Here is a 72,089-nt window from a genome sequence, read left to right as displayed (position 1 = left end):
AACTTGAAGCTCTCAACCTGTTCCACTACAGCCCCGTCGATGAGAATGGGGGCATGCTCGGTCCTCCTTTTCCTGTAGTCCACAATCATCTCCTTAGTCTTGGTTACGTTGAGGGATAGGTTGTTATTCTGGCACCACCCGACCAGGTCTCTGACCTCCTCCCTATAGGCTGTCTCGTCGTTGTCTATGATCAGGCCTACCACTGTTGTGTCATCTGTAAACTTAATGATGGTGTTGGAGTCGTGCCAGGCAATCGTTTTATGGTCTGGGTCTAGAGTCTGGGTCAGGGTCAAAGGTCTGGGTCTAGTATAGTGTTTCAGACTGAAGGACAAAGCATGACCTTCCTTCCTTCTTATTTTCATCCCTTATTAGCGAAATACCCTGCTATTATTTTTGGATAATCTGTTAATCATGAGTTAAATAGATGTTGTCACCCCCTGCGCCATCATCCTCTAGTTGGCTATTCCTTTCACCTGAGTCGACATCAAACTCTTTCCTTATGAGGATAGATGTAGAAGAAAAGCCTGCGTTCCTAATGACACCCTAAATCCCTTTAAAGTGTACTCTTGTGAATCAGGGCCCCTCGGGGATATGGTCAAAAGTTGTGCACTATATAGGGGGTAGGGGTCATTTGGTACGCATACTAAATGTGTCTTCCAGAACACATGTTTTGAATTTCCCCCAAAACTTGAAAGGCATTCTCATCAAACGAAGCTGAAAAACAATAATTTGGGTTCTGAGTTCTGCTACAGGGAGAGGAGTTCTCTGCTTGGTCCTCTTTACCCTCCCCTCTCTTTCCTCCTCCCTTCTCTCTCCTCCTCCCTTCACTCCCTCTCTCCTCCCTCCGGTCCAGTTAATATGCTAGTCTGTCTTCATGCGTTGGTCTCTGTTGACTTTTTAGTTTCCTCGTTCTGTTGCTGCGGTCGCCGCCAGCACGCTTCACAAGTCAGCAGTGTTTCCTCCATCCACTCCGTGGCTGGATGTCACACACACACACACACACACACACACACACACACACACACACACACACACACACACACACACACACACACACACACTCTCAGTTTTATACTATTTACATCAAACTTTATTTGCCAAATTCAACAGGTGAAATGTACCGTGAAATGCCCTTAACCAACAATGTAAGAAAATATTTACTAAATAAACTCAAGTAAAAAAAATGCTTTCAAGTAAGACAATAAAATAACATTAAATGAGGCTACAGTTGAAGTCGGAAGTTTACATAAAGTTGAGTTGGAGTCATTAAAACTTGTTTTTCAGTCACTCCAATAATATCTTGTTAACAAACTATAGGTTTGGCAAGTCGGTTAGGACATCTACTTCATGCAGGACACAAGTAGCTTTTCCAACAATTGTTTACAGACAGATTATTTAACTTATAATTCACTATATCATAATTCCAGTGGGTCAGATGTTTACAAACACTAAGTTGACTGTGCCTTTAAACAGCTTGGACAATTCCAAAAAATTATGTCATGGCTTTAGAAGCTTCCAATAGGCTAATTGACATCATTTGAGTCAATTGGAGGTGTACCTGTGGATGTATTTCAAGGCCTACCCTCAAACTCAGTGCCTCTTTGCTTGACATCATGGGAAAATCAAAATAAATCAGCGATGACCTCAGAGAAAGAATCGTAGACCTCCACAAGTCTGGTTCATCCTTGGGAACAATTTCCAAATGCCTGAAGGTACCACGTTTATCTGAACAAACAATAGTACACAACTATAAACACCATGGGACCACGCAGCCGTCATACCGCTCAGGAAGGAGAAGCATTCTGTCTCCTAGCGATGAACATTCTCTGGTGCAAAAAGTGCAAATCAATCCCAGAACAACAGCAAAGGACCTTGTGAAGATGCTGGAGGAAACACGTGAAAAAGTATCTATATCCACAGTAAAACGAGTCCTATATTGAAATAACCTGAAAGGCCGCTCAGCAAGGAAGAAGCCACTGCTCCAAAACCACCAAAAAAAGCTAGACTATGGTTTGCAACTGCACATGGGGACAAAGATCATACTTTTTGGAGAAATATCCTCTGGTCTGATGAAACAAAATAGAACTGTTTGGCCATAATGACCATCGTTATGTTTGGAGGAAAAAGGAAGAGGCTTGCAAGCCGAAGTACACCATCCCAACCTTGAAGCACGGGGTGGCAGCATCATGTTGTGGGTGTGCTTTGCTGCAGGAGGGCCTGGTGCACTTCACAAAATAGATGGCATCATGAGGGAGACAAATTGTGATATATTGAAGCAACATCCCAAGACATCAGTCAGGAAATTAAAGCTTGGTCGCAAATGGGTCTTCCAAATGTACAATGACCCCAAGCATACTTCCAAAGTTGTGGCAAAATTGCTTATTAAGGACAACAAAGTCTTGGAGTGGCCATCACAAAGCCCTGACCTCAATCCTAAAGAAAATTTGTGGGCAGAATTGAAAATGTGCGTGTGAGCAAGGAGGCCTACAAACCTGACTCAGGTACACCAGCACTGTCAGGAGGAATCGGCCAAAGTTCACCCAACTTATTGTGGGAAGCTTGTGGAAGGCTACCCAAAACGTTTGACCCAAGTGAAACAATTTAAAGGCGATGCTATCAAATACTAATTGAGTGTATGTAAACTTCTGACCCACTGGGAATTTGATGAAAGAAATAAAAGTTTAAATAAATAATTCTCTCTACTATTATTCTGACATTTCACATTCTTAAATGTGAATTGTGAAAAACTGAGTTTAAATGTATTTGGCTAAGGTGTATGTAAAACTTCTGACTTCAACTGTGTATGCAGGGGGGTACCGGTACCGAGTCAATGTGCGGGGGTACAATAAACAGCTAGTAGCAGCAGTGTAAATACATTGTAAATTGTCTGGGTGGCCACTTGATTAATTGTTCAGCTGTCTTATGGCTTGGGGGTAGAAGCTGTTAAGGAGCCTTTTGGTCCTAGACTTGGTATCGCTTTCCATGTGTTAGCAGAGAGAACAGTCCATGACTAGGGTGATTGGAGTCTTTGACAATTTTTGGGGCTTACCTCTGACACCGCCGAGTATATAGGTCCTGGATGGCAGGAATCTTGGCCCCAGTGATGTACTGGTCCGTACACACATCCCTCTGTAGCGCCTGATGGTCAGATGCCGAGCAGTTACCATACCAGGCGGTGATGCAACCCGTCAGGATGCTCTCGATGGTGAACTTTTTGGGACCCATGCCAAATCTTTTCAGTCTCCAAAGGGGGAAAGGGTGTTGTCGTGCCTTCTTCACGACTGTGTTGGTGTGTTTCGACCATGATAGTTCGTTGGTGATGTGGACACTAAGGAACTCTCAACCCGCTGCAGCCCAGTCAATGTTAATGGGGGCCTGTTCGGTCCGCCTTTTCCTGTAGTCCACGATCATGTCTTGCTCACATTGAGGGAGAGGTTGATATCTCATTGTTGTCGGTAATCAGGCCTACCCCTGTTGTGTGTTCAGCAAACTTAATGATTATGTTGGAGTCGTGCTTGGCCACGCAGTTGTGGGTGAACAGGGAGTACAGGAGGGGACCAAGTTCCAACTCCTAAGGGGCCCCAGTGTGGCAGACGTGTTGTTGCCTACCCATACCACCTGGGGGCGGCCCATCAGGAAGTCCAGGATCCAGTTGCAGAGAGAGGCATTTATTCACAGGGTCCTTAGTGATGGGCTTTGTGGGCACGATGGTGTTGAACGCGGAGTTGTAGTCAATGAATAGCATTCTCACATAGGTGTTCCTTTTGTCCACGTGGGAAAGGGCAGTGTGGAGTGCAATAGAGATTGCATCATCTGTGGATCTGTTGGTGCGGTATACAAATTGGAGTGGGTCTAGGGTTTCTGGGATGATGGTGTTGATGTGAGCCATGACCAGCCATTCAAAGCATTTCATGGCTACAGATGTGAGGGCTATGGGTCGGTAGTCATTTAGGCAGGTTACCTTCTTGGTCACAGGGATTATGGTGGTCTGCTTACAACATGTTGGTATTACAGACTCGTTCAGGGAGAGGTTGAAAATGTCAGTGAAGACACTTGCCAGTTGGTCAGCGCATGCTCTGAGTACCGGTCCTGGTAATCCGTCTGGCCCTGCGACCTTGTGAATGTTGACCTGTTTAAAGGTCTTACTCACATCGGCTTCGAGTACCGGTCCTGGTAATCCGTCTGGCCCTGCGACCTTGTGAATGTTGACCTGTTTAAAGGTCTTACTCACATCGGCTCCGAGTACCGGTCCTGGTAATCCGCCCTGCGACCTTGTGAATGTTGACCTGTTTAAAGGTCTTACTCACATCGGCTCCGAGTACCGGTCCTGGTAATCCGTCTGGCCCTGCGGCCTTGTGAATGTTGACCTGTTTAAAGGTCTTACTCACATCGGCTCCGAGTACCGGTCCTGGTAATCCGCCCTGCGACCTTGTGAATGTTGACCTGTTTAAAGGTCTTACTCACATCGTCTGCGGAGAGCGTGATCACACAGTCATCCGGAACCGCTGATACTCTCATGCATGTTTCAGTATTACTTGCCTCGAAGCGAGCATAGAAGTTATTTAGCTCGACTGGTAGGCTTGTGTTGAGATGTGTTGAAGTGTGTTGATATATGTTGAAGTGTGTTGAGATGTGTTGATATATATTGAGGTGTGTTGAGATATGTTGAAGTGTGTTGATATATATTGAGGTGTGTTGAGATGTGTTGAAGTGTGTTGAGATGTGTTGAAGTGTGTTGATATATATTGAGGTGTGTTGATATATATTGAAGTGTGTTGAGATGTGTTGAAGTGTGTTGATATATATTGAAGTGTGTTGAGATGTGTTGAAGTGTGTTGATATATATTGAAGTGTGTTGAGATGTGTTGATATATGTTGAAGTGTGTTGAGATGTGTTGACGTGTGTTGAAGTGTGTTGATATATATTGAAGTGTGTTGATATATATTGAGGTGTGTTGAGATGTGTTGAAGTGTGTTGATATATATTGAGGTGTGTTGAGATGTGTTGATATATATTGAGGTGTGTTGAGATGTGTTGAAGTGTGTTGATATATATTGAGGTGTGTTGATATGTGTTGAAGTGTGTTGGTATATATTGAGGTGTGTTGAGATGTGTTGATATATATTGAGGTGTGTTGATATATATTGAGGTGTGTTGATATATATTGAGGTGTGTTGATATATATTGAGGTGTGTTGAGATGTGTTGAGATGTGTTGAAGTGTGTTGATATATATTGAGGTGTGTTGAGATGTGTTGATATATATTGAGGTGTGTTGAGATGTGTTGAAGTGTGTTGATATATATTGAAGTGTGTTGAGATGTGTTGAAGTGTGTTGATATATATTGAAGTGTGTTGAGATGTGTTGATATATATTGAGATGTGTTGATATATATTGAGATGTGTTGATATATATTGAGGTGTGTTGATATATATTGAGGTGTGTTGAGGTGTGTTTTGTTTGTATCTGTAGATGGTGTAGATAAACAAACCGTAACAGGGAAGTTTCATCCGAAACATCAGCACCCTTTCTTGTCTTTTGGGGCTTCTTGAGATGCCAGTGACATTCTAGAACCATAAACAGCAGCCCTATATCCACAGTATTTAAAGGATAAGGAGTTCAAACACAATACATTCATAAACATCTCACCCCTGTCTTCCCTTCCTGTCTTGTCCTGTGGGTGTGGGAGGTTGTGGGGAGCTTCTAATCCAGCCTAGCGCAGGAGTGTTCTTTTGCCAATGCAGTCTGAAGATGTTCACAAGGCACAGCTGGAGGATGCAGTTAATCAGTAAGTAACACACACACTCAGTTTCAGCATCTGTGTACAGAGAGACACGTCTCAGTTTGGCATGGAGGAGGAAATTACAATACAGAATATAAAATTAGAAAAACAGAAATGATCTAACAACTGGAAATAGTGTAGCAACAAAGAGACCCAAGCAGAACACGTTGTGATTTATAGATGGCTTACATCTGTGGAAAACAGGTCCTGCAAACAACCCACATATTCATAGTTGGCAGACAGCTGCAGTTATTTTCAGGCCACATACATATTTTGTTGACATTTAATTTGAAGACGATGTTGAGGTATTTTCGCGCTCTTGTTTTCTCGCTCACATTCTCTCTCTCAAATAAATTCAAAGGGATTTATTGGCATGGGAAACATTTGTTTACATTGCTCAAAGTAAGTGAAATAACCAGAAGAATCTGAAATTAACATTAAACATTACGCACAACCGTTTCAAAAGAATAGAGACATTTCAAGAGTTATATTATGTCTGTATACAGTGTTGTAACAATGTGCAAATAGTTAAAGTACAAAAGGGAAAATCAATCAAGATAAATATGGGTTGTATTTACAATGGTGTTTGTTCTTCACTGGTTGCCCTTTTCTTGATGTTTTGTTATTTAACTAGGCAATTCAATTAAGAACACATTCAGACTAACGAGGCAAAAGGCCTCCTGCAGGGACAGAGACTGAGGAATAAAATGTAGTACAAAAAACACACATCACGACAAGAGACACTACAACACTACACAGAGAGAGACACCACTACATAAAGAGAGAGACACTACAATACCACATAAAGAGAGACACTACAACACTACAGAAAGAGAGACAACACTACATAGAGACCCCACAACACTACATAAAGAGAGAGACACTACAACACTACATAAAGAGACACCACAACACTACATAGAGACTACACTACATAAAGAGAGAACACTACATAAAGAGAGAGCTGTAATGAAGACAGTGTGTGTTATGTTATGCAGAAGGAAGACTTCCCTGAGGGGTGTGACGCAGAGCTGGAACGTGCTGCGACCTGCTGCTGGCGAAAGGCAGTGACAAGAGAGACAGGACCCTGATACAGCAACCCAGCTGAGGCTCAGACACACAACACTAAAGGCAGGCAGGCTCTAAGGAATGAGGCCAGCATTGAATGGCTTTCTGTAAGACAATGACTACAGCACAGAGGGTATGTTCTCTTTCATCACAGGGAATGGTCAGAGGGCCCCACCTGCTCCAAGTGTGTGTGTGGGTGTGGTGTACATTCTCAGAGAAATGACTCAGACAATCCAAAGATAAAGAGTGTGATCCATGTTATGTTTCGTGGGCCACCTTCCTCCCCCTTACAGAATATCACAATCCTATCAAAAAAGGACCGGCTGCGTCTCGGTGGCATACTGAATGGAACTAAATGGGAGTCTTCTTGGGATGGTTTTGTTATTGATGATTATCCCCAGATTAGAAGGAAGGTGAATAGCAGCAGGTGATTCAAAACATCCTGATGTAAAATACCTTTATAATGCCAGGAGTTACACCCTTGTTATTGTGCCTCACTGATATGCTGTTACATCAAATTATTATGGATATATACTATCTAATTGAACCTCTATAGTCGGTGTCCGCGCCCCTTAGCATAATACTGTAACGACTCTGGGTTTATAAGCTAAGGATATCGATTCTGCTGCCCGCTTTTGCGGCAGTCGAAGGTCGGGGGTTCGAGACCCGCTCCCTGCCTGTTTCATGTTTGTCAGTTTAAGAGATACGTTTCTTTATACTAGATCCATCGCCGATGTCACATGTATGGACTCCAGAGTGGCGCAGCGGTCTAAGGCACTGCATCTCAGTGCTAGTCGTCGTCACTACAGACCCTGGTTCGATTCCAGGCTGTATCCAAACCGGCTGTGATTTGGAGTCCCATAGGGCGGCACACAATTGGCCCGTAGAGTCCGAACAGTTTTTGCTCGTCTTGGGACCCGTCTGAAGTCGTTATAGCCTATCAGCCAACTTCTCTCTGCAGTGTCCCAACAGTTTGGGCTATTATAACCCCCTCCATGAAAAGATGACTTTCACGAACACAATGGTGGACTCCGTTTTGCTCTATGACCCCTCTGTGGATAGATGAGAGACTCACCTGTTTTGTTCACAGGCCCCCCAGAACATGACCCCTCTGTGGAGGGGTGAGACTCACCTGTTTTGTTCACAGGCCCCCCAGAACATGACCCCTCTGTGGAGGGGTGAGACTCACCTGTTTTGTTCACAGGCACCCCAGAACATGACCCCTCTGTGGAGGGGTGAGAGACTCACCTGTTTTGTTCACAGGCACCCCAGAACATGACCCCTCTGTGGAGGGGTGAGAGACTCACCTGTTTTGTTCACAGGCCCCCCAGAACATGACCCCTCTGTGGAGGGGTGAGAGACTCACCTGTTTTGTTCACAGGCCCCCCAGAACATGACCCCTCTGTGGAGGGGTGAGAGACTCACCTGTTTTGTTCACAGGCCCCCCAGAACATGACCCCTCTGTGGAGGGGTGAGAGACTCACCTGTTTTGTTCACAGGCCCCGCATGAATGTCCCTCAGTACCATTTCAAAATGAGTGAAAGTATATATGGAGACTGTTTAGTACCATAAATATGGGGTTAAATACATGTAAAAAACATATATATAATTAAACAAACTATTGTGTCTCCTGATATAGGTCAGACACTTCAGAACAAACTGTTATTTTATTTGGGGGGGGACTATCTCTTGTTAAATGTAGTAAATCTGTAATTCAATACATCTGTATGGGCTAATAGCAGTAAGGCCAAAAATATGATTTTCATCAAATCATTTTGTATAGATTATTTGATACTTCATGGGTTCTTCAAATTCAAAACCACATAGCTAAATTATCCTTGGTATGACCTTAACACAATTCCATATAGCTTAGTAGAACTCCCTCCCCCGGCTTAGACTCCTATGGGTTAACCAATCAGGCCCAGGGCGGTGTGGTATAAGGCCAATATACTGGGCTGTTCTTATGTTCGATGCAACACAGAGTGTATCCTTAGCCGTGGTGTATTGGCCATATACCACAAACCCCCGAGGTGCGTCATTATAAACTGGTTACCAACGTAATTAGAGATGTAAAAATAAAGGATTCTGTCATACCCGTGGTATCTCGGTCTGATATAACACGCCTGTCAGCCAATCAGCATTCAGGGCTTGAACCACCCAGTTTATAATAATATATACATTGAGTGGACAAAACAATAAGGACATAATGAGTTACATCCTCCCCATTTTGCACTCAGAACATCCTCAATTTGTCAGGGCATGGACTCTTAATTAAAATTTTAAAATGTAACCTTTATTTAACTAGGCAAGCCAGTTAAGAATAAATTATTTTTTACAATGTCGGTCTACCGGGGAACAGAGGGTTAACTGCCTGTTCAGGGGCAGAACAACAGATTTTTACCTTGTCAGCTCGGGGATTTGATCTAGCAACCTTTCGTTTAGTGGCCCGACGCTCTAACCACTAGGCTACCTGTCGCCTGCCTCTACAAGGTGTTGAAAGCTTTCCACAGGGATGCTGGCCCATGTTGACTCCAATGCTTTCCAACAGTTGTGTCAAGTTGGCTCGATGTCTTTTCGGTGCTGGACTCGATACACACGGGAAGTGTGAAAAGCCCAGCAGCATGGCAGTTCTTGACAATAACCGGTGCGCCTGGCACCTGCCACCATACCCCGTTCAAAGGCACTTGCCCATTCATCCACTGAATGACAAATACACAATCCATGTCTCAAGGCTTAAAAATCATTCTTTATCCTCTTCTCCTCCTCTTCATTTGCACCGATTGAAGTGGATTTAACAAGTGACATCAATAAGGGATCATAGCTTTCACCTGGATTCACCTGGTCAGTCTCTGTGTGGATTTCATGTCACATGTCGACAGGCACAACGAACATTAAAGCATAAAGATAGGATGCACGTTTTCTCTGAAATGCTACTTCTTGTTTTCTTATTTAAAAAAAATGTATATCACAACAACTGCAACATATTGCATCCTCTATTACTGGGCTGAATCCTAACTTAACTCCTAACTTCCCAACAACTGTGAGAGCAGATCCATAGGGTAGAGTGGAGGGTAGAGTGGAGGGCAGATCCATAGGGTAGAGTATTACTGGGCTGAATCCTAACTTGAGATGATGAGGGGCTTTGGCACAAAGATCGACATTAAACAATGATTTAAGCTAAAGTTTGAGTGTTGCTAGGTGTTTCTGACTTCTGAGTGTTTCTAGATGCATCCCAAGTCAGCATTCAGCCATTAACCAATCAGATAATAAACACACCCAACACTGGTAAATGAAGGGACAGATCAATAAATACTTTAGAAAATAAATGCAGTTTTGTTTTACACCGGAGATAATGGTCTGGAGAGCAGATCCATAGGGCAGAGTGGAGGGCAGATCCATAGGGCAGAGTGGAGGGCAGATCCATAGGGAAGAGTGGAGGGCAGATCCATAGGGTAGAGTGGAGGGCAGATCCATAGGGTAGAGTGGAGGGCAGATCCATAGGGTAGAGTGGAGGGCAGATCCATAGGGCAGAGTGGAGGGCAGAGTGGAGGGCAGATCCATAGGGTAGAGTGGAGGGCAGATCCATAGGGCAGATCCATAGGGCAGAGTGGAGGGCAGATCCATAGGGCAGAGTGGAGGGCAGATCCATAGGGCAGAGTGGAGGGCAGATCCATAGGGCAGAGTGGAGGGCAGATCCATAGGGAAGAGTGGAGGGCAGATCCATAGGGCAGAGTGGAGGGCAGATCCATAGGGCAGAGTGGAGGGTAGAGTGGAGGGCAGATCCATAGGGAAGAGTGGAGGGCAGATCCATAGGGAAGAGTGGAGGGCAGATCCATAGGGTAGAGTGGAGGGCAGATCCATAGGGTAGAGTGGAGGGCAGATCCATAGGGTAGAGTGGAGGGCAGATCCATAGGGTAGAGTGGAGGGCAGATCCATAGGGTAGAGTGGAGGGCAGATCCATAGGGTAGAGTGGAGGGCAGATCCATAGGGAAGAGTGGAGGGCAGATCCATAGGGCAGAGTGGAGGGCAGAGTGGAGGGCAGATCCATAGGGTAGAGTGGAGGGCAGATCCATAGGGCAGAGTGAAGAGCGGATCCATAGGGCAGAGTGGAGGGCAGATCCATAGGGCAGAGTGGAGGGCAGATCCATAGGGCAGAGTGGAGGGCAGATCCATAGGGCAGAGTGGAGGGTAGAGTGGAGGGCAGATCCATAGGGAAGAGTGGAGGGCAGATCCATAGGGCAGAGTGGAGGGCAGATCCATAGGGCAGAGTGGAGGGCAGAGTGGAGGGCAGATCCATAGGGTAGAGTGGAGGGCAGATCCATAGGGCAGAGTGGAGAGCAGATCCATAGGGTAGAGTGGAGGGCGGATCCATAGGGCAGAGTGGAGGGCAGATCCATAGGGCAGAGTGGAGGGCAGATCCATAGGGCAGAGTGGAGGGCAGATCCATAGGGTAGAGTGGAGGGCAGATCCATAGGGTAGAGTGGAGGGCAGATCCATAGGGCAGAGTGGAGGGCAGATCCATAGGGTAGAGTGGAGGGCAGAGTGGAGGGCAGATCCATAGGGTAGAGTGGAGGGTAGAGTGGAGGGCAGATCCATAGGGCAGAGTGGAGGGCAGATCCATAGGGCAGAGTGGAGGGTAGAGTGGAGAGCAGATCCATAGGGTAGAGTGGAGAGTGGATCCATAGGGCAGAGTGGAGGGCAGAGTGGAGAGCAGATCCATAGGGTAGAGTGGAGAGTGGATCCATAGGGCAGAGTGGAGGGCAGAGTGGAGAGCAGATCCATAGGGCAGAGTGGAGAGCAGATCCATAGGGCAGAGTGGAGAGCAGATCCATAGGGTAGAGTGGAGGGCAGATCCATAGGGTAGAGTGGAGGGCAGATCCATAGGGTAGAGTGGAGGGCAGATCCATAGGGTAGAGTGGAGGGCAGATCCATAGGGTAGCGTGGAGAGCAGATCCATAGGGCAGATCCATAGGGCAGAGTGGAGAGCAGATCCATAGGGTAGAGTGGAGGGCAGAGTGGAGGGCAGATCCATAGGGCAGAGTGGAGAGCAGATCCATAGGGCAGAGTGGAGGGCAGATCCATAGGGTAGAGTAGAGGGCAGATCCATAGGGTAGAGTGGAGGGCAGATCCATAGGGTAGAGTGGAGGGCAGATCCATAGGGTAGAGTGGAGGGCAGATCCATAGGGTAGAGTGGAGGGCAGATCCATAGGGTAGCGTGGAGAGCAGATCCATAGGGCAGATCCATAGGTCAGAGTGGAGAGCAGATCGGGTTCGTCAACAACAACAAAAATAAACAAGTGCATTCTAAATAAACAAGTGTATAATCACATATGGGACCCGGAATATCATATATCTGCCCAAGTCACCTTTAGGAGAGGGCGGTAGAAAGCTAGCCCTGACCACAGCCAGTCTGTGTGTTATGTCTGGCAGTGGGAAACTAGTAGAATGGTGACCCATCCCGCCACAGGTTCTGGATGGGAGCCGTGGTCATGATAATTCACTCTTGACAGACTTAACATGCATGTCATAGCTAACACACAAGATTTGGTTCTGGGTTCTGATGTTGCTCCTCCCCTATACACTCAGCTCCAATGGGATAACTGTATTATCCACAGCACAGAGACCCTTTCCGATTCTGATAGAGAGACACCCCTGACCTATAGCTTCTGATGGGTCAGGGTGGGTGTCACTCAAAACATAGTGTCCAATTGGGCAATGGAGATACCGGAGTTCTCCTTTTGACCAATCAGAAACAAATTAAAATAACATAAAAATCTACACATTTTTTCTGAATCTACATCAAGCTGTCCTTTTTAACCCCAAAACTTAAAGAATTATCAGACAGAATACTTGCAAAATCCATTATACAGTTTTACTTTTAATCATTACATTGATCATTACAGAGGCATATATGATACAAATGAAGGCTCTGTGCTTGGCTGGCGGTAAGGAGACTGTGTTGTGATGATACTGTGTTTGGCTGATGGTAAGGAGACTGTGTTATGATGATACTGTGTTTGGCTGATGGTAAGGAGACTGTGTTATGATGATACTGTGTTTGGCTGATGGTAAGGAGGCTGTGTTGTGATGATACTGTGTTTGGCTGATGGTAAGGAGACTGTTATGATGATACTGTGTTTGGCTGATGGTAAGGAGACTGTGTTATGATGATACTGTGTTTGGCTGATGGTAAGGAGACTGTGTTATGATACTGTGTTTGGCTGATGGTAAGGAGACTGTTGTGATGATACTGTGTTTGGCTGATGGTAAGGAGGCTGTGTTGTGATGATACTGTGTTTGGCTGATGGTAAGGAGACTGTGTTATGATACTGTGTTTGGCTGATGGTAAGGAGGTTGTTAAGAGTAAAGAGGAATGGTCCAAAATTCCTCCTGGTCGTTTTGCAGGTCTGATCTGCAACTACAGAAAATGTTTGGTTGAGGTTATTGCTGCCGAAGGAGGGTCAACCAGTTATTAAATACAAAGGGTCTCATACGTTTCCCCACCCTCCACTGTGAATGTTTACATGGTGTGATTAATAAAGACATGAAAACGTATAATTGTTTGTATGTTATTAGTTTAAGCAGACTGTGTTGGTCTATTGTTGTGACCTAGATGAAGATCAGATCAAATCTATGACCAATTTATGCAGAAATCCAGGTCATTCAAAGGGTTCACATACGTTCTCTGTATATCAGTGTGAATGCTATGTTAACAATATATGTGCATATTGAAGCAATTACTGTTCAAAAACATTTACTACAAATGTACTATGTTTAGTAAATATAGGATAGGTCTACATGTTGTTATTTTGTTTCTGTAGGCTCTTTAACAAATTATAACGGACATTGGAGTTAATGGAGTTAATGACAACGCAATACATAAAATACCATAAATACACAGCTTGAAGAAACCACATAATTTAGCCATGGAGCCCATTCTGATTGGCCAGTGAGGGGTCAACAAGCCTTCGACATTCTGTAGCATCAACTTGTTTATTCATCAAAACCCAGCCTTTATGCACCACCGCCTGCTATCAAAACCCAGCCCTTATGCACCACCGCCTGCCATCAAAACCCAGCCTTTATGCACCACCGCCTGCCATCAAAATCCAGCCCTTATGCACCACCGCCTGCCATCAAAATCCAGCCCTTATGCATCGCCGCCTGCTATCAAAACCCAGCCCTTATGCACCGCCGCCTGCCATCAAAACCCAGCCCTTATGCACCGCCGCCTGCCATCAAAACCCAGCCCTTATGCACCGTCGCCTGCTATCAAAACCCAGCCCTTATGCACCACCGCCTGCCATCAAAACCCAGCCCTTATGCACCGTCGCCTGCTATCAAAACCCAGCCCTTATGCACCGTCGCCTGCTATCAAAACCCAGCCCTTATGCACCACCGCCTGCCATCAAAACCCAGCCCTTATGCATCGCCGCCTGCTATCAAAACCCAGCCCTTATGCATCACCGCCTGCCATCAAAACCCAGCCCTTATGCACCGCCGCCTGCCATCAAAACCCAGCACTTATGCACCACCGCCTGCTATCAAAACCCAGCCCTTATGCACCACCGCCTGCTATCAAAACCCAGCCCTTATGCACCACCGCCTGCTATCAAAACCCAGCCCTTATGCACCGCCGCCTGCTATCAAAACCCAGCCCTTATGCACCACCGCCTGCCATCAAAACCCAGCCTTTATGCACCACCGCCTGCCATCAAAACCCAGCCCTTATGCCTCGCCACCTGCTATCAAAACCCAGCCCTTATGCACCGCCGCCTGCCATCAAAACCCAGCCCTTATGCACCGCCGCCTGCCATCAAAACCCAGCCCTTATGCACCACCGCCTGCCATCAAAACCCAGCCCTTATGCACCGCTGCCTGCCATCAAAACCCAGCCCTTATGCATCGCCGCCTGCTATCAAAACCCAGCCCTTATGCATCACCGCCTGCCATCAAAACCCAGCCCTTATGCACCACCGCCTGCCATCAAAACCCAGCCCTTATGCACCACCGCCTGCTATCAAAACCCAGCCCTTAAGCACCACCGCCTGCTACTGAGACAATAATTCTGGTTATGAAAATAGCCAAAAATATTTCTGACACGCCCCCGAACCTGTAGCCCTAGCGACAGTGGTTAGAATTACCATTGAGTTAGGTTTCATTAAAATAAAGTCCATAGTCTCTGTTGAGGACAATGATGTGTCCATGTGAGCAATACGTTGTCTCTTTATCACGTTGGCTGATATCAACAGACAGACCTGTTCATTTGGACTCTAGCCTTGGATGGTTTGAAGCAGCAATTGAAGTACAAGATTCATACAAATATTTCATATGTTTTTTCCCTTAATATGTTCATCTCTCCAGCTCTAAAACTCCCATGCCTCCTCAACTTGTTTGAGGTAATCCTCATCCAGGGGGTTGTCTGGGCACTTCTGCCCGTTGTTAGGAGGCCTGACCTGGTTATAGCGACTCCAGTCCCCCTTACAGATGATCCAGGGCAGGACGTCGACCTTGTAGTGGAGGTCAGCAGAGAACTCGTTGCTGATGAGGTTGGGTGTTCCTGCTCCTTTACCCCGGGTGATGAGCTTCATGTTGTCATTGTAGCAGCAGTGCTGTGCGGCCAGAGTAGTGGACTCTAGAGTTAACATAGAGTGGATGCAGTACCGGGCCATGGGTTTGTAGATCTCGAGTTTCTCCTTGGGGCCGCTGGCGTCTTTCCAGCGGAAGTCCCGGCGTGTGGCGGGGTCGGGGACGTCGGCCGTGCTGTAGGCCACCTCGGTGGGGTAGGAGCAGGGGCAGCTGGGGAGGTCGCTGGAGACTTTGGTCATGTATTTCTTCAGGAACTCAGACTTACAGTTCATCCAGCGTTCACAGCTGTCTGTGTCTAGAAGACATTAGAGACAGAGACAGAGTTAGCCTGGATCTCTCCCTACAGCTGTCTGTGTGCTTTATCTTGGCCAGGTCGCAGTTGCAAATGAGAACTTGTTCTCAACTAGCCTACCTGGTTAAATAAAGGTGAAATAAATAAAATAAAAGTGTCTAGAAGACATTAGAGACAGAGACAGAGTTAGCCTGAATATCTCCCTACAGCTGTCTGGGTCTAGAAGAGACAGAGTTAGCCTGGATCTCTCCCTACAGCTGTCTGGGTCTAGAAGAGACATAGTTAGCCTGGATCTCTCCCTACAGCTGTCTGGGTCTAGAAGAGACAGAGTTAGCCTGGATCTCTCCCTACAGCTGTCTGGGTCTAGAAGAGACATAGTTAGCCTGGATCTCTCCCTACAGCTGTCTGTGTCTAGAAGACATTAGAGACAGAGACAGAGTTAGCCTGAATATCTCCCTACAGCTGTCTGTGTCTAGAAGACATTAGAGACAGAGACAGAGTTAGCCTGGATCTCTCCCTACAGCTGTCTGTGTCTAGAAGACATTAGAGACAGAGACAGAGTTAGCCTGGATCTCTCCCTACAGCTGTCTGGGTCTAGAAGAGACATAGTTAGCCTGGATCTCTCCCTACAGCTGTCTGGGTCTAGAAGAGACATAGTTAGCCTGGATCTCTCCCTACAGCTGTCTGTGTCTAGAAGACATTAGAGACAGAGACAGAGTTAGCCTGGATCTCTCCCTACAGCTGTCTGGGTCTAGAAGACATTAGAGACAGAGACAGAGTTAGCCTGAATATCTCCCTACAGCTGTCTGTGTCTAGAAGACATTAGAGACAGAGACAGAGTTAGCCTGGATCTCTCCCTACAGCTGTCTGGGTCTAGAAGACATTAGAGACAGAGACAGAGTTAGTCTGGATCTCTCCCTACAGCTGTCTGGGTCTAGAAGACATTAGAGACAGAGACAGAGTTAGTCTGGATCTCTCCCTACAGCTGTCCGGGTCTAGAAGAGACAGAGTTAGCCTGGATCTCTCCCTACAGCTGTCTGGGTCTAGAAGAGAAAGAGTTAGTTATTCTGGATCTCTCCCTACAGCTGTCTGGGTCTAGAAGAGAAAGAGTTAGTTATTCTGGATCTCTCCCTACAGCTGTCTGGGTCTAGAAGAGAAAGAGTTAGCCTGGATCTCTCCCTACAGCTGTCTGGGTCTAGAAGAGACATAGTTAGCCTGGATCTCTCCCTACAGCTATCTGGGTCTAGAAGAGACAGAGTTAGCCTGGATCTCTCCCTACAGCTGTCTGGGTCTAGAAGAGACATAGTTAGCCTGGATCTCTCCCTACAGCTGTCTGGGTCTAGAAGAGACATAGTTAGTCTGGATCTCTCCCTACAGCTGTCTGGGTCTAGAAGATACAGAGTTAGCCTGGATCTCTCCCTACAGCTGTCTGGGTCTAGAAGAGACAGAGTTAGTTAGTCTGGATCTCTCACTCTCTTCCTCTCTCGCTCGGTCCCTTTATTTCATTTAAAAACTGGCTTTATTGGTTTGACGTAACAATGTGCATATTGCCAAATATCGTATTGGTCCCGTAGACATATTTTGCAGGCGTTATTGCTGGGTTGCTATGTGCAGCATGTTAAGGTTGTAGCAAAACAAAGATGTGCCTGTTTCTCCTTGCTAAGGTTATTGGGACCAGATGGCAGAGCAGGTTATTGGGACCAGATGGCATAGCAGGTTATTGGGACTAGATGGCATAGCAGGTTATTGGGACCAGATGACAGCAGGTTATTGGGACCAGATGGCAGAGCAGGTTATTGGGACCAGATCACAGAGCATGTTATTGGGACCAGATCACAGAGCAGAGTGTGTTATTGGGACCAGATGGCAGAGCAGAGTGTGTTATTGGGACCAGATGGCAGAGCAGGTTATTGGGACCAGATGGCAGAGCAGGTTATTGGGACCAGATGGCAGAGCAGGTTATTGGGACCAGATGGCAGAGCAGGTTATTGGGACCAGATGGCAGAGCAGGTTATTGGGACCAGATGGCAGAGCATGTTATTGGGACCAGATGGCAGAGCATGTTATTGGGACTAGATGGCAGAGCGTGTTATTGGGACCAGATGGCAGAGCGTGTTATTGGGACCAGATGGCAGAGCGTGTTATTGGGACTAGATGGCAGAGCAGGTTATTGGGACCAGATGGCAGAGCATGTTATTGGGACCAGATGGCAGAGCAGGTTATTGGGACTAGATGGCAGAGCAGGTTATTGGGACCAGATGGCAGAGCGTGTTATTGGGACCAGATCACAGAGCATGTTATTGCGACCAAATCACAGAGCATGTTATTGGGACCAGATCACAGAGCATGTTATTGGGACCAGATCACAGAGCAGAGTGTGTTATTGGGACCAGATCACAGAGCAGAGTGTGTTATTGGGACCAGATGGCAGAGCAGGTTATTGGGACCAGATGGCAGAGCAGGTTATTGGGACCAGATGGCAGAGCAGGTTATTGGGACCAGATGGCAGAGCAGGTTATTGGGACCAGATGGCAGAGCAGGTTATTGGGACCAGATGGCAGAGCAGGTTATTGGGACCAGATGGCAGAGCAGGTTATTGGGACCAGATGGCAGAGCAGGTTATTGGGACCAGATGGCAGAGCGTGTTATTGGGACTAGATGGCAGAGCGTGTTATTGGGACCAGATGGCAGAGCGTGTTATTGGGACCAGATGGCAGAGCATGTTATTGGGACCAGATCACAGAGCGTGTTATTGGGACCAGATCACAGAGCATGTTATTGGGACCAGATCACAGAGCGTGTTATTGGGACCAGATCACAGAGCGTGTTATTGGGACCAGATCACAGAGCAGAGTGTGCTATTGGGACCAGATCACAGAGCATGTTATTGGGACCAGATCACAGAGCGTGTTATTGGGACCAGATCACAGAGCGTGTTATTGGGACCAGATCACAGACCGTGTTATTGGGACCAGATCACAGAGCGTGCTATTGGGACCAGATCACAGACCGTGCTATTGGGACCAGATCACAGAGCAGAGTGTGCTATTGGGACCAGATCACAGAGCAGAGTGTGCTATTGGGACCAGATCACAGAGCAGAGTGTGCTATTGGGACCAGATCACAGAGCAGAGTGTGCTATTGGGACCAGATCACAGAGCAGAGTGTGCTATTGGGACCAGATCACAGAGCAGAGTGTGCTATTGGGACCAGATCACAGAGCAGAGTGTGCTATTGGGACCAGATCACAGAGCAGAGTGTGCTATTGGGACCAGATCACAGAGCAGAGTGTGCTATTGGGACCAGATCACAGAGCAGAGTGTGCTATTGGGACCAGATCACAGAGCAGAGTGTGCTATTGGGACCAGATCACAGAGCAGAGTGTGCTATTGGGACCAGATCACAGAGTAGAGTGTGCTATTGGGACCAGATCACAGAGCAGAGTGTGCTATTGGGACCAGATTGGGACCAGATCACAGAGCATGTTATTGGAACCAGATCACAGTGTGTTATTGGGACCAGGAAAAGACATGGAATTGACTGAATAGACATGGAATTGACTGAATAGACATGGGATCCCAACCCTGAGTTGGACACTAATGCTAAATAGAATCACGTTTGAAGAACCTGACACATAGCTAGAGGGATGAATCTGATGAAAATAAAAAGAGAGTAAAGAGGGAAGAATCTTACCGACACCAAAGAGCTCTGTAGCGTTGAACTCATCTGTTCCAGCCAGTAGACTGACCTCAGTGGCGGCTGTCTTGAACGCATCTTCAATACCTTTAGACAGACACACGGTCAGTGAATGATGTAACAGACGAGCTTATCACTTCTACATCTATAATAAAGCGCTGGTCTGCCTTCTTAACAACACTATCAATAAGGCAGGTCCTACAGGCCCTAGTTTCTACCTTCTTAACAACACTATCAACAAAGGCAGGTCCTACAGGCCCCTAGTTGTCGCACCTAGACTACTGTTCAGTCGTGTGGCCAGGTGCCACAAACAGGGCAGCACGGCAAGCTCTTAAATGTACCAGGAGAGCTGCCATGAATAATATGCATGTCAATCTCTCCTGGCTCAAAGTAGAGAGATTGATTTCATCACTACTTGTATTTGTGTGAAGTATTGACATGTTGAATGCACTGAGAAGTCTGTTTTAAACTACTAGCTCACAGCTCAGACACCCATGCATACCCCACAAGACATGCCACCAGAGGTCTCTTCAGAGTCCCCAAGTCCAGAACAGACTATGGGAGGTGCACAGTACTACATAGAGCCATGACTACATGGAACTCTATTCCACATCAAGTAACTGATGCAGCAGGAGAATCAGATTTTAAAACCAGATAAAAATACAGTGGAACAGTGGGGACTGTGAAGACACACATGGATTTTGTAGATTTTGTAGATATGTGGTAATACAATAGTGGCCTGAGGAAACACAATGAGTTGTGAAAAGTATTGTAATGTTTTAAATTGTATATAACTGCCTTAATGTTGTTGGATAACCGGGAAGAGTAGCTGCTGCCTTGGTTGGAACTAATGGGGATCCATAATAAACCCCAGGAAGAGTAGCTGCTGCCTTGGCAGGAACTAATGGGGATCCTTAATAAACCCCAGGAAGAGTAGCTGCTGCCTTGGCAGGAACTAATGGGGATCCATAATAAACCCCAGGAAGAGTAGCTGCTGCCTTGGCAGGAACTAATGGAGATCCATAATAAACCCCAGGAAGAGTAGCTGCTGCCTTGGCAGGAACTAATGGGGATCCTTAATAAACCCCAGGAAGAGTAGCTGCTGCCTTGGCAGGAACTAATGGGGATCCATAATAAACCCCAGGAAGAGTAGCTGCTGCCTTGGCAGGAACTAATGGAGATCCATAATAAACCCCAGGAAGAGTAGCTGCTGCCTTGGCAGGAACTAATGGGGATCCATAATAAACCCCAGGAAGAGTAGCTGCTGCCTTGGCAGGAACTAATGGGGATCCATAATAAACCCCAGGAAGAGTAGCTGCTGCCTTGGCAGGAACTAATGGGGATCCATAATAAACCCCAGGAAGAGTAGCTGCTGCCTTGGCAGGACCTAATGGGGATCCATAATAAACCCCAGGAAGAGTAGCTGCTGCCTTGGCAGGAACTAATGGGGATCCATAATAAACCCCAGGAAGAGTAGCTGCTGCCTTGGCAGGAACTAATGGGGATCCATAATAAACCCCAGGAAGAGTAGCTGCTGCCTTGGCAGGAACTAATGGGGATCCATAATAAACCCCAGGAAGAGTAGCTGCTGCCTTGGCAGGAACTAATGGGGATCCATAATAAACCCCAGGAAGAGTAGCTGCTGCCTTGGCAGGAACTAATGGGGATCCATAATAAACCCCAGGAAGAGTAGCTGCTGCCTTGGCAGGAACTAATGGGGATCCATAATAAACCCCAGGAAGAGTAGCTGCTGCCTTGGCAGGAACTAATGGGGATCCATAATAAACCCCAGGAAGAGTAGCTGCTGCCTTGGCAGGAACTAATGGGGATCCATAATAAACCCCAGGAAGAGTAGCTGCTGCCTTGGCAGGAACTAATGGGGATCCATAATAAACCCCAGGAAGAGTAGCTGCTGCCTTGGCAGGAACTAATGGGGATCCATAATAAACCCCAGGAAGAGTAGCTGCTGCCTTGGCAGGAACTAATGGGGATCCATAATAAACCCCAGGAAGCGTAGCTGCTGCCTTGGCAGGAACTAATGGGGATCCATAATAAACCCCAGGAAGAGTAGCTGCTGCCTTGGCAGGAACTAATGGGGATCCATAATAAACCCCAGGAAGAGTAGCTGCTGCCTTGGCAGGAACTAATGGGGATCCATAATAAACCCCAGGAAGAGTAGCTGCTGCCTTGGCAGGAACTAATGGGGATCCATAATAAACCCCAGGAAGCGTAGCTGCTGCCTTGGCAGGAACTAATGGGGATCCATAATAAACCCCAGGAAGAGTAGCTGCTGCCTTGGCAGGAACTAATGGGGATCCATAATAAACCCCAGGAAGAGGAGCTGCTGCCTTGGCAGGAACTAATGTGGATCCATAATAAACCCCAGGAAGAGTAGCTGCTGCCTTGGCAGGAACTAATGGGGATCCATAATAAACCCCAGGAAGCGTAGCTGCTGCCTTGGCAGGAACTAATGGGGATCCATAATAAACCCCAGGAAGAGTAGCTGCTGCCTTGGCAGGAACTAATGGGGATCCATAATAAACCCCAGGAAGAGTAGCTGCTGCCTTGGCAGGAACTAATGGGGATCCATAATAAACCCCAGGAAGAGTAGCTGCTGCCTTGGCAGGAACTAATGGGGATCCATAATAAACCCCAGGAAGAGTAGCTGCTGCCTTGGCAGGAACTAATGGGGATCCATAATAAACCCCAGGAAGCGTAGCTGCTGCCTTGGCAGGAACTAATGGGGATCCATAATAAACCCCAGGAAGAGTAGCTGCTGCCTTGGCAGGAACTAATGGGGATCCATAATAAACCCCAGGAAGCGTAGCTGCTGCCTTGGCAGGAACTAATGGGGATCCATAATAAACCCCAGGAAGAGTAGCTGCTGCCTTGGCAGGAACTAATGGGGATCCATAATAAACCCCAGGAAGAGGAGCTGCTGCCTTGGCAGGAACTAATGTGGATCCATAATAAACCCCAGGAAGAGTAGCTGCTGCCTTGGCAGGAACTAATGGGGATCCATAATAAACCCCAGGAAGAGGAGCTGCTGCCTTGGCAGGAACTAATGGGGATCCATAATAAACCCCAGGAAGCGTAGCTGCTGCCTTGGCAGGAACTAATGGGGATCCGTAATAAACCCCAGGAAGAGTAGCTGCTGCCTTGGCAGGAACTAATGGGGATCCATAATAAACCCCAGGAAGAGTAGCTGCTGCCTTGGCAGGAACTAATGGGGATCCATAATAAACCCCAGGAAGAGTAGCTGCTGCCTTGGCAGGAACTAATGGGGATCCATAATAAACCCCAGGAAGAGTAGCTGCTGCCTTGGCAGGAACTAATGGGGATCCTTAATAAACCCCAGGAAGAGTAGCTGCTGCCTTGGCAGGAACTAATGGGGATCCATAATAAACCCCAGGAAGAGTAGCTGCTGCCTTGGCAGGAACTGATGGGGATCCTTAATAAACCCCAGGAAGAGTAGCTGCTGCCTTGGCAGGAACTAATGGGGATCCATAATAAACCCCAGGAAGAGTAGCTGCTGCCTTGGCAGGAACTAATGGGGATCCTTAATAAACCCCAGGAAGAGTAGCTGCTGCCTTGGCAGGAACTAATGGGGATCCTTAATAAACCCCAGGAAGAGGAGCTGCTGCCTTGGCAGGAACTAATGGGGATCCATAATAAACCCCAGGAAGCGTAGCTGCTGCCTTGGCAGGAACTAATGGGGATCCATAATAAACCCCAGGAAGCGTAGCTGCTGCCTTGGCAGGAACTAATGGGGATCCGTAATAAACCCCAGGAAGAGTAGCTGCTGCCTTGGCAGGAACTAATGGGGATCCATAATAAACCCCAGGAAGAGTAGCTGCTGCCTTGGCGGGAACTAATGGGGATCCTTAATAAACCCCAGGAAGAGTAGCTGCTGCCTTGGCAGGAACTAATGGGGATCCTTAATAAACCCCAGGAAGAGTAGCTGCTGCCTTGGCAGGAACTAATGGGGATCCTTAATAAACCCCAGGAAGAGTAGCGATAGACTTTTAAAGGCAATTTACCCCGACGTTCACAAAGATCACGTTGGCTGTAAATGCTGCAGATGTCAATTCAAGTAGAAAACAGCTTTAAAAAGAACATTTAACTGATGACCAGGAATTCACTAGGAACCAAACACAACCAAATGGGGAGGGACCTACCTGAATTTGTCCAATAAAAACTCTTGCTTTCATCACAACTGTTTTCTACGGGTTTGGACTAATGATTACAACCCTGGATCCACACACACACACACACACACACACACACACACCCTCCCTCCTCACCTGGGCAGGGTGGCATGTCACAGGTGCGTGACTCTGTGGCGCTGCAGGCGTAACCACATGACCTGATCCTCTTCTGGTTCCCGTTCCCACAGGTTACACTGCATGGAGACCAGTTACTCCAGCCACCGTCTCCATCTATATAGTCTGGAGTGGGGGGGGGAGCAGAAAGAGAGAGAAAGAGAGGGAGAGAGAGGGAGAAGGTGAAAGTGGGAAACAGAGAAAACACTGTCAATATAAGGCAGTACACAGAGTAGCCAGCCAAATAGAAAAGGTAGCTAGTCAGGGCGTTCTGGGCTGTCTAAGGGGTTGTCTAATATTGTTGTCTAACAAGCTCTCTTTTGGTGGCCTCTGATAAATTCTAACGCCTTAATTCCATCCTAAATACACAGCTAAATGTTTAAATACTTTAATGAGTTTACCTCCCAGATTGGTGAAATTAGTTGTGATTTTACAAAAAAATGACTGAAGATGTATGAATTCAGTGTATTGTTAGTTGTTTTGGATATGGTCCAGGTCACTATGTTCAGGACTATTTTCTAAGTAAGAAAACATGAATCCTTTAACATTAAATCCATCTTCTCTTGAGATTAAAGTCACATGTACAGTTTTACTAAATGAATTGACACAATTTGTTCTTTATATTTTGCATTTTTGTATATACATTGTTTTAAATATCAGTTAAATCACTGAAGGAATTTCAGTATTTTCGAATCTCTTCGTGAATGGCAGTATGTCATTTATTCATAAAATGTATTGTTTAGCAACTGAGCTACAGATTTCTTTTTGAAGAGTCTGCTAACTAAATGAACAGCAGTCCACTACTCCATTGTCAACACTTTAATCAGTTGGCCTATATCAATATCTTTAACAATACCACAAGTATTATTTTAGAATTTTCAATATATTTTATTTAATAATTTATTCATTATGAATAATAATTTTAAATATATATATATATATATTTTAAATATTATTACAAAGTACGCCATTGCCCCTTTAAAGATGTCATTCTGCCTAAACCTCGAAACTCTGGTTGTAGCTGATGTGCATGTTTAAAATGATGCAACTGCAGGAGTTGAGAAATAAACGTGATAGCACTGGAAAGCTGAAATCTCCCTCTTTTTAACGATGGCAATTAAACGTCTGATTTCCTGTTTGTCACACATTTTGATGGCAGAGGAAAAGTACACGTGGGCAGGTCTAGCATATTCAAAGTGCGCCTCAGCAGAAATATTTTTTTCATGTTCCATATTCTTTTAAATGAAAAGAAGCTTAGTCAATTTAAGAAGTGGGAAAAAAAAGTTGACGGAAAATAAGTTTGTGACCGTCTGTTTAGTCACTGGGAAAAACACTGAGAAGGCTGCAGACACATTGAGATTTTCTGTCCAAAATTCCAGGTTCAGATTAGAGGTTAATAGTCAGTAGCTGGTGGCTATTCAGGGCAGGAGGCGGACGAGGGAGATCCTCTGAGATGAATCCAATGAGGAACTTGATATTTTTGACCGTCTCCGTGGCAATTCCGTTGATGAGGATGGGGGTGTGTCCAGCCTGGTTCATCCACAATCAGATCCTTTGTATTGCTGATGTTGCGGAAGAGGTTGTTGACGTGGCACCACGTCCGTCAGAGTGCCTACCTCCTCCCTGTAGGCTGTCTAGTCGTTGTTGGTGATCAGGCCTACTACTGTCATGTTGTCAGCCAACTTGATAATGGAGTTGGAACTGTGAGGCCAGTCAGTTGTGGGTATACAGGGAGTAAAAGAGGGGACTGAGGACACACCCTTGTGGGGCCCCTGAGTTGATAATCAGTGTCGGAGGTAATTTTGCCTACCTTCCCCACCTTGGGGTGGACTGTCAGGAAGTCCAGGACCCAGTTGCATAGGGAGGAGTTCAGACCCAGGGCCGTTTGCTTTGTGCTAAGAAGACACTATGGTATTGAAAGCAGAGCTGTAGTCGAAGAAAAGCATCCTCACATATGCATTCCTTTTGTCCAGGTGGGTGAGGGCAGTGTGCGGTAATATGGCGATTGCTTCGTTCGTGGATCTGTCAGGGCAGTAGATTAATTGGAGAGGGTTGAGTGTGTCAGGGAGGGAGGAGGTGATATGGTCTTTGATTAGCCTCTCTAAGCACTTCATGATGAAGGAAGTGAGGGCTACGGGTCAGTAGTCATTTCGGTTACTTTCCCTTTCACGGGCACTGGGATAGTGGACATCTTGAAGCAGGTGGGGATAACAGCCTTCACTAGAGAGAGATTGAAAATGTCAGAGAACAAAACAGCCAGCTGGTCTGTACATGCTCAGGAGGACACAGCTAGAGATGCCATCTGGCCCGGCAGACCTTAAGAGAGGGTTTGAAAGACTTCCATACGTCCTCTGTGGAGACCGTCAGTACGTAGCCCTCATTATCCTCAAGGGGCTTTGGCTGCTCAGTCGTTGTTGTGCTTGAAGTGTGAGAAAAAGGTGTTTAGCTCGTCTGGTAGGGCGGTGTTGGTGACCGCGATGTAGCGAACTTTCTTTTTGTAATCCGTGATCGTTAGGAGCCCATGCCACATGACCAACCTGCTGAATTGTTCTTCCACTTTGTCCCTATATTTGTGTTTCGCCATCTTGATCGATCTGCGTGGGTTGTATTAGTACTTTTAACTATTGTCCCGTCACCTGTTTATTTTCATATATATATGCAGACACATTGAGCTTTTCTGTCCAAAATTCTATATATATAATTTTGGACAGAAAAGCTCAATGTGTCTGCATATATATATGAAAATAAACAGGTGACGGGACAATAGTTAAAAGTACTAATACACACACACACACTTTTTTTTACACCAAATACAAACATACGAACAACTTACAGACTAAAACAAAGATTACATCTCCTCTGTCCAGACCCACATGCTCCATTCCTAGTACCTGGTCACTCCTCCATCCCCCAGTGTGGTCGTAGTCTAACTATAGTCCACGGCAGAGTGAGTGAGTTTCAGTTTGATCAATTACAATATAATATAATAATATACCTGGAAGTATTTGGCAAGAAAATAGATTTTCCAGGAAAGCATCTGACGCAACACAACTTAATGTGCTGCTTTGCCAAGTTCTAGCTTGGGAGGTTGGTGGGTCCTGGGCACTTAACTCTCTGTAATACTCTCAAATGAAGTGTAAAAAAAAAATACACGTCTTGGCACATTCAAATGAGTCCCGGGGCTGCTTTTTTCTGACTGTTAATGTGCTGTTTGGAAATGGGCCTGAAATGGCAAGAAATTCCCTTTTGTTCCAATGATCATTGAAGTTTAATGAAAATACATGGAAACATTTCCTCTGGCTGAACTGAGTACTAAACTATTACATTAAACGTATGGCACACACACACACCACCCCCTAACCACCTCACCAACATCTGCCACACATAGTCTTCATTTCACAGATTAAAGTCTAGATAGCAGCGTAGCCCCTTCCTCTACCCCCCTGCCACTACACCCCCATACACAAATTACACATAAAGCACACTAGTCACAGAAACACAGAACAGCAGGACCAGCAGCACAGAACCATATTTTATGAGAGCGGGGTCATTTTTCATACAACCTTCCCACAATGTTCTGGGAAAGGTACAGGATACCCAGCTAACACATAACGTTCTGAGAACCATATGTTTCTGATGTGGGAATTACAGTACAACAGCATAACGTTTCCTACAGGTTTCCACATGGTTCTATTTAAAGTCATGTTCTCAGAACATTAAGAAAACTTTCTATAAAAACACAAGAAAACATTAGTAACGTTCAAAGACCTAAGGTTCTAAGAATGTTATTTAAAAACATATACATTCTGTCCTCAGCGTCAACACATCTCAATCCTCTATCTTGTTAAGTGTGTTCAGGTGTGTTGGCCACGCCCACTATTTGGCCACACCTGATCTTAATGAGTGCTGGGTGGCAGGTAGCCTAGCGGGTTAAGATCGTTAGGCCGGTAACTGAAAGGTTGGCAGTTCGAATCTCTGAGCCGACTTGGTGAAAACTCTGACGATGTGCCCTTGAGCATGGCACTTAACCCTAATTGCTCCTATAAGTCGCTCTGGATAAGAGTGTCTGCTAAATGATTCAAATGTAAATGTAGTGTGTCTCCTTTGAAATGTTTGAATAGACAAAAATGAACATGTCATGCTAGTTCCATCCTGGTTGTTGCAGTGGACTGATTCCATGAATAGAGAATAGAAGATTATAGGTTTGAATCTCACTGACGCTGTGCCGCAATAAAACAAAATAAAAAGGTAATGTGCTTGCATGATTAATCCCTAAGAAAATGAATTTCTATGTGTCAAATCTAATCAAATTTTATTAGTCACAAGCGCCAAATACAACAGGTGTAGACCTTAGTGAAATGCTTACTTACGAGCCCCAAACCAACAATGCAGTTTAACCTTTTTGTGATAGGGGGCAGCATTTTCACTTTTGGATGAATAGCGAACTGCCTCCTACTCTGACCCAGATGCTAATATATGCATATTATTATTAGTATTGGATGGAAAACCCTCTGAAGTTTCTAAAACTGTTTGAATGATGTCTGTGAGTATAACAGAACTCATATGGCAGGCGAAAACCTGAGAGAAATCCAACCAGGAAGTAGGACATCTGAGGTTTGTAGTTTTTCAAAGCTTGGCCTACCGAATACACATTGAGATATGGGATAAAGTTGCACTTCCTACAGCTTCCACTAGATGTCAACCGTCTTTTGAAACTTGAATGAGGATTCTGCTATAAAGGAGGGGCTCATTAGACCTCTGAGTCAGTAGTCTGGAATACTCCGGTGGGAACATTATTGATGTTTTATGTTAAAAACATCCTAAAGATTGATTCCATACATTGTTTGACATGGATGATGTGCCTGTGCCTCGTGAAGATGGATTACTGGGCTGAACACGCTAACAACAAGTGGCTATTTGGACATAAATGATGGAACTTTATGGAACAAATCCTTAATTTATTGTCGAACTGGGATTCCTGGGAGTGCCTCTCTGATGAAGATCATCAAAGGTAAGTGAATATTTATTGTGTTGTTTTTAACTTTGTTGATTCCAAAATGGCAGATATTCCTCTGGCTGTTTTGGGTTCTGAGCACCGTTCTCAGATTATGCTTTTTCCGTAGAGTTAAAAAAAAATCTGACATATTAAAGAGAAGTCTATTTTTTATTCTGTGAATAACCTCTTTTATCAATGTTTATTATGAGTATTTCTGCAAAATCACCAGATGTTTTGGAATCAAAACATTACTGCACGTAAGGCACCAATTCTGTGAATAACACTTGTATCTTTTATCAATGTTTATTATGAGTATTTCTGCAAAATCACCAGATGTTTTGGAATCAAAAGGTAAGGCACCAATGTAAACAGATGTTTTTATATAAATATGCACATTATCGAACAAAACACAGTGAGGGAAAAAAGTATTTGATCCCCTGCTGATTTTGTACTTTTGACAAAGAAATAATCTGTGTAATTTTAATGGTAGGTTTATTTGAACAGTGAGAGACAAATAACAACAACAAACAAAAAAATTGATAAAAACGCATGTCAAAAATGATATAAATTGATTCGCATTTTAATAAGGGAAATAAGTATTTGACCCCTCTCAATCAGAAGGATTTCTGACCCCCAGGTGTCTTTTATACAAGTAACGAACTGAGATTAGGAGCACACTCTTAACCTCTTGAAACTAGGAGGCACTATTTTCATTTTTGGAAAAATAACATCCCTAGTAAATGGGCTATTTTTCAGGACCAGATGCTGGAATATGCATATAATTGACATCTTAGCACACTCTAAAGTTTCCAAAACTGTAAAAATATTGTCTGTGAGTATAACAGTACTGATATTGCAGATCCAATCAGGAAGTGACTCTTATTTTGAAACCCCTGTCTTTCTATGCATCTCTATTGCCCATTGAAAGGGATATCAACCAGATTCCTTTTTCCTTGGCTTCCCTAATGTGTCTACAGACATAGTTTCAGGCTTTTATTTTGAAAAATGAGCGTGAACGACAACATTGCGTCAGTGGTCAGGTGTGGTGACTCTGAGTGATTTGTGCATAATAGACAAAGCATTGTTCCTCTCGCTCCTACTGAAAAGCCAATTGTTTGCCATGTTTGCCATGTTTCTGTCGGTGTTGTCATGACCGCAATTTCCGGTGGATTTCTCAACAAAACGTGGACAAGAAACTGAGATATTTCGGCTATAAAAATATTCTTTATGGAACATTTGCTGTCTAACTGGGAGTCTCATGAGTGAAAACATCCGAAGATCATCAAAGGTAAATTATTTAATTTGATTGAAAAAAATTAGAAATGGCTGTGTTTTTTCGACTTGGCTATGACCTAACATAATCATATGTTGTGCTTTCGCTGTAAAGCATTTTTGAAATTGGACATGATGGGTAGATTAACAAGATGTTTATCTTTAATTTGCTCTATTGGACTTGTTAATGTGTGAAAGTTCCATATTTCAAAAAAATATTTTTTGAATTTCGCGTGCTGCCTTTTCACCGGAATGTTGTCAAGGGGTTCCGCTAGCGCTAGAAAGGTAAAAAAAATAGATAAGAATAAGAGATAATAGTAATGAGTAATTAAAAGAGCAGCAGTGAAATAACAATATACAGTTGAAGTTGGAAGATTAAATACAACCCATTTTCTTGGTAACAAACTATAGTTTTGGCAAAGTTGGTTAGGACATCTACTTTTGTGCATGACACAAGTAATGTTACCAACAATTGTTTACAGACAGATTATTTAATTTATAATTCACTGTATCACAATTCCAGTTGGTCAGATGTTTACATGCACTAAGTTGACTGTGCCTTTAAACAGCTTGGAACATTTCAGAAAAGTATGTCATGGCTTTAGAAGCTTCCAATAGGCTAATTTACATAATTTGAGTCAATTGGAGGTGTACCTGTGGATGTATTTCAAGGCTTAACTTCAAACTCAGTGCCTCTTTGCTTGACATCATAGGAAAATCAAAGGAAATCAGTCAAGATTGTAGACCTCCAAGTCTGGTTTATCATTGGGAGCAATTTCCAAACGCCTGAAGGTACCAAGTTCATCTGTACAAACAATAGTACACAACTATAAACACCATGGGACCACGCAGCCGTCATACCGCTCAGGAAGGAGACGTGTCCTTTCTCCTAGAGTTGAACGTACTTTGGTGCGAAAAGTGCAAATCAATCGCAGAACAGCAAAGGCCCTTGTGAAGATGCTGGTGGAAATAGGCACAAAAGTATCTATATCCACAGTAAAACAAGTCCTATATCGACATAACCTGAAAGGCCACTCAGCAAGGGAGAAGCCACTGCTCCAAAACCACCATAAAAAAGCCAGGCTACGGTTTGCAACTGCACATGGGGACAAATATAGTGTTTTTTGGAGAAAAGTCCTCTGGTCTGATGAAACTGTTTGGCCATAATGACAATCGTTATGTTTGGAGGATAAAGGGGGAGGCTGGCAAGCCGAAGAACAACATCCCAACCATGAAGCACGGGGGTGGCAGCATCATATTGTGGGGGTGCTTTGCTGCAGGAGGGACTGGTGCACTTCACAAAATAGATGGCATCATGAAAATAATGTGGATATATTGAAGCAACATCTCAAGACATCAGTCAGAAAGTTAACGACTGGTCGCAAATGGGTCTTCCAAATGGACAATGACCCCAAGCATACTTCCAAACTTGTGGCAAAATGGTCAAGGTATTGGAGTGGCCATCACAAAGCCCAGACCTCAATCCTATAGAACATTTGTGGGCAGAACTTAAAGAGTGTGCGAGCAAGGAGGCATACAAACCTGACTCAGTTACACCAGCTCTGTCAGGAGGAATGGGCCAAAATTCACCCAACTTATTATGGAAAGCTTGTGGAAGGCTACGAGAAACGATTGACCCAAGTTAAACATTTGAATGTGATGAAAGAATGCTACTCATTGAGTGTATGTAAACTTCTGACCCCTTGGGAATGTGATGAAAGAAATAAAAGCTGAAATAAATCACTCTACTATTATTCTGACATTTCACATTATTAAAATAAAGTGGCGATCCTAAATGACCTAAGACAGGGAATTTTTTACTGGGATTACATGTCAGGAATTGTGAAAAACTGAGTTTAAATGTATTTGGCTAAGTTGTATGGACTTCAACTGTATACAGGGGGGTGCTGGTACAGAGTCAATGTGCGGGGGCTTGGGTTAGTTGAGGTAGCACATGTAGGTAGAGTTAATTAAAGTGTCCTATCTGTGTGTGGCGTTCCAAAGAACTAACCTAAACTAGCAGTGTTATTAAAAAAGTCAAATAACCTACAATTTCCATGAATAAAAACCTCCAAGGAAAACCTTCAAGGAACCAAAGTAAAAGGTTCTCACAATCTCAAAATGAACGATCACAGACCTGGCTCAGTCACTGCTGAGTGACAGTCAGTACCACAGACCTGGCTCAGTCACTGCTGAGTGACAGTCAGTACCACAGACCTGGCTCAGTCACTGCTGAGTGACAGTCAGTACCACAGATACAGTAACATGAGTTCTTGTGACCTGATAAGTCCTAAATAGTCAGTAACATGAGTTCCTGTGACCTGATAAGTCCTAAATAGTCAGTAACATGGGCTTAGGGTTGAATAAGAATGTAACAATTTATGAACCTGCTCATTCATTCCTGACAGCCGTACCCAGATGGATAAAATGACATTTCTCCTCTCTCTCTCCATAGCACCCACATTCCTGTTTAACAGTGTTATGTTTGAGCTGGTGGACAAGCTGAGACATGGTGTGGATGGATACTGTACGAACCATGGGGAGGGTGAATTATTCTACATCAAATGTATCTATCTAGCAGGCCAGCTGTGGGGGGGGTGGGGGGCGCGAGAGAGAGAGGGGTGTGTATATAGACAGTTATTGAGAATGATATGAACTGGTCTGCTATTCCCCCATGTAGTGCAATTCTTTTGACCAGAAAAGTACCTAGTTAGCACATTGGTTCCTTGGAAGTTGTGGGAATGTATGATTTTGGTTTCACATTGGTTGTGGGAATGAAGCCATATGTTTCCTGACCGGTAAAACAGACAGTTTATTAAATGTTCTGGGAATGTTTATTTTTAGGTTGCAGGGAGATTCTGAGAACATTTTACTCTGGTTCCTTGAAAGCTTACCTTGTAGATTTTATTAATGTTCTGATAACAGAAATGTTAGGTTCCTTAAAAACTTTGACTGAATGTTTCAATGCTAGTGTACTATAGTGTTCTTGTGTTTTAACATCCTCGTAATAATTTGAGAAAATGACTTTAAATAGAACCTGAGGAAATGTTGAAGTACTGAAATTCCCACAGAAGAAAGTCGTTTCTTAACGTTCTCTGAACTATTTAAGAACATTCCCAATGTCAAACCAGTTGGAGAACGTTCCTAGACCATTCCCAATGTCAAACCAGTTGGAGAACGTTCCTAGAACATTACCAATGTCAAACCAGTTGGAGAACGTTCCTAGAACATTACCAATGTCAAACCAGTTGGAGAACGTTCCTAGAACATTCCCAATGTCAAACCAGTTGGAGAACGTTCCTAGAACATTCCCAATGTCAAACCAGTTGGAGAACGTTCCTAGACCATTACCAATGTCAAACCAGTTGGAGAACGTTCCTAGAACATTACCAATGTCAAACCAGTTGGAGAACGTTCCTAGAACATTCCCAATGTCAAACCAGTTGGAGAACGTTCCTAGAACATTCCCAATGTCAAACCAGTTGGAGAACGTTCCTGGACCATTACCAAAATTGAAATGAAATTAATTATGTTCAAACGTTCAGGAAACATTCTGTTAAAGTAATGAAATGCTAAGAAAATAAAATGTGCCGAGAATGCTTGGCTTTGGAACAACTATCCTGCACCATTCTCCAGAATGTTGTGGGAAGGTTGTATGCAAAATAACCATAGGACAAACCACGCTCTAAGAAACAGATGGTTCTCAGAACGTTATGTGCTAGCTGGGTAGTGCACTATATAGGGAATAGGGTGCCATTTGGGAAGCATCCTGATTTGGCCCTGTTCCTGTCGGAGGACTTTGATGTTCGAGAGGTGTCTAATCTGTCACGCACACACACAATGGACAAATCCATCTGATGAAACTAAAGAGTCTTTCATTTGACCCTGCTGGTCATCTATGAACGTTTGAACATCTTGGCCATGTTCTGTTATAATCTCCACCCGGCACAGCCAGAAGAGGACTGGCCGCCCCTCATAGCCTGGTTCCTCTCTAGGTTTCTTCCTAGGTTCTGGCCTTTCAAGGGAGTTTTTCCAAGCCACCGTTCCTCTACATCTGCATTACTTGCTGTTTGGGGTTTTAGGCTGGGTTTCTGTACAGCACTTTGAGATATCAGCTGATGTAAGAATGGCTTTGTAAATACATTTGATTTAAGGCTTCAATCATACACCCCCTTTCTGTGTCAAACACGCTTGCACACTTAGAATACACATGCACATATATACACATACACACAGCCCTTAAACACACACACACACAACCCTTAACAAACACAAACACACACACGTACTCTTGCAGTCAGTCCCCCTCACACTACACTCACCATATTCAGCATGAACCTTGCTGGCACGTCCTCCTCCTGCGCCTCCTCTCCTCTCCCAGCCCCCTAGTGGTTTTAGGAAGTTACTATCCTCTGTGTTACTGCCACTTGCTACTCCTCCTCTGTCGGTGGGCTGCTGCTCCCTAGCCTGCTCCTTGGGTCGACGTGGGGTCAAGACCGAAGAAGAAGAGGAGGAGGAGGATGAAGAGGAGGTGGTTTGCCACCAGTTTCTCCAGTTGGGAGCGGCCAAACCTGGTTTGTTCTCCTTCTTCAGGCCTTTCTCATGCTCCGCCCAGTCTAGATCGTCCACCACCTCTATGGTCACCTGGAGGGGAGGGAGAGGAGGGGAAGGAGAGGGAGAGGGAGGAGCAGGGTCCAAGGTAAGTGTGTCTGTCTGGAGTGTATCTGTATGTCTGTTGGGAGGGCAATAACATTCTCTCAGATCTAACATTAAAAGTAACTTTTATTGCATGCTGCGACTTGATTTAGACGTGAAATCAGTCTTGATACAATTGTACATTGTCAAGAATTTGATGCATGGTTTTACTTCTCATGTGTTACCATCCAGCCTGTTATCCTCACTAGGGTACGTGGGATGGTAGCGTCCCACCTGACCAACATCCAGTGAAATTGCAGAGCGCCAAATTCAAAAACAGATATACTCATATTACAAATTCATAAAACATACAAGTGTTATCCATCAGTTTAAAGATCAACTTCTTGTTAATCCAGCCGCTGTGTCAGATTCAAAGAGGCTTTACAGCGAAAGCAAACCATGCGATTATTTGAGGACAGCGCCCAGCAGACAAATCATTACATATAGTTACCAGCCAAGTAGTAGTAGTAGTCACAAAAGTCAGAAATAACGATAAAATGAATCACTTACCTTTGATGATCTTCATATGGTTGCACTCACAAGACTCCCAATTACTCTTTAAAGTCCCTCTTTATATCCAAAACTCTCAGTTTTGTTCAGTAATCCACAGGCTCAAAGGCAGTAACAACAGGCAGATGAAAAATCAGAAAAGTAAAGTTCGTAGAAACATGTCAAACGATGTTTATAATCAATCCTTAGGTTGTTTTTAGTCATAATAATCAATAACATTTCAACCGGACAAAAGCTTCGTCAATATAAAAGGAAAACAAGGCAGGCATGCTCTCGGTCGCGCACGTGAAAAACCTCTGGGACACTGCAGTGTCCACTCATTCAGAGTGGTCTTACTCCCTCAATTTTCAGAATACAAGCCTGAAACAATTTCTAAAGACTGTTGACATCTAGTGGAAGCCATAGGAAGTGCAATTTGAGTCCTAAGTCATTGGAATCTGTATAGGCAGTCTATGGAAAACTACAAACATAAAAAAATCCCACTTCCTGGATGGATTTTTCTCAGGTTTTCACCGACCATATCAGTTTTGTTATACTCAGACATTATTTTAACAGTTGTGGAAACTTTAGAGTGTTTTCTATCCAAATCTACGAATTATATGCATATCTTAGCTTCTGGGCCTGAGTAACAGGCAGTTTACTATGGGCTCGCATTTCATCCGGATTTCAAAATACTGCCCCCTACCCTAGAGAAGTTATATTCCAGACACAAAACACCAGTCTGTCTAGCCTAGCCTAGCCTGTTATATTCCAAACACAAAAAAACAGTCTGTCTAGCCTACCCTAGCCTGTTATATTCAGAACACAAAACACCAGTCTGTCTAGCCTAGCCTAGCCTGTTATATTCCAGTCTGTCCAGCCTGTTACATTCCAGACACAAAACAACAGTCTGTTGGTCTAGTGTTGATACTCTACAAATCAAGAGTAAAAAGGTCAACTCCCTGAGCAGTCCCACTGAGCCTACAAGCTTGGTATAGTCCTGACTCATTGGCTCATTCCCCTCATTTTCAAGTGTACCTCGTGACTCACTGGTCTGGTATCTCTGGTAAAATGGGAGGTTAGCTTCCTTGTCAATTAGGCTAGCTAGCTTCCTAAAAAGGAGATAGTCACAACACTGCCACATAGCAACAAACAACTTAGTTTTCATTTCATTCAAATAAGAGCAACTTGAAGCATTTCGATCTGTTGTGCGAGGGGAGGATATATTGGCATTTTTTGCTAGCTAGCTAGTTTTAGTCTTCAAGAAGCTAGGAAAACAATCTCAAATTCTGACAGTTGTGTCCCCACTAAAGGCTGTGGTGGACAGAGGAACAAATCCGCGAGGCTACAGCCCTGGGTCTCAGAGTGATGGTTGTGAAGGAAGACAAGAACGTTATATGGGAGGGTGCATGATACCTTTTCTTCGGAAGTCTGGAGAGCTGGTTGGGGAAGATCGGGAGAGATGGGTTTGGCCTCAGTCCTATACAGCTCCAAAATCATCTGAATTGTTGTGGATGAAGTCCATATGACCTACATATACTCTTACCAAAAAAGGTTATGTATGGAACCAACATTTTGCAGGTTTTCCTACTTACAAAGCATGTAGAGGTCTGTAATTTTTATCATAGGTACACTTCAACTGTGAGAGACGGAATCTAAAACAAAAATCCAGAAAATCACATTGTATGATTTTTAAGTTATTAATTTGCATTTTATTGCATTAAAAGCTGCGGCTTTGGTGGAGCGATGGGTAACGATGCTTCGAGGGGTGACTGTTGTTGATGTGTGCAGAGGGTCCCTGGTTTGCGCCCGGGTATGGGCGAGGGGACGGTCTAAAGTTATACTGTTACTGTTACATCAACAACAGTCACCCACGAAGCATCGTTACCCCTCGCAGAGCAAGGGGAACCACCACTTCAAGGTCTCAGAGTAAGTGACGTCACCGATTGAAACGCTATTTAGCGCGCACCGCTAACTAAGCTAGCCGTTTCACATCCGTTACACTCACCCCCATTTTGACCTTCCTCCTTTTCCGCAGCAACCAGTGATCCGGGTCAACAGCATCAATATAACAGTAAAAAACCACGACTCGTCAGTGAAGAGCACTTTTTGCCAGTCCTGTCTCGTCCAGCGACGATGGGTTTGTGCCCATAGGCGACATTGTTGCCGGTGATGTCTGGTGAGGACCTGCCTTACAGCCCATTGTGGACAGCCTGAGCACTGATGGGGCGGCAGGGTAGCCTAGTGGTTAGAGCATTGGAGCAACCGAAAGGTTGCAAGTTCAAATCCCCGAGCTGACAAACCCCGAGCTGTACAAATCTGTCGTTCTGCCCCTGAACAGGCAGTTAACCCACTGTTCCTAGGCCGTCATTGAAAATAAGAATTTGTTCTTAACTGACTTGCCTAGTTAAATAAAGGTAAGTAAAATAATTTTAAAAAATGGGGGGATTGTGCATTCCCGGTGTAACTCGGGCAGTTGTTGTTGCCATCCTGTACCTGTTCGGATGTACCGATGCTGTGCAGGTGTTGTTACAAGTGGTCTGCCACTGCGAGGACGATCAGCTGTCTCCCTGTTGCGCTGTCTTAGGTGTCTCACAGTACGGACATTGGAATTTATTGCCCTGGCCACATCTGCAGTCCTTATGCCTCCTTGCAGCATGCCTAAGGCACGTTCACGCAGATGAGAAGGGACCCTGGGCATCTTTCTTTTGGTGTTTTTCAGAGTCAGTAGAAAGGTCTCTTTAGTGTCCTAAGTTTTCATAACTGTGACCTTAATTGCCTACCGTCTGTAAGCTGTTAGTGTGTTACCGACCGCTCCACAGGTGCATGTTCATTAATTGTTTATGGTTCATTGAACAAGCACGGGAAACAGTGTTTAACCCCTTTATAATGAAGATCTGTGAAGTTATTTGGATTTTTACAATTTATCTTTGAAAGACAGGGTGCTGAAAAAGGGATGTTTTTTTTTGTTGCGGAATTTATATTCATGTTTATTTATTTTCCCTTTTTGTACATTAACTATCAATGTAAACATATGTTTCCCATGCCAATAATTTAATTGTTGAGAGAAAGGGTAGTGATGTCCACCAGGGTATCCTGCCTCTTCCTGTTTGCTCTTCCTGCCTCTGTTTACAAGGAGGGACAGTGTTACCTGTCTGTTTACAAGGAGGGACAGTGTTACCTGTCTGTTTACAAGGAGGGACAGTGTTACCTGTCTGTTTACAAGGAGGGACAGTGTTACCTGTCTGTTTACACAGAGGGACAGTGTTACCTGTCTGTTTACACAGAGGGACAGTGTTACCTGTATGTTTGGGTTCTGTCGGTTTATATCAGCCTTGGAGAGGTCAGGGAAGTTGCTGAGGTCCAGGAGGAAGGCCCCAGGCCTGTCTCTCTGCAGGCTGCCTCCGGTAGCCTGACTCGGGGCCCAGGGGAGGGCAGCAGGCCTCTGGGCTGACTGGGGCTCTGATCCTCTCCGCTTCCCTGGACCCTGCTGGGCTAACAAACTGCTCTCTGTTCTGACATTATTCTAGATGGGGGGGGGGAGAAAGAGATATTTGAGTATTATGATATTTGTGCGTCAGTAACTTTCACACTCATCATTATTCATGATTCATTCAGGATTATCTGTAGTCATGGTAGCATCCACATTAATGTAGAAGTGTTTAGAAATATATTATATTCTTATTTACAATAAGAGCGACTCCAAAATGACACAATACATTATTTACCATTAATTTCTGTTTGGCTAAAAAGAATCTGAAACACAGCAAATGCAACCAACAAGTTGTGTAGTCACAAGCTTGATGTAGTCTTTATTTTAGGTAAACTCATATTTGAAACACACAGTGAAAATAAAATATTTCAAGAATCCTATTAAAATGAATGTAATCAAACCAAACTGCGCCAAATACAACAAGTGTAAACTTTACCGTGAAATGCTTACTGACAAGCCCCTAACCAACAGTGTAGACCTTTACCGTGAAATGCTTACTGACAAGCCCCTAACCAACAGTGCAGTTCAAGAAGAAAATATTTACCAAATAGACGATAATAAAAAGTAACACAATAAGAATAACGAGACTATATACAGGGGGCACGGGTACTGAGTCGGTGCGCGGGGTACAGGTTAGTAGAGGTAATCTGTACATGTAGGTGGGGGGGAGGGGGGTGGGGGGGGTGACTGCATACTGTGCTAGGACATAATCATTGTATCCTAGGATTATGGGAGCAAATATTACACTTTTTACTACTTTAATACACAAGTGAATTTGGCCCAATACTTTTGGTCCCCTAAAATGGGGGAGCTGTGTACAAAAAGTGCTGTCATTTCTAAATGGTTCACCCAATATGGATAGAAATACCCTCAAATGAAAGCTGACAGTCTGCAATTTAACCTTAGTCATTATATCATTTCCAATCCAAAGTGCTGAAATACAGAGCCAAAACAACAAGAAATATGTCACTGTCCCCAATACTTTTAGAGCTGACTGTATTTATTTAGGGCAATCAGTTTAACCTTCCTTAAACCAACAGAGAGAACCATATCTCTTATTCTCAGTTGTCCTGTAATTTCTGTGCCTGTTTGATGGATGGGGGTCAGTCTGTACCTCTACACCTGGCCCCCCACAGAGACCAGGGCCTGTATGAAGTGTCTCAGAGTAGAAATTATGATCTAAGATCATTTCTGACATTTAGATCAGAATGAATAAGATTATATTTAACAGATCCTCTGAAAAGCTTTGTGGATACGGGCCCTGGGCTCCCCCTTTGGATCTATCTTTACCTCTGTACCCACTATAGAGGACCACTTAGCTACATCAGATTGATCCCCCTCCCCAAGCTAGGCCACCTCTTTACTCACAACACATCAGCTAAAGCCCACAGAGCCAGTACCTATGACAGGGCTATTCCCAATCGGTTCTCTATCCTAGTCCTGTCCTGTGTTATTTCATTGTTCTTTGATGGTTTCATTTGTGTCTAAAATACTATGGCCCTGCTCTGTCCACACTAATTAGAGTTGGTGGTTTCTACTAGAAGTGGATCTGGTACACTCCACAGAGCAGGGCTTTACAGAAGAGTGGCCAGAAAAAAAGCTATTGCTTAAAGAAAAAATAAGCAAACACGTTTTATGTTCGCCACAAAGCATGTGGGAGACTCCCCCCAAACATATGGATGAAGGTACTCTGGTCAGATGAGTCTAAATTGAGCTTTTTGGCCATCAACGAACATGTCTGGCGTAAACCCAACACCTCTCATCTCCCCGAGAACACTATCCCCACAGAGAAGCATCATGCTGTGGGGATGTTTTTCATCATCAGGGACTGGGAAACTGGTCAGAATTGAAGGAATGATGGATGGCGCTAAATACAGAGAAATTCTTGAGGGAAAGATTGCATGTCCTCCTGTGCAGGAAAATTGTAATCAATAAAAGAGTGATCAAATTAAGACCCTACATCTGTACTAATATGGTATTTTCAAAGATATTTATATACAGTACCAGTGAAAAGTTTGGACACACCATATGGAATTATGTAGTAACCAAAAAAAAGTTAATAAAATCAAAATATATTTGAGATTCATCAAAGTAGCTGCCCTCTGTCCTGTGCACTGTGTCTATTTTAGATGTGCAGCTCGAACCATAGAACTAGAATGACTGATTTTAGAATGGATATAATTCTAATTCTAGAACAGGGTCAGGTCCATTGGTGGATATCAGTTCAATTGATTCTGATGATGGGGAGTCCTAAATATGTCTACGGTAATAAACCATACTGACCTGGTTAAAACAGGTGGAGACAAGGGTCAGCCTGAACAAACAGACACATTTCCAGTCATCAAAGGAGATTAAATGTGATGGATTTGAGTTAAAATGGGGAGACAAAAAGAGAGGTTTCATTTTGCCTGTAAAGCTGCAGTATAACAGTGGTTTTAAAGTAAAGGCAGCAACAGTGTGGTGTAAAAGTGTGGGAGAGAGAGAGCCCTTCTGTTGGAAAGCTAACTATAAATAGTAAAGTATTAACTAGAAATGTCATGTGAAACCAGAAAGCCAATCAGAGCCGAGTGTTCCTTGCGGCTACAGGCCACACCATTGGGATGTGGTGGGAAGGGTGGGTACCTCTAGCGCTGACCTGACCTCTCTCCCCATCCCCAAGTAGGAGACGAGGGTGACTGTGATGAGGCTGTGATGACAAGAGTAGTGCCTGCAGCTAAGGCATGGAATCCCCATGGAACCCCCAACTATGATGAAGGTGAGTGGACTATGACCTTGTGACCCCCTCTCTCCGTCTTCCATTTCACCTCTTACTACCAGCCACTCCAAGGGGATAGTATTGTGTGTGTGTACCATTTCACCTCTTACTACCAGCCTCTCCTAGGGGATAGTATTGTGTGTGTGTGTGTACCATTTCACCTCTTACTACTAGCCTCTCCTAGGGGAGACTATTGTGTGTGTGTGTGTGTAACATTTCACCTCCTACTCCCGGCCTCTCCCAGGGGACTGAGGCTCTATGAATGGACTGATAGACTGTCTCTTTATACTGTATATCAGGGGTACTCAAGTGCTATTTGAGAAAGTCTGGTCCCACACATTTCCTAGGTGGCAGGAGATCTGGATGGATAATGTAATTTACCGCTGTCGCAACAAACCCCCACCTCGCAACCCCAAACTGTTCAAATGTCTCTTGTCGGCAGAGAGAAAATCGAACCGTTTTCAAAGATAATTTCCCGCAATTCTGCGCGTTCTTCATTGTCTTGTGTGTTTTTGTGATACCAGGGGTCGAAGCTGTAAACTGCAAGCCGCGTGAAGGCCAGCATATGAGGAATGACGACAGAAAACTGTATGCAGCCCGACCAAGTTCAAAAAATATATAATACAGTACCAGTCAAAAGTTTTAGAACACCTACTCATTCAAGGGTTTTAATTTATTTTTTACTATTTTCTACATTGTAGAACAAGAGTGAATGTAACGATTCTCGTTGGTGGAAGGAGAGGAGCACCAAAATGCAGCGTGGCAAGTGTTCGTCATATTTCAATTGAAAAACTAAACACTACACAAAGTAACAACGAAGAGAAAACGAAACAGTTCTGCCAGGTGAACAGACACAACAGAAGTTAAACACACACAACCAAAATGGGGGAATCAGGCTACCTAAGTATGATTCTCAATCAGAGACAACGAACGACACCTGCCTCTGATTGAGAACCATACCAGGCCAAACACATAGAAATATAACATAGAAAAAATAACCAAGACTACCCACCCCAACTCACGCCCTGACCAACCTAACACAAAGACATAAAAAAGGAACTAAGGTCAGAACGTGACAGTGAAGACATCACTATGAAATAACACATATTATTCTGCAATGTAGAAAATAGTCAAAATAAAGAAAAACCCTTGAATGAGGTTTTCTAAAACTTTTGACTGGTACTGTACAAATATTATTTTGGGACCCGTGGTCCATTTTGACACCGTTCTGGGTCTGGATCCGATCAGCCAGTTGAGTTTGGGGGCTGTATATCATAAACCCCAAACCTCAATGACCCTCTGGGAATGTGTTCATCCATAATATATCATGTTATCCAACTCTGTGGTCATTTAAATAGACCCTTTGCACTTCCCATTTCAGAGCCAATGTGTTACAGAAGCATTTCTGGAAAGGACTGTGGATCCCATAGAATAGAAGTTACAGACTTATTCCCCATGTTGATATTGAGCCCTAACCCAAAACTCAATAGCCTAGAGTCCCTGCAATGTAAACTGCAGGTTCCGACAGAATATAATAATTAAATAGCACTCACCTCTGCAATCACTGTATACTGCTGATCCTGGCTCAAAGTTAAATTCCCTTGATTCAGCGGGCTGCTCCTTAACACCGTAATATGTAAGGTAAGAAGTAGAAGTCCAAAAAGCAACAACAGTTCTGCCGCCAATCGAACCATCTTTTTCACCCTACCCGTCTTGGGTCCCTGCTGTGTGACAGGGGGTCCGCCGCCAACTCCTCCCGCTCCAGACACTCCAAGCTCCGGATCCGCTGCGGGCGAGGAGTCACAACACCACTTCGGAGCCACTTCGAGGTTCAGAAGTACACTTTTAATGGGAAAGGGGGGGTAGGACGTAATAAAATACAATCTGTCTAAAGTTTGTGTTTGGGATCAGGTTAGGTTGATTTTGTTTATTTTGAATTACATCAGACCAGCCTCGGTGGAGAGCGTTCTTCAAATGTGCCAAAAAGCGAGTCCGGATTCGCTGTGTAAAAAGGATAACGTTAAACCAAAGTTAAAGGTCCATTCAGCAATGTTTCCTGTGGTATCCCCTTGAACTATGCTCCTTCTATGTTGGCATGGATCTCCAAAGTTAATTATCCAAATGCTGCCAGGGCGACTGAATAACACTACCCATGAGAAAAGTATTTAAATAACAGCGGGACAATTTTCTTGCGCACAATTTAGTATGTTATAGAAATGTAGGCTATTGCTGGTTGCACTCCAGGTGCAGTCCTCTCCACGATCAAGAAACGTGCATCCCAGCTCCAGACCCGTGTTTCCCCCCACTGCATTCTCCACTGTTTACACGAATATTTAGCTTCAGAATCAAACCTCGTTCCTTCTCTCTCATCTGTGGTATGCAGCACTCCTGGGGTTTGATGCTTTGGACACAAATGATCCCTTATGCATTACATAGGCTATCCCCTATCCAAAAATTGTCATTTTGAATTTGCGTAGAGAGTGAACTTGCTGGTGTGGCTACCTTTCGCACACCATCCAACCGCCAAGAAGTGGATCCCCCCAAAATAATCCTTTCTAGTTTGAATAGTTATCCTTTTCAACCACGAACATTATCCGTCCATTAGTGGCGAATATAGGCGTGGTGTTGATAATTCTGGGCTGAGTTCTGCGCAGTTTAAAACCAGCAGCTATCCAATCCAAGCTCCAAGTGCGTCCCGTTCCTCACCGTGTCCAAATGGTGTAAACCAAACCGCAGTCAATCCACACTCCTTCACTATGGGCATGCTATACAGGCTGTTTTCTGTCGCAGCGCGCTGCCAGTGATTTTTTAATACGCCCCTCTGCTGGTTTGCTGTCAACTCCCCCTCCTCTTTCTCTCCCTTCAGCGCCCGATACGGGTCATGTCTAGAAGGGTCATGTCAAATTGACGTCGAACGTATATATATTGTATTTTATCTAACCCGAACTATTTTCCTAACCTTAAGTTAATTATCCTAACCTGTTACGTTAATTATCTCAACCTGTTACGTAATTCTCTCAATGTACTGCATACATTCTAACCTGTTACGTTAATTATCTCAACCTGTTAGGTAATTCTCTCAATGTACTGCATAAATTCTAACCTGCTACGTTAATTATCTCAACCTGTTACGTAATTCTCTCAATGTACTGCATAAATTCTAACCTGCTACGAAAAATCACTTCTGACATTTAGTTCATCCCTTCTTGTCAAAACCCTGTGACGCGGGAGGGATGGTGGCAAGTCAAATCACCATGGCTCTACATCACAATCAAGTCACAGGCCACCTACTCTGTAGGGTAGGTATTTGCACATGTGCCCGATGTATGTTATTACAGGAACTGGACATATCGACTTCAAACATGAATATATTTCAAATTAACATTATACTTTTAAGCACTTTGTTTATTGCCCTCTTCAAAGGACCTGGTCACTGATCACCCAGTGACATCTCCATCTGTTCCCAATAGTACAGTTCCCTAAAACAAATGGAAACGTTAAAGGGTGACTGCACTTCCTGATTTACACTTGTTTTTCCATTAATGCTCATTAAGAAATGCTAGCTGCCATGACTGAATGCAAACAACCATTGTCTTGGGGGTGTGGTTTGATGTGGGTGTTTTTGGGTGTGTCTTTGCCATTCAATAACAACAAATAAGGCCATTAGTGAGTACAGCGATATTATCTAATGTAACGGATGTGAAACGGCTAGCTTAGTTAGCGGTGGTGCGAGCTAAATAGCATTTCAATCGGTGACGTCACTTGCTCTGAGACCTTGAAATAGTAGTTCCCCTTGCTCTGCAAGGGCCGCGGCTTTTGTGGAGCGATGGGTAACGATGCTTCGTGGGTGACTGTTGTTGATGTGTGCAGAGGGTCCCTGGTTCGTGCCCGGGTATGGGCGAGGGGACGGTCTAAAGTTATACTGTTACACTAAGCTAGCTTTGCTATAGAGAGAACAAAGTTTTGAAGTTGAGGACTTCTCAAAATGGTCAGCTAATTCAGTTCTATGTGTAGGCTAAAGTTTACCAGCACATGTTATGGCAACATTTTCTGAAGTTCATTTTGTAGCTGAAGTCTACACCCCTTCGTCAGTGATTGGTTAATAGTACTACTGTTAGTAGGAGTGGGAACATTAAGTGCTTGTCATCAAACAAGAGATGACTAGTTTTCATGCAGAATTTTTTACTTGAGAAATACTGCACCAAACAGCTTATCTAGATTTAAAATTGCACGACTAAGACCTCCTTGGAAAAAACATCATTACAGATGTCTTCAAAAAGAACGGAGAACCAAGGCATCCAAGACACAACCATTTTTCCAGACAAAGAGAGGAGTCACAAAAAGCAGAAATAGAGATAAAATGAATCACTAACCTTTGATGACCTTCATCAGATGACACTCATAGGACTTCATGTTACACAATACATGTATGTTTTGTTTGATAAAGTTCATATTTATATACAAAGATCTGAGTGTACATTGGCGAGTTATGTTCAGTAGTTCCAAAACATCCGGTGATTTTGCAGAGAGCCTCATCAATTTACAGAAATACTCATCATAAATGTTGATGAAAATACAAGTGTTATGCATGGAACTTTAGATAAACTTCTCCTTAATCTTGAAACTACCCATCCCGGATCCGGGAGAATTGTCATCAATTGTCATCAATTACCGCAACAGTCAAAAAATATTACTAGAAAATATATTTTCTATATATTATATATTTTTCCCTCACATCAAACTAACTATGGAGTACAGCAAGGATAACATTCATTTTTTTGGACCTCGACATTAGTAAAAATGACAAAGGTTGTTTGCACACATCAATCTTTAGGAAGCCTACAGATGGGAATACCATTTTGAGGGCAGACAGCTTTCACCCCAAAAGGCTAAAAGAGAATATTCCAAATTCCAAAGAGTCCACAGAATTTGCGATCAGGAAACAGACTACAGTGTCAAATCTGCTGAATTGGAGAATATCTTCTTGAATCGAGGCTACAGCGTTCAGGTCCTGAAAGATGCAGGTATAAGGGCTGGATTACTTGACAGAGAGAACTTGTTGCGAAGGGGAGAGCCTCGTGACACATCAGAGAGAGTGTATTTTGTTACAAAATATAGCACTGAAGCAGAGAACATTAAAATAACCATTAAAAAGAATTGGGGAATCATCCAAAGTGATACGCTTCTACGCCAAGTCTTTCCTGAGCCACCAGTCATAAGCTTTAAGAGATGTCCTACCCTAAATGACAAATTAGTCCATCTTCCGGGTGACTCTCAAAACACTTGGCTGGACCACAAACCCAGGGGCTCTTTTAAATGTAACCATTGCAACCATTGCAGTAATATTGCACAGAATAAGTATTTTGTTGACACAGCTTCCAAAATGGAGTATTATGTCGAGCATTTCATTAACTGCAAAACCACTCATGTCATCTATATATTGGAATGTCCACAGTGAAAGGTGTTCTACATTGGACGGACAAAGAGACGCCTTCAAGACCGCTTAGCGGAACACAAGTACACCATAAGGGTAAGCAATGAAGACTACCCCATGGCAAGGCACTACAAGTCCTTACACCATGGCAACCCTGCCTCCCTACAAGCTATAGGTATTGATCATGTTCCGGCCTCTGTTAGAAAAGTGGACCATCTTAAACAGTTAAACCAAAGGGAAAGTTTTTGGATTTACAAACTACAGGCCACTAAATACCCTGGTTTAAATGAAGATATGGATTTACAAACTACAGGCCACTAAATACCCTGGTTTAAATGAAGATATGGATTTACAAACTACAGGCCACTAAATACCCTGGTTTAAATGAAGATATGGATTTACAAACTACAGGCCACTAAATACCCTGGTTTAAATGAAGATATGGATTTACAAACTACAGGCCACTAAATACCCTGGTTTAAATGAAGATATGGATTTACAAACTACAGGCCACTAAATACCCTGGTTTAAATGAAGATATGGATTTACAAACTACAGGCCACTAAATACCCTGGTTTAAATGAAGATATGGATTTACAAACTACAGGCCACTAAATACCCTGGTTTAAATGAAGATATGGATTTACAAACTACAGGCCACTAAATACCCTGGTTTAAATGAAGATATGGATTTACAAACTACAGGCCACTAAATACCCTGGTTTAAATGAAGATATGGATTTACAGACTACAGGCCACTAAGTACCCTGGTTTAAATGGAGATATGGATTTACAAACTACAGGCCACTAAATACCCTGGTTTAAATGAAGATATGGATTTACAAACTACAGGCCACTAAATACCCTGGTTTAAATGAAGATATGGATTTCTCACCCTTCCCGTAGGGTCGTGATGGGTCCATTTGCTGTCATCTAGTGGACATTTTGCTCTATTGCCCTCAGCTATGTTTAGACTGTTGTTGTTCATGTTTTGATGTGTTCTAGTGTACTATGGAATATATTGCTTTCTTATTCTTGACACTTCTGCCAGTCATATTTAAGGTTAGAACTACCTTTCTAAGTGTTCAGATATTTCTAGCTTGGAGTTGTATCTTTATGATAACATAGCTACAGCATTTCACCTTTTAATGTGTATATTATTGCTTATTTGGTGTCTCCAATCAATTTTGTAACCACTCCTTCTTTCAATTAGGGCTAATTGGAAAAGCTGTTCAAAAGAGGACATTGTATTCCTTTTTTTTGTACTCCCTGACGAAGGCCATGCAGCCGAAACGCGTTGTTAAAAAAACCTTTGTTTCTATTGAACATGCCATACCAATAAAGGCATTTTAATTAATTATATGAAGAGTGCCTTGGTCCTCCTTTCTTTTTGATGACCAATTTACCCCTTTTACCAAAGAGCACCTTCTATCTACCAAAATGTACTCTTGTGTACCTTAGTAGCGCTTCCCTCCCTCCTTTTTCTACTATTACAGATGTCTTCATTGATCTTGAAGGAGTGTTTCCGGCAATGTTTTTGCTAAAGTGGCTCAAGAGGGACAAACAACAGTAATATTGTGTAGAAGTCCTTAGACTCAAGATGGCGCCGATAGAGATGGCAGCTTTGCTCCTAGTCCTTAGGAAACTGTGCAGTATTTTTATTTTTTAATGTTTTATTTCTTACATTGTTAGCCCAGAAAACCTTAACTTCTTATGGCGGCAGGGTAGCCTAGTGGTTAGAGCGTTGGACTAGTAACCGGAAGGTTGTGAGTTCAAACCCCCGAGCTGACAAGGTACAAATCTGTCGTTCTGCCCCTGAACAGGCAGTTAACCCACTGTTCCCAGGCCGTCATTGAAAATAAGAATGTGTTCTTAACTGACTTGCCTGGTTAAATAAAATTAAAAATTAAAATTAAATTAAATGGCTGGGGGTAGTATTGAGTAGCTTGGATAAATAAGGTGCCCAGAGTAAACTTCCTGCTACTCAGGCCCAGTTGCTAATATATGCATATCATTAGTATATTTGGATAGAAAGCACTCTGACCTTTCTGAAACTGTTTGAATGATGTCTGTGATTACAACAGAACTCATATGGCAGGCAAAAACCTGAGAAAAAAATCCAATCAGGAAGTGGGAAATCTGAGGTTTGTAGTTTTTCAAGTCATTGCCTATCGAATATACAGTGTCTATGGGGTCATATTGCACGTCCTAAGGCTTCCACTAGATGTCAGCAGTCTTTAGAACCTTGTTTGATGCTTCTGTGAAGGAGGGGGGAATGGGAGATGAATGAGTCAGAGGTCTGCCAGAGTGGCATGAGCTGGTCACGTGCGTTCATGTAAGAGTTGGCTTGCTTTCCATTACATTTCTACAGACAAAGGAATTGTCCAGTTGGAACATTATTGAAGATTTATGGTAAAAACATCCTAAAGATTGATTCTATACATCGTTTGACATGTTTCTATGGACTGTAACGGAACTTTTTTACTTTTCGTCTGCTCGCGTCTCATGCATTTGGATTACTGGGCTAAACACGCAAACAAAAAGGAGTTATTTGGACATAAATGATGGATTTTATCAAACAAATCAAGCATTTATTGTGGAACTGGGATTCCTGGGAGTGTATTCAGATGAAGATCATCAAAGGTAAGTGAATATTAATCATACTATTTCTGACTTCTGTTGACTCCACAACATGGCAGATATCTGTTTGGCTTGTTTTGTTGTCTGAGCGCTGTACTCAGATTATTGCATGGTGTGCTTTTTCGGTAAAGCTTTTTTTAAATCTGACACAGCGGTTGCATTAACCTTTTGAAACTAGGGGGCACTATTTTCATTTTTGGAAAAATAACGTTCCCAAAGTAAACCGCCTATTTCTCAGGACCAGATGCTAGAATATGCATATAATTGACAGCTTAGGATGGAAAACACTCTAAAGTTTCCAAAACTGTCAAAATATTGTCTGTGAGTATAACAGAACTGATATTGCAGGCGAAAGCCTAAGAAAAATCCAATCTGGAAGTGACTCATGTTTTGAAACCATTGTGTTCCTATGTACCCCTATTGGCCATTGGAAGGGATATCAACCATATTCCTTTTTTCTACGTATTCCCTAAGGTGTCTACAGCATTGTGACGTAGTTTCACGCCTTTATGTTGAAGAATGAGCGTAAACGACTACATTGCGTAAGTGGCCAGCTGAGGGATCTCAGAGTGATTCTTGCCTAAAAGACAGAGGCAGTCATTTTTGCTCTCGCTCATACTGAAAAGCCAATTGTCCCGGTTGTAATATTATCGAATAGATATTTGAAAAACACCTTGAAGATTGATTATAAAAAACGTTTGCTATGTTTCTGTCGATATTATGGATATAATTTGAAATTTTTTCCAGCGTTGTCGTGACCGCTATTTCCGGTGGATTTCTGAACATAACGTGACAAGCAAACGGAGGAATTTGGGGTATAAAAATCATCTTTTTGGAAAAAAATGAATAATTGCTGTCTAGCTGGGAGTCTCGTCAGTGAAAACATCCGAAGATCATCAAAGGTAAACATCAGCATATTGAATGAGGTCCACGAGTGAGTAACACGCTTGGCTTCCAGAAAATCTGACCATGACTCCATCTTGTTCCTCCCTTCCTATAGGCAGAAACTAAAACAGGAATCTCCTGTGCTTAGGTCTATCCAATGCTGGTCTGACCAATTGGATTCCACGCTTCAAGATAGTTTTGATCACGTGAACTGGGATATGTTCCGGGTAGCCTTAGAGAATAACATTGGCATATACGCTGACTCAGTGAGCGTGTTTATAAGGAAGTGTATGGGAGATGTTGTACCCACTGTGACTATTAAAACCTTCCCTAACCAGAAACCGTGGATGGGTGGCAGCATTCATGCTAAATTGAAAGCATGTTCCACCATATTTAATCGTGGGAAGGAGACTGGGAATCTGGCCGAATACAATCAGTGTAGTTATTCCCTCCATAAGGCAATCAAACAAGCAAATTGTCAGTATAGAGACAAAGTGGAGTCGCATTTCAACGGCTCAAACACGAGACGTATGTTGCTGTTTCTACAGACAATCACAGATTACCCGTCGCGGACATCTATGTCTTGCATCCAGACAAACTAAACACCTTCTTTGCCCGCTTTGAGTATAACACAGTGCCACCGACGCGGCCCCCTACCAAGGACTGTGGGATCTCCTTCTCCATGGTCGACATGAGTAAAACATTTAAACGTGTTAACCCTCGCAAGGCTGCTGGCCCAGCTGGCATCCCTAGCCACGTCCTCAGGGCATGTGCAGACCAGCTGGCTGGAGTGTTTATGGACATTGTCAATCAATCCCTATCCCAATCTGCTGTCCCCACATGCTTCAAGATGGCCACCATTATTCCTGTTCCCAAGTAAGCAAAGGTAACTGAACTAAATTACTATCGACCCGTAGCACTCACTTCTGTCATCATGAAGTGCTTTGGGAGACTAGTCAAGGATCATATCACCTCCACCCTACCTGTCACGCTATACCCACTTCAATTTGCTTACCGCCCCAATAGGTCCACAGACGATGCAATCGCCATCACACTGCATACTGCCCTGTCCCATCTGGACAAGGGGAATACTATGTAAGAATGCTGTTCATTGACTACAGCTCAGCTTTAAACCCCATAGTACCCTCCAAACTCATCATTAAGCTTGAGACCCTGGGTCTCAACCCCACCCTGTGCAACTGGGTCCTGGATGTTCTGATTGGCTGACCCCAGGTGGTGAAGGTAGGAAACAACATCTCCACTCCGCTGATCCTCAACACTGGGGCCCCACAAGGGTGCATTCTCAGTCCCCTGCTGTACTCCCTGTTCACCCACGACTGCGTGGCAATGCACACCTCCAACTCAATCATCAAGTTTGCAGACAACACAACAGTGGTAGGCTTGATTACCAACAACGACGAGACAGCGTACAGGGAGGAGGTGAGGGCCCTCGGAGTGTGGTGTCAGGAAAATAACCTCTCACTCAATGTCAGAAAAACAAAAGAGATGATTGTGGACTTCAGGAAAGGGAGCCCCTCCCTATCTACATCGACGGGACAGCAGTGGAGAAGGTGGACAGTTTTAAGTTCCTCAGTGTACAAACTGTATCACCGACAAACTGAATTGGTCCACCCACACAGACAGCGTGGTGAAGAAGGCAAAACAGCGCCTCTTCAACCTCAGGAGGCTGAAGATATGTGGCTTGTCACCGAAAACACTCAAACTTTAACAGATGCACAATTGAGAGCATCCTGTCTGGCTGTATCACCGCCTGGTACAGCAACTGCACCGCCCACAACCGCAGGGCTCTCCAGAGGGTGGTGCTGTCTGCACAACGCATCACTGGGAGCAATGTAACATGAAGGCAAAAAAGATCATCAAGGACAACAGCCACCCTAGCCATTGCCTGTTCACCCTGCTATCATCCAGAAGGCGAGGTCAGTACAGGTGCATCAAAGCTGGGAAAGAGAGACTGAAAAACTAAAAAACAAGAACATTAGATTGTTAAATAGCCATCACTAGCACAGAGAGGTGGCTACTTACCTACAGACTTGATATCATTGGCCACTTTAATAAATAGATCACTTGTCGCTTTAATAATGCCAGAATGTTTACATATATCGCATTACTCATCTCATATATATATACTGTATACTGTATCCTTCTATCTATTCTTTACTATCTATTGCATCTTAGCTACTCTGTCACTGCTCATCCATATATTTTATACTTATATATTCTCATCCCATTCCTTTACTAGATTGTGTGTATTAGGTTTTGTTGTAGAATTGCTGATATTATCTGTTAGATACTGCTGCACTGTCAGATCTAGAAACACAAGCATTTCACTGCACCTGCAATAACATCTACTAACCATGTGTATGTGACCAATAAAATGTGATTTGATTTTGCTGCTTTTTCCTTGTTTAAAAAAAAGGGAAGATCTTAAGTTAGTATACGAGCCTAGCCGAGTTCTGCTGGGAGCAAACCCAACCTATGAATGCGGACACCATAAAGCCTGCGCTGACCTTGTGTTTAGCCAACAGCAGCGTTCACCCTAATGCTAAGAACTATCCAGTTCACATGGGCCTAGGGAGAAAGGGTTCGGGTTTCTTCTATTGAATGTGACAGTAGGGGTCTCCTCTATCGGACCTTTGAACCCGGGCCACCAATGACAAATGCCCTAACTGCTGTCTCAATAAGGGATATCTCTAGGTCATGTGCTTATTGGGCCAGAATAGCCCCTGTACAGAAGCCTAACCCTCCCTCCCTAGGTATTTGTGTCGATCTGAAACAACCTGATAGGTGTGAGCAGTAGGATGAATGCTCTTTGAAGTAAATCACAACTCTGTTAAAAAAGTCAAGAAAAATTATTGTATTAATCATAGTGATTCTGGAGTTCTCATGAAACGTGTGTCGAACATTAATATGTTATATTATGAGAACATGGCAACCGTGTCCTGTGTATGTTTTGATGTTAGTAACCATGTTCTGGGTTTGTTCTGTTTGACATTAAGGCAACGTTCTTCTACCTCTAATGCCAAAACATGCTTAAAAGGTTCTCAGAAGGTTTTTTGCAAACATGGATAGAATGTTCCCCTAACTAATGGAAAACTGGACTCAAACATTAGGGGAACATTACGGGTAACATTACAAAAACGTTCTCACTCCCTAGAATTGTTAGTTGGGTGCCCTGTTTTGATTCTAAATGCCAATGGGCTACAGTTAGCTGTTGTTAGCAAGGTAGCTAGCTAATGTGACTTATGCACATCTTCCTCTGACATGCCACATCATGTAGGGGGTGGACCACTACATGTTGTCTGGACAGTTGGGGGTGGACCTCTACATGTTGTCTGGACAGTTGGGGGTGGACCGCTACATGTTGTCTGGACAGTTGGGGGTGGACCACTACATGTTGTCTGGACAGTTGGGGGTGGACCTCTACATGTTGTCTGGACAGTTGGGGTGGACCTCTACATGTTGTCTGGACAGTTGGGGGTGGACCGCTACATGTTGTCTGGACAGTTGAGGGTGGACCGCTACATGTTGTCTGGACAGTTGAGGGTGGACCGCTACATGTTGTCTGGACAGTTGAGGGTGGACCGCTACGTGTTGTCTGTACAGTTTTATTTATTTATTTATTTATTTATTTTACCTTTATTTAACCAGGTAGGCAAGTTGAGAACAAGTTCTCATTTACAATTGCGACCTGGCCAAGATAAAGCAAAGCAGTTCGACAGATAAAACGACACAGAGTTACACATGGAGTAAAAACAAACATACAGTCAATAATGCAGTATAAACAAGTCTATATACAATGTGAGCAAATGAGGTGAGAAGGGAGGTAAAGGCAAAAAAAGGCCATGATGGCAAAGTAAATACAATATAGCAAGTAAAATACTGGAATGGTAGTTTTGCAATGGAAGAATGTGCAAAGTAGAAATAAAAAAATAATGGGGTGCAAAGGAGCAAAATAAATAAATAAATAAAAATTAAATACAGTTGGGAAAGAGGTAGTTGTTTGGGCTAAATTTTAGGTGGGCTATGTACAGGTGCAGTAATCTGTGAGCTGCTCTGACAGTTGGTGCTTAAAGCTAGTGAGGGAGATAAGTGTTTCCAGTTTCAGAGATTTTTGTAGTTCGTTCCAGTCATTGGCAGCAGAGAACTGGAAGGAGAGGCGGCCAAAGAAAGAATTGGTCTTGGGGGTGACTAGAGAGATATACCTGCTGGAGCGTGTGCTACAGGTGGGAGATGCTATGGTGACCAGCGAGCTGAGATAAGGGGGGACTTTACCTAGCAGGGTCTTGTAGATGACATGGAGCCAGTGGGTTTGGCGACGAGTATGAAGCGAGGGCCAGCCAACGAGAGCGTACAGGTCGCAATGGTGGGTAGTATATGGGGCTTTGGTGATAAAACGGATTGCACTGTGATAGACTGCATCCAATTTGTTGAGTAGGGTATTGGAGGCTATTTTGTAAATGACATCGCCAAAGTCGAGGATTGGTAGGATGGTCAGTTTTACAAGGGTATGTTTGGCAGCATGAGTGAAGGATGCTTTGTTGCGAAATAGGAAGCCAATTCTAGATTTAACTTTGGATTGGAGATGTTTGATATGGGTCTGGAAGGAGAGTTTACAGTCTAACCAGACACCTAAGTATTTGTAGTTGTCCACGTATTCTAAGTCAGAGCCGTCCAGAGTAGTGATGTTGGACAGGCGGGTAGGTGCAGGTAGCGATCGGTTGAAGAGCATGCATTTAGTTTTACTTGTATTTAAGAGCAATTGGAGGCCACGGAAGGAGAGTTGTATGGCATTGAAGCTTGCCTGGAGGGTTGTTAACACAGTGTCCAAAGAAGGGCCGGAAGTATACAGAATGGTGTCGTCTGCGTAGAGGTGGATCAGGGACTCACCAGCAGCAAGAGCGACCTCATTGATGTATACAGAGAAGAGAGTCGGTCCAAGAATTGAACCCTGTGGCACCCCCATAGAGACTGCCAGAGGTCCGGACAGCAGACCCTCCGACTTGACACACTGAACTCTATCAGAGAAGTAGTTGGTGAACCAGGCGAGGCAATCATTTGAGAAACCAAGGCTGTCGAGTCTGCCGATGAGGATATGGTGATTGACAGAGTCGAAAGCCTTGGCCAGATCAATGAATACGGCTGCACAGTAATGTTTCTTATCGATGGCGGTTAAGATATCGTTTAGGACCTTGAGCGTGGCTGAGGTGCACCCATGACCAGCTCTGAAACCAGATTGCATAGCAGAGAAGGTATGGTGAGATTCGAAATGGTCGGTAATCTGTTTGTTGACTTGGCTTTCGAAGACCTTAGAAAGGCACGGTAGGATAGATATAGGTCTGTAGCAGTTTGGGTCAAGAGTGTCCCCCCCTTTGAAGAGGGGGATGACCGCAGCTGCTTTCCAATCTTTGGGAATCTCAGACGACACGAAAGAGAGGTTGAACAGGCTAGTAATAGGGGTGGCAACAATTTCAGCAGATAATTTTAGAAAGAAAGGGTCCAGATTGTCTAGCCCGGGTGATTTGTAGGGGTCCAGATTTTGCAGCTCTTTCAGAACATCAGCTGAATGGATTTGGGAGAAGGAGAAATGGGGAAGGCTTGGGCGAGTTGCTGTTGGGGGTGCAGTGCTGTTGTCCGGGGTAGGAGTAGCCAGGTGGAAAGCATGGCCAGCCGTAGAAAAATGCTTATTGAAATTCTCAATTATGGTGGATTTATCAGTGGTGACAGTGTTTCCTATCTTCAGTGCAGTGGGCAGCTGGGAGGAGGTGTTCTTATTCTCCATGGACTTTACAGTGTCCCAGAACTTTTTTGAGTTAGTGTTGCAGGAAGCAAATTTCTGCTTGAAAAAGCTAGCCTTGGCTTTTCTAACTGCCTGTGTATAATGATTTCTAGCTTCCCTGAACAGCTGCATATCACGGGGGCTGTTCGATGCTAATGCAGAACGCCATAGGATGTTTTTGTGTTGGTTAAGGGCAGTCAGGTCTGGGGAGAACCAAGGGCTATATCTGTTCCTGGTTCTAAATTTCTTGAATGGGGCATGTTTATTTAAGATGGTTAGGAAGGCATTTTTAAAAAATATCCAGGCATCCTCTACTGACGGGATGAGATCAATATCCTTCCAGGATACCCCGGCCAGGTCGATTAGAAAGGCCTGCTCGCAGAAGTGTTTCAGGGAGCGTTTTACAGTGATGAGTGGAGGTCGTTTGACCGCTGACCCATTACGGATGCAGGCAATGAGGCAGTGATCGCTGAGATCTTGGTTGAAGACAGCAGAGGTGTATTTAGAGGGGAAGTTGGTTAGGATGATATCTATGAGGGTGCCCGTGTTTAAGGTTTTGGGGAGGTACCTGGTAGGTTCATTGATTATTTGTGTGAGATTGAGGGCATCAAGTTTAGATTGTAGGATGGCTGGGGTGTTAAGCATGTTCCAGTTTAGGTCGCCTAGCAGCACGAACTCTGAAGATAGATGGGGGGCAATCAGTTCACATATGGTGTCCAGAGCACAGCTGGGGGCAGAGGGTGGTCTATAGCAGGCGGCAACGGTGAGAGACTTGTTTTTAGAGAGGTGGATTTTTAAAAGTAGAAGTTCAAATTGTTTGGGTACAGACCTGGATAGTAGGACAGAACTCTGCAGGCTATCTTTGCAGTAGATTGCAACACCGCCCCCTTTGGCAGTTCTATCTTGTCTGAAAATGTTGTAGTTTGGAATTAAAACTTCAGAATTTTTGGTGGTCTTCCTAAGCCAGGATTCAGACACAGCTAGAACATCCGGGTTGGCAGAGTGTGCTAAAGCAGTGAATAGAACAAACTTAGGGAGGAGGCTTCTAATGTTAACATGCATGAAACCAAGGCTATTACGGTTACAGAAGTCGTCAAAAGAGAGCGCCTGGGGAATAGGAGTGGAGCTAGGCACTGCAGGGCCTGGATTCACCTCTACATCGCCAGAGGAACATAGGAGGAGTAGAATAAGGGTACGGCTAAAAGCTATGAGAATTGGTCGTCTAGAACGTCTGGAACATAGAGTAAAAGGAGGTTTCTGGGGGCGATAAAATAGCATCAAGGTATAATGTACAGACAAATGTATGGCAGGATGTGAATACAGTGGAGGTAAACCTAGGTATTGAGTGATGAAGAGAGAGATATTGTCTCTAGAAACATCGTTGAAACCAGGAGATGTCATTGCATGTGTGGGTGGTGGAACTAATAGGTTGGATAAGGTATAGTGAGCAGGACTAGAGGCTCTACAGTGAAATAAGCCAATAAACACTAACCAGAACAGAAATGGACAAGACATATTGACATTAAGGATAGGCATGCTTAGTCGAGTGATCAAAAGGGTCCGGTGAGTGGAGAGGTTGGTTGGTGATTTAGACAGCTAGCCAGGGCATCGGTAGCAAGCTAGCATAGGATGGAGGTCTGTTAGCCACCCCTTACGTTCCGTCAGTAGATTAGTGGGGTTCCGTGTGGTAGAGGGGATTAATCCAAATCACACAACAACAAAAATAAAACAATAGATATAGTTATAGAGGCCCAAGAAGAAAATATAATAATAATAATTTAAAAAATAATTTAAAAAAAAATAATAATAAAAAAAATTGTCCGATTGTCTATTCAGATAGCAGCCGGTAAGACAGCTAACGGTTAGCAGGCCGCAGATGGGCGTTCAGGTAACGTCGCGACGGAGGAGCCGGCCGAATAACTCCTTCGGGTAGATAACGTCGGCAGTCCAGTTGTGAAGGCCCGGTGGGGCTCCGCGAAGGCAGTAAAACGGGTCCGGATAGGTGACTGCAGCCCAGGTGTGATTGATGGAACTCAGGAGTGATTGACGGAGCTTGCTAGCTCCGATGGTCACACGGATAGCAGCTAGCTAGCTGTGAGATCCGGGTATGAATGTCCAGGGACATGGAGAGAAAAATTGGTCCGGTATGTTCCGTTCCGAGCCGCGCTGCGCCGTACAGAACTGGCGATAGATTTTCGAGCTAAAGGATAGCTGATGACCACAAACCGTGGTTAGCTGAATATTAACGATTTGCCAGTAAAGGAGCTAACTAGCTTCTGAACTAGCTTCTGGATTAGCTTCTGGCTAGTTTCTGGCTAGCTTCTTGGAGTTTCTGGCTAGCTTCTTGGAGGATTACAGATCTGAGGTAAATAATACTTTTTTATAAATATACATTGGTGAGGCGGGTTGCAGGAGAGTGTTTTGAAGATGAGTTGATGGAAAATAAAAATAAAATGTATGTGAAAAAGTTGTAAATATATATATATACAGGACACGACAAGACGAGGACAAAAGACGTCTGAACTGCTATGCCACCTTGGAGAAGTTGGGGGTGGACCGCTACATGTTGTCTGGACAGTTGGGGGTGGACCGCTACATGTTGTCTGGACAGTTGGGGGTGGACCGCTACATGTTGTCTGGACAGTTGGGGGTGGACCGCTACATGTTGTCTGGACAGTTGGGGGTGGACCACTACATGTTGTCTGGACAGTTGGGGGTGGACCTCTACATGTTGTCTGGACAGTTGGGGTGGACCTCTACATGTTGTCTGGACAGTTGGGGGTGGACCGCTACATGTTGTCTGGACAGTTGAGGGTGGACCGCTACATGTTGTCTGGACAGTTGAGGGTGGACCGCTACGTGTTGTCTGGACAGTTGGGGGTGGACCTCTACATGTTGTCTGGACAGTTGGGGTGGACCTCTACATGTTGTCTGGACAGTTGGGGGTGGACCGCTACATGTTGTCTGGACAGTTGAGGGTGGACCGCTACATGTTGTCTGGACAGTTGAGGGTGGACCGCTACGTGTTGTCTGGACAGTTGGGGGTGGATCGCTACGTGTTGTCTGGGAAGTTGGGGGTGGATCGCTACGTGTTGTCTGGACAGTTGGGGGTGGACCGCTACATGTTGCCTGGACAGTTGGGGGTGGACCGCTACATGTTGTCTGGACAGTTGGGGGTGGACCTCTACATGTTGTCTGGACAGTTGGGGGTGGACCGCTACATGTTGTCTGGACAGTTGGGGGTGGACCGCTACATGTTGTCTGGACAGTTGGGGGTGGACCGCTACATGTTGTCTGGACAGTTGGGGGTGGACCGCTACATGTTGTCTGGACAGTTGGGGGTGGACCGCTACATGTTGTCTGGACAGTTGGGGGTGGACCGCTACATGTTGTCTGGACAGTTGGGGGTGGACCGCTACATGTTGTCTGGACTGTTGGGGGTGGACCGCTACATGTTGTCTGGACTGTTGGGGGTGGACCACTACATGTTGTCTCTGGACAGTTGGGGGTGACCACTACATGTTGTCTTAACAGTTAGGGTTGACCACTACATGTTGTCTGGACAGTTGGGGGTGGACCACTACATGTTGTCTCTGGACATCATGGACAGGGTTAGGGTTTAGGGGTTAGGGTTAGGGTTAAAGGTTAGGAGTTAGGGGTTAGGGTTAGGGTTAGGTTTCTAGTTTTGAGTCGGTTGATCCACTTCCATCTCTGATACGTGGAAGCCGAAAGGGGGGAAGGGAGGGGGGTGCACTCCACATCATATACACGCGGGCCGGCAGGGTCCGGGCGTGGCCGGCCAAAGTAGTAGCCCCCATGGTTGCCCACTTGCAGATTAACCCATTGGTTGGGTTAAAGACTGTCTGTCCTTAGGGTTAGGTATAGTTTTTCAAATGGTTAAGGTTAGGGTTAGGGTAAGGTATAGTTTTTAGAATGGTTAAGGTTAGGGTTAAGGTTAGGGTAAGGTATAGTTTTTAGAATGGTTAAGTTTAGGGTTAAGGTTAGGGTAAGGTATAGTTTTTAGAATGGTTAAGGTTAGGGTTAAGGTTAGGGTAAGGTATAGTTTTTAGAATGGTTAAGGTTAGGGTTAGGATAAGGTTTAGGGTAAGGTATAGTTTTTAGAATGGTTAAGGTTAGGGTTAGGGTAAGGTATAGTTTTTAGTTTTTAGAATGGTTAAGGTTAGGTTTAGGTAGGTCTGTCAACTCGACGTAGGATCATGCAAAACCGTTAGGGTTAGGGGTTAGGGGTTAGGCTTAGGAAAAAAATACCCTTTAAGAGGACCAAGTACACGGGCACCTGTTCTCTAATTCTACTGCTCCTAAGGATACATAACTGTTCGACGGGTAATTAGGAGATATTCCCCCAAAGAAGGGGTTATGGTTCATACCGGAAGGAAAGCAGATAACATTTAAGGTTTAGGGTTAGGGTTAGGGTTAGGGGTTAGGGTGAGGGTTTATAGATCTACTGTCTCTATTATATTATGACAGACCAGCTACATCTACTGTCTCTATTATATTATGACAGACCAGCTATATCTACTGTCTTTATTATATTATGACAGACCAGCTAGATCTACTGTCTCTATTATATTATGAAGGACCAGCTAGAACTACTGTCTCTATAATATTATGACAGTCCAGCTATATCTACTGTCTCTATTATATTATGACAGACCAGCTATATCTACTGTCTCTATTTTACTACGACAGACCAGCTACATCTACTGTCTCTATTATATTATAACAGACCAGGTAGATCTACTGTCTCTATTATATTATGACAGTCCAGCTATATCTACTGTCTCTATTATATTATGAAGGACCAGCTAATTCTACTGGCTCTATGATAATATGACAGACCATCTAGATCGACTGTCTCAATTATAATATGACACACCAGCTAGATCTGCTGTCTCTATTATATTATAACAGACCAGCTAGATCTACTCTCTCTATTATATTATGCCAGACCAGCTAATTCTACTGTCTCTATTATAATATGACAGACCAGCTAGATCTACTGTCTCTATTATATTATGACAGACCAGCTATATCTACTGTCTCTATTATATTATGACAGACCAGCTAGATCTACTGTCTCTATTATATTATGAAGGACCAGCTAGAACTACTGTGTCTATTATATTATGACAGACCAGCTATATCTACTGTCTCTATTTTACTACGACAGACCAGCTACATCTAATGTCTCTATTATATTATAACAGACCAGGTAGATCTACTGTCTCTATTATATTATGACAGTCCAGCTATATCTACTGTCTTTATTATATTATGAGAGACCAGCTAGATCTACTATCTCTATTATTTTATGAAGGACCAGCTAGAAATACTGTCTCTATTATATTATGACAGACCAGCTAGATCTACTGTCTCTTTTATTTTATGACAGACCAGCTAATTGTACTGTCTCTATTATAATATGACAGACCAGCTAGATCTACTGTCTCTATTATATTATGACAGACCAGCTAGATCTACTGTCTCTATTATATTATGAAGGACCAGCTAGAACTACTGTCTCTATAATATTATGACAGTCCAGCTATATCTACTGTCTCTATTAAATTATGACAGACCAGCTAATTATACTGTCTCTATTATGATATGACAGACCAGCTAGATCTACTGTCTCAATTATAATATGACAGACATGCTAGATCTACTGTCTCTATTATATTATGGCAGACCAGCTTTATCTACTGTCTTTATTATATTATGACAGACCAGCTATATCTACTGTCTCTATTATATTATGAAGGACCAGCTAGAACTACTGTCTCTATTTTACTATGACAGACCAGCTACATCTAATGTCTCTATTATATTATAACAGACCAGGTAGATCTACTGTCTCTATTATATTATGACAGTCCAGCTATATCTACTGTCTCTATTATATTATGACAGTCCAGCTATATCTACTCTATCTATTATATTATGCCAGACCAGCTAATTCTACTGTCTCTATTATAATATGACAGACCAGCTAGATCTACTGTCTCTATTATGATATGACAGACCAGCTAGATCTACTGTCTCAATTATAATATGACAGACATGCTAGATCTACTGTCTCTACTATATTATGAAGGACCAGCTAGAACTACTGTCTCTATTATATTATGACAGACCAGATAGATCTAATGTCTCTATTATATTATGACAGACCAGCTATATCTACTGTCTTTAATATATTATGACAGACCAGCTAGATCTACTATCTCTATTATTTTATGAAGGACCAGCTAGAAATACTGTCTCTATTATATTATGACAGACCAGCTAGATCTACTGTCTCTTTTATTTTATGACAGACCAGCTAATTGTACTGTCTCTATTATAATATGACAGACCAGCTAGATCTACTGTCTCTATTATATTATGACAGACCAGCTAGATCTACTGTCTCTATTATATTATGAAGGACCAGCTAGAACTACTGTCTCTATAATATTATGACAGTCCAGCTATATCTACTGTCTCTATTAAGTTATGACAGACCAGCTAATTATACTGTCTCTATTATGATATGACAGACCAGCTAGATCTACTGTCTCAATTATAATATGACAGACATGCTAGATCTACTGTCTCTATTATATTATGGCAGACCAGCTTTATCTACTGTCTTTATTATATTATGACAGACCAGCTATATCTACTGTCTCTATTATATTATGAAGGACCAGCTAGAACTACTGTCTCTATTTTACTATGACAGACCAGCTACATCTAATGTCTCTATTATATTATAACAGACCAGGTAGATCTACTGTCTCTATTATATTATGACAGACCAGCTATATCTACTGTCTTTAATATATTATGACAGACCAGCTAGATCTACTGTCTCTATTATATTATGAAGGACCAGCTAATTCTACTGTCTCTATTATAATATGACAGACCAGCTAGATCTACTGTCTTTATTATATTATGACAGACCAGCTAGATCTACTGTCTCTATTATATTATAACAGACCAGCTAGATCTATTGTCTCTATTATATTATGAAGGACCAGCTAGATCTATTGTCTCTATTATATTATGACAGACCAGCTAGATCTACTGTCTCTGTCTCTATTATATTATGTCAGACCAGCTAGATCTACTGTCTCTATTATATTATGACAGACCAGCTAGATCTACTGTCTCTATTATATTATGACACACCAGCTAGATCTACTGTCTCTATTCGTCTATGACAGACCAGCTAATTCTACTTTCTCTATGATAATATGACAGATAAGCTAGATCTACTGATCTAGATCTATGATGTGGGCGTGCCCCAAGGGTCAATACTGGGGCCCCTCCTGTTCAGCCTGTACATTAATGATCTGCCTTCTGTCTGTACTTGGTCTGAAGTTCAAATGTATGCAGATGATACAGTGATATATGTGCATGCAAAGAGCAAACAACAAGCTGCACAATAACTCACTACTGTAATGGTCCAGGTTACAAAGTGGCTCAGTGACTCGTGTTTGCATCTCAATGTGAAAAAAACTGTTTGCATGTTCTTCACAAAGAGGGCAACAGATGCCACTGAGCCAGATGTCTATGTGTCAGGGGAGAAGCTCCAGGTGGTATCTGATTTTAAGTACCCTGGCATCATACTTGATTCCAACCTCTCTTTTAAAAAGCATGTGAAAAAGGTAATTCAAATAACCAAATTCAACCTAGCTAATTTCCGATTTATACGAAATTGTTTGACTACAGAGGTAGCAAAACTGTACTTCAAATCTATGATACTCCCCCACTTAACATACTGCTTGACTAGTTGGGCCCAAGCTTGCTGTACAACATTAAAACCTATTCAGTCTGTCTACAAACAGGCTCTCAAAGTGCTTGATAGGAAGCCCAATAGCCATCATCATTGTCACATCCTTAGAAAGCATGAGCTCTTGAGTTGGGAAAATCTTGTGCAATACACCGACGCATGTCTTGTATTCAAGATCCTCAATGGCCTGGCTCCCCCTCCACTCAATATTTTTGTTAAACAGAAAACCCAGACATATGGCAGCAGATCCACAAGGTCTGCCATGAGAGGTGACTGTATAGTTCCCCTAAGGAAAAGCACCTTTAGTAAATCTGCATTCTCTGTGAGAGCTTCCCATGTCTGGAATACACTGCCATCAGACACACATAACTGCACCACATATCACACTTTCACAAAATGCTTGAAGACATGGCTAAAGGTCAATCAGATTTGTGAACATGGTCCCTAGCTGTGTGTTGCCGCTCTCCATGTTGTCTGTTGTCTGTAGCTTGTGAGGTGTGGAAACACTTTGTTGCTTTTATGAATTTTGACTTGCTGCTTTTTGTTCTATGCTGCTCTGTCTGTATGCTACGTCTTGCTTGTCCTATGTTGCTCTGTCTGTATGCTATGTCTTGCTTGTCCTATGTTGCTATGTCTTTCTTGTTCTATGTTGCTATTGTCTATATTTTAATTGTTTTTAATAACCTGCCCAGGGACTGCGGTTGAAAATTAGCCGGCTGGCTAAAACCGGCACTTTTACTGAAACGTTGATTAATGTGCACTGTCCCTGTAAAAATAAAAATAAACTCAAACTCAAACTGTCTCTATTGTATTATGACAGACGAGCTAGATCTACTGTTTTTATTATATTATGACAGACCAGCTAGATCTACTGTCTCTATTATATTATGACACACCATCTAGATCTACTGTCTCAATTATAATATGACACACCAGCTAGATCTACTGTCTCTATTATATTATAACAGACAAGGTAGATCTACTGTCTCTATTATATTATGACAGTCCAGCTATATCTACTGTCTCTATTATATTATGCCAGACCAGCTAATTCTACTGTGTCTATTATAATATGACAGACCAGCTAGATCTACTGTCTTTATTATATTATGACAGACCAGCTGGATCTACTGTCTCTATTATATTATGACAGACCAGCTAGATCTACTGTCTCTATTATATTATGAAGGAGCAGCTAGATCTACTGTCTCTATCATTTCATGACAGACCTGCTACATCTACTGTCTCTATTATAATATGACAGACGAGCTAATTCTACTGTCTCTATGAAAATATGACAGACAAGCTAGAACTACTGTCTCTTATATTATGACAGACCAGCTAGATCTACTGTCTCTATTATATTATGACAGACCAGCTAGATCTACTGTCTCTATTATATTATGATAGACCAGCTAGATCTACTGTCTCTATTGTATTATGACAGACCAGCTAGATCTACTGTCTCTATTGTATTATGACAGACCAGCTAGATCTACTGTCTCTATTATATTATGACAGACCAGCTAGATCTACTGTCTCTATTATATTATGACAGACCAGCTAGATCTACTGTCTCTATTGTATTATGACAGACCAGCTAGATCTACTGTCTCTATTATATTGTGACAGACCAGCTAGATCTACTGTCTCTATTGTATTATGACAGACGAGCTAGATCTACTGTCTCTATTATATTATGACAGACCAGCTAGATCTACTGTCTCTATTATAATATGATAGACCAGCTAGATCTACTGTCTATATTATATTATGAAGGACCAGCTAGAACTACTGTCTCTATTATATTATAACAGACCAGGTAGATCTACTGTCTCTATTATCTATAACAGACCGGTAATCTACTGTCTCTTAATTGAAATATGACAGAAGCAGATATATCAGACCAGCTAGATCTACTGTCTCTATTTATCTATGACAGACCAGCTAATTGTACTGTCCTCTATTATAATATGAACAGACCAGCTAGAACTACTGTCTCTATTATATTATGACAGACCAGCTAGATCTACTGTCTCTATTATATTATGACAGACCAGCTAGATCTACTGTCTCTTTTATTTTATGACAGACCAGCTAGATCTACTGTCTCTATTCATTATGACAGGCCAGCTAAATGTACTGTCTCTATTATAATATGACACGTCCAGCTAGATCTACTGTCTCTATTATATTATGAAGGACCAGCTAGAACTACTGTCTCTATTATATTATGACAGACCAGCTAGATCTACTGTCTCTATCATTTTATGACAGACCAGCTACCATCTACTGTCTCTATTATAATATGACAGAGCCAGCTAATTCTACTGTCTCTATGAAAATATGACAGACCAGCTAGATCTACTGTCTCTATTATATTATGACAGACCAGCTAGATCTACTGTCTCTATTATATTATGACAGACCAGCTAGATCTACTGTCTCTATTATATTATGACAGACCAGCTAGATCTACTGTCTCTATTAATTATGACAGACCAGCTAGATCTACTGTCTCTATTATATTATGACAGACCAGCTAGATCTACTGTCTCTATTATATTATGACAGACCAGCTAGATCTACTGTCTCTATTATATTATGACAGACCAGCTAGATCTACTGTCTCTATTATATTATGACAGACCAGCTAGATCTACTGTCTCTATTAATTATGACAGACCAGCTAGATCTACTGTCTCTATTATATTATGACAGACCAGCTAGATCTACTGTCTCTATTATATTATGACAGACCAGCTAGATCTACTGTCTCTATTATATTATGACAGACCAGCTAGATCTACTGTCTCTATTATATTATGACAGACCAGCTAGATCTACTGTCTCTATTATAATATGACAGACCAGCTAGATCTACTGTCTCTATTATATTATGACAGACCAGCTAGATCTACTGTCTCTATTATATTATGACAGACCAGCTAGATCTACTGTCTCTATTATATTATGACAGACCAGCTAGATCTACTGTCTCTATTATATTATGACAGACCAGCTAGATCTACTGTCTCTATTATATTATGACAGACCAGCTAGATCTACTGTCTCTATTATATTATGACAGACCAGCTAGATCTACTGTCTCTATTATATTATGACAGACCAGCTAGATCTACTGTCTCTATTATATTATGACAGACCAGCTAGATCTACTGTCTCTATTATATTATGACAGACCAGCTAGATCTACTGTCTCTATTATATTATGACAGACCAGCTAGATCTACTGTCTCTATTATAATATGACAGACCAGCTAGATCTACTGTCTCTATTATATTATGACAGACCAGCTAGATCTACTGTCTCTATTATATTATGACAGACCAGCTAGATCTACTGTCTCTATTATATTATGACAGACCAGCTAGATCTACTGTCTCTATTAATTATGACAGACCAGCTAGATCTACTGTCTCTATTATATTATGACAGACCAGCTAGATCTACTGTCTCTATTATATTATGACAGACCAGCTAGATCTACTGTCTCTATTATAATATGACAGACCAGCTAGATCTACTGTCTCTATTATATTATGACAGACCAGCTAGATCTACTGTCTCTATTATATTATGACAGACCAGCTAGATCTACTGTCTCTATTATAATATGACAGACCAGCTAGATCTACTGTCTCTATTATATTATGACAGACCAGCTAGATCTACTGTCTCTATTATATTATGACAGACCAGCTAGATCTACTGTCTCTATTATTATGACAGACCAGCTAGATCTACTGTCTCTATTATAATATGACAGACCAGCTAGATCTACTGTCTCTATTATATTATGACAGACCAGCTAGATCTACTGTCTCTATTATATTATGACAGACCAGCTAGATCTACTGTCTCTATTATATTATGACAGACCAGCTAGATCTACTGTCTCTATTATATTATGACAGACCAGCTAGATCTACTGTCTCTATTATATTATGACAGACCAGCTAGATCTACTGTCTCTATTATATTATGACAGACCAGCTAGATCTACTGTCTCTATTATATTATGACAGACCAGCTAGATCTACTGTCTCTATTATATTATGACAGACCAGCTAGATCTACTGTCTCTATTATATTATGACAGACCAGCTAGATCTACTGTCTCTATTATATTATGACAGACCAGCTAGATCTACTCTCTCTATTATATTATGACAGACCAGCTAGATCTACTGTCTCTATTATATATGACAGACCAGCTAGATCTACTGTCTCTATTATATATGACAGACCAGCTAGATCTACTGTCTCAATTATAATATGACAGACATGCTAGATCTACTGTCTCTACTATATTATGAAGGACCAGCTAGAACTACTGTCTCTATTATATTATGACAGACCAGATAGATCTAATGTCTCTATTATATTATGACAGACCAGCTATATCTACTGTCTTTAATATATTATGACAGACCAGCTAGATCTACTGTCTCTATTATATTATGAAGGACCAGCTAATTCTACTGTCTCTATTATAATATGACAGACCAGCTAGATCTACTGTCTTTATTATATTATGACAGACCAGCTAGATCTACTGTCTCTATTATAATACGACAGACCAGCTAGATCTACTGTCTCTATTATATTATGACAGACCAGCTAGATCTACTGTCTCTATTATATTATGACAGACCAGCTAGATCTACTGTCTCTATTATATTATGACACACCAGCTAGATCTACTGTCTCTATTCGTCTATGACAGACCAGCTAATTCTACTTTCTCTATGATAATATGATCTACTGATCTAGATCTATGATGTGGGCGTGCCCCAAGGGTCAATACTGGGGCCCCTCCTGTTCAGCCTGTACATTAATGATCTGCCTTCTGTCTGTACTTGGTCTGAAGTTCAAATGTATGCAGATGATACAGTGATATATGTGCATGCAAAGAGCAAACAACAAGCTGCACAATAACTCACTACTGTAATGGTCCAGGTTACAAAGTGGCTCAGTGACTCGTGTTTGCATCTCAATGTGAAAAAAACTGTTTGCATGTTCTTCACAAAGAGGGCAACAGATGCTACTGAGCCAGATGTCTATGTGTCAGGGGAGAAGCTCCAGGTGGTATCTGATTTTAAGTACCCTGGCATCATACTTGATTCCAACCTCTCTTTAAAAAGCATGTGAAAAAGGTAATTCAAATAACCAAATTCAACCTAGCTAATTTCCGATTTATACGAAATTGTTTGACTACAGAGGTCAAAGTGCTTGATAGGAAGCCCAATAGCCATCATCATTGTCACATCCTTAGAAAGCATGAGCTCTTGAGTTGGGAAAATCTTGTGCAATACACCGACGCATGTCTTGTATTCAAGATCCTCAATGGCCTGGCTCCCCCTCCACTCAATATTTTTGTTAAACAGAAAACCCAGACATATGGCAGCAGATCCACAAGGTCTGCCATGAGAGGTGACTGTATAGTTCCCCTAAGGAAAAGCACCTTTAGTAAATCTGCATTCTCTGTGAGAGCTTCCCATGTCTGGAATACACTGCCATCAGACACACATAACTGCACCACATATCACACTTTCACAAAATGCTTGAAGACATGGCTAAAGGTCAATCAGATTTGTGAACATGGTCCCTAGCTGTGTGTTGCCGCTCTCCATGTTGTCTGTTGTCTGTAGCTTGTGAGGTGTGGAAACACTTTGTTGCTTTTATGAATTTTGACTTGCTGCTTTTTGTTCTATGCTGCTCTGTCTGTATGCTACGTCTTGCTTGTCCTATGTTGCTCTGTCTGTATGCTATGTCTTGCTTGTCCTATGTTGCTATGTCTTTCTTGTTCTATGTTGCTATTGTCTATATTTTAATTGTTTTTAATAACCTGCCCAGGGACTGCGGTTGAAAATTAGCCGGCTGGCTAAAACCGGCACTTTTACTGAAACGTTGATTAATGTGCACTGTCCCTGTAAAAATAAAAATAAACTCAAACTCAAACTGTCTCTATTGTATTATGACAGACGAGCTAGATCTACTGTTTTTATTATATTATGACAGACCAGCTAGATCTACTGTCTCTATTATATTATGACACACCAGCTAATTCTACTGTGTCTATTATAATATGACAGACCAGCTAGATCTACTGTCTTTATTATATTATGACAGACCAGCTGGATCTACTGTCTCTATTATATTATGACAGACCAGCTAGATCTACTGTCTCTATTATATTATGAAGGAGCAGCTAGATCTACTGTCTCTATCATTTCATGACAGACCTGCTACATCTACTGTCTCTATTATAATATGACAGACGAGCTAATTCTACTGTCTCTATGAAAATATGACAGACAAGCTAGAACTACTGTCTCTTATATTATGACAGACCAGCTAGATCTACTGTCTCTATTATATTATGACAGACCAGCTAGATCTACTGTCTCTATTATATTATGACAGACCAGGTAGATCTACTGTCTCTATTAATCTATGGCAGACCAGCTAATTCTACTGGCTCTATGATAATATGACATACAAGCTAGATCTACTGTCTCTATTATATTATAAAAGACAAGGTAGATCTACTGTCTCTATTATATTATGACAGTCCATCTATTTCTACTGTCTCTATTATATTATGCCAGACCAGCTAAATCTACTGTCTCTATTATAATATGACAGACCAGCTAGATCTACTGTCTTTATTATATGATGACAGACCAACTAGATCTACTGTCTCTATTATATTATGAAGGACCAGCTAGAACTACTGTCTCTATTATATTATGACAGACCAGCTAGATATACTGTCTCTATCATTTTATGACAGACCAGCTACATCTACTGTCTCTATTATAATACGACAGACCAGCTAGATCTACTGTCTCTATTGTATTATGACAGTCCAGCTAGATCTACTGTCTCTATTATATTATGACAGACCAGCTAGATCTACTGTCTCTATTATATTATGACAGACCAGCTAGATCTACTGTCTCTATTATATTACGATAGACCAGCTAGATCTACTGTCTCTATTATATTATGAAGGAGCAGCTAGATCTACTGTCTCTATTATATTATGACAGACCAGCTATATCTACTGGCTCTATTATATTATGACAGACCAGCTAGATCTACTGTCTCTTTTATTTTATGACAGACCAGCTAGATCTACTGTCTCTATTCATCTATGACAGGCCAGCTAATTGTACTGTCTCTATCATTTTATGACAGACCAGCTACATCTACTGTCTCTATTATAATATGACAGACCAGCTAATTCTACTGTCTCTATGAAAATATGACAGACCAGCTAGATCTACTGTCTTAATTATATTATGACAGACCAGCTAGATCTACTGTCTCTATTATATTATGACAGACCAGCTAGATCTACTGTCTCTATTATATTATGACAGACCAGCTAGATCTACTGTCACTATATTACCTGGTCTACCCTCTACTGTCATTATATTAGCCTGGTCTCAATCTACTGTCATTATATTAACCTTGTCTACCATTTACTATCACTATATTACCCTGGTCTAAACTCTACTGTCATTTTATTACCCTGGTCTACCATCTACTGTCATTATATTACCCTGGTCTACCATATACTGTCACTATATTACCCCTGGTCTACCCTCTACTGTCATTATATTACCCTGGTCTCAATCTACTGTCATTATATTAACCTGGTCTACCATCTACTGTCATTATATTACCCTGGTCTACCATATACTGTCATTATATTACCCTGGTCTACCATATACTGTCACTCTATTGCCCTGGTCTACCCTCTACTGTCATTATATTACCCTGGTCTCAATCTACTGTCATAATATTAACCTGGTCTACCATCTACTGTCATTATATTACCCTGGTCTACCATCTACTGTCAATCTATTACCCTGGTCTACTATCTACTGTCATTATATTACCCTCGTCTACCTTCTACTGTCATTATATTAACCTGGTCTACTATCTACTGTCGCTATATTACCCTCTACTGTCATTATATTACCCTGGTCTACCATCTACTGTCAATCTATTACCCTGGTCTACCATCTACTGTCACTATATTACCC

General features: G+C 43.0%; 1 protein-coding gene across 1 annotated transcript; it reads right to left on the bottom strand.

Moving 5' to 3' along the window:
* Window positions 1-12,709: 12,709 nt before the first annotated feature.
* Window positions 12,710-44,282, bottom strand: ism1 (isthmin 1). Its single transcript, XM_020475348.2, has 6 exons — window positions 43,004-44,282; window positions 38,504-38,728; window positions 34,341-34,662; window positions 23,733-23,876; window positions 19,426-19,515; window positions 12,710-15,735 (listed from the first exon to the last, which is right to left on the bottom strand). Exons 1-6 carry the CDS (start codon window positions 43,142-43,144, stop codon window positions 15,218-15,220), a joined length of 1,440 nt encoding a protein of 479 aa, XP_020330937.2. The 5' UTR covers window positions 43,145-44,282; the 3' UTR covers window positions 12,710-15,217.
* Between the last annotated feature and the right edge of the window lie 27,807 nt (window positions 44,283-72,089).

The sequence above is a fragment of the Oncorhynchus kisutch genome, linkage group LG25 (genome assembly GCF_002021735.2).
Source record: "Oncorhynchus kisutch isolate 150728-3 linkage group LG25, Okis_V2, whole genome shotgun sequence".
NCBI lineage: Eukaryota > Metazoa > Chordata > Actinopteri > Salmoniformes > Salmonidae > Oncorhynchus > Oncorhynchus kisutch.
The sequence above is the reverse complement of the archived record's forward strand: the minus strand, read 5'-3'. Positions and strand labels throughout refer to the sequence as shown.

Bases quoted from the DNA above. Each gene is read 5' to 3' on its own strand.
- ism1 (XM_020475348.2), bottom strand. From the start codon at position 43,144: ATGGTTCGATTGGCGGCAGAACTGTTGTTGCTTTTTGGACTTCTACTT. The intron at 34,663-38,503 runs GTAACACTGTCC...CCTCCCCTCCAG, and splicing joins GACAGAACCCAAACATACAG to GTGACCATAGAGGTGGTGGA. The intron at 15,736-19,425 runs GTAAGATTCTTC...AATGTCTTCTAG, and splicing joins TACAGAGCTCTTTGGTGTCG to ACACAGACAGCTGTGAACGC.